A 72,089-nucleotide genomic window follows, 5' to 3' on the forward strand; every position below is an offset into this window, starting at 1 on the left:
TACGTGTTGAGTTATCCTGTTTACAAGTACAGCATTTTGAACATCACCCTCCGTTCCATTTTGAAGAAAAAAATAGCATTATTTCTCAACAGTTGCTGTTAGCAAGGGCGTAGGAACTGGGGGGCTGGGCTGGATCTAACTGCGCCAAAGTTCAATACAGGGGAACTTGAAATGCAGCTATTGGTCAAGACAAATTGGTGGGGACACGGTATATCATGTCCCCACTACTGAAAAAGTTGATGGGGACGCGTCCCGCTGTCCGCACCAGGATCTGCGCCCATGGTTTGAAGGCTGTTCATCCTGGAACGCCATTTTCATGCTCACTTATATGATGTGATATCTGCTGTTTGCTTAACAAATTCGAATAATTGAAATGAGACTGAAATAAATAACTTTGATTTGTTTATTGTGCAATTCCCCACATTCTTTTCATTTCGAAAGACGCAGTTTCAAGTTCAGTACACTGAAGGTTTCGATTCTCTATCTGCCTTCAGTTTAGGTAAGATCTTGGGATATTCATCCCTAGATATCGCTGGATATTGCTAGAAATCCATACAGCACAGTGTTCTTGGGATTTTTCGGGCCTGATCTTGGGAAATTGCAAAATCGGGAGTGGTTACATTCCATTTAGATCAGTGCACGTATGGCAAGCCGTTTTAACATTTACCTCGCAATTCGACTTAAGTCGAATACATTTCACTTAAGTGGAGTTGAATATCACTTAAGCAGAATACTATTTAACTTACGTGGAATTCTATTTCACTTAAGTGGAATACCATTCCACTTAAGCTTAATTGTATTTTACTTAAGCTGAATTCATCAACTTGTCACTGCATCTTACTTAAGCTAAATCTATTTCACTTAAGGGGATTGTATTTCACTTAAGTGGAAATGCATTTCACTTAAGTGGAATTGTATTTCACTTAAGTGGAAATGCATATCACTTAAGTGCAATTGTATTCAACTTAAGTGAAATAGATGGGCTGTTTAGCTTAAGTGAAATGTTATTCCACTTAAGTGAAATACAATTCCACTTAAGTGGAATGCATTTCCACTAAAGTGTAATACAATTCCACTTAAGTGGGAGGCATATCCACTTAAGTGATATAGAAATTTCCATTTCCACTTAAGAGAAATGGAATTCTACTTAAGGGATATTGAATTCCACTTAAGTGGAATACATTTTACTTAAGTGGAATAACATTTCACTTAAGTAGAATGTATTCCACTTAAGTGAAATGTATTCGACTTAAGTCTAATTGCGAGGTAAATGTTAAAAGGGCTTGCCATATGCACGACCTCTAGCATCACTAATACACAGCCCGATCACTAGACTCGTTATCTATCGATGAAGTGGTGTGTTGCCGGATTTTGTCAAGGTTTTGGTACTACGGGCGAAGGTTATTGTTTAAGTTTTGTAACCCATCGGGAAGCGAGAAGAGGGGTGGGGCGTAGGGGTTGTGGGTGGTGGGGCATTTTCACGCAGATTGGAACAATCTCAAGAAGTGATAGGTGCGTCCGCCTGCCCCCCCCCCCCCACGCACTACATGATATTCACAGGAGATGTGCTCAATTCTCCAATCACATGTGGAATTTATTTTTAGATTCATTGTATGAGTTACGGTACGAGGTTTAGGGTAACAATTAGCATTCAGGTGGGAGTATAACATTTTATCTCTGGATGGCAGTGTTGTATCGAAGGACATATGTCTAGTGCAGTTCGCATATAGATCCTGGTCTAATACCGAAATGCATCATGTTCCTGACGACTCGGTCGAGACCAGCCACAGTCGGTTTCATAGCACAATTGTACAATTGTTTATATATATATATATATATATATATATATATATGTATGTATATATGTATGTGTGTGTGTGTGCATGTGTGTGTGCGTGTGTGTGTGTGTGTGGGTGTGTGTGCGTGCGTGCGTGCGTATATATATATATATATATATATATATATATATATATGTATATATATATATATATATATATATATATATATATATATTAGTGAGAGAGGAAATATGAAAACGTCAAAATGGAGTTGTCGGTGTAAGGGGTAGGGTGAGGCGCACACCCCTTCCAAAATCATTGATCCGTCACTGGCTACCCTATGTGTATAATAGGGATCAGCCCTGTAATTATATCACTGTTCTTTTTTCTCTTCTCAGTTGCTTGCCCTTTTTTCTACTTCCTCCTTTTCTCCATTTCCTCTATTTCTTCTTTTTCTTTTCCCTTCCTTCCTCCCCTTCTTTCCCCTCTTTTTCCCTTTTTTCTTCTCTCTTTTTTTCTCGCCTCTATTTCTTACCTGGGGGGCGCACGCCCCCAACCCCCCCTGGATACGCGCACCCCCAACACCCCCCTGGATACGTGCCTGATCAAGGTGGTCAGAATTTGACCCTAAGTGACCTTTTTGACCTCTTCATAGAACATTCAGTTCTTGTACATTTCTGAGCATGAGGATAATCGCAGCTTTGATTTTGATGTCGACAAGGATTTCAGGCTTTTGGCAGCTGATGACTCCAATTTACATTTGACCTCTTAACAGAACTGCTCAAAGTGTAATGCTCAGTGAGGGGGACCTACCACCTAATTATGACATTTTACCGATGCTACAGATATTCACTAAACCAGACTACAAGGTTTATGTATTTTGGTCGCTGATGACCTCAATTGACATAACTTCATAATTTCCATCTGTAAGTATGAGAAAATTTTCAACATGATACCCTTAAGAAGGGCACTTTTGAAAACATGCAAGAGAGAATAAAAAACCCAGTATTTTTAGGTGCAGGGCAGAGATGGTCTTATGGTATTGCAGAAGTATTCAAGACTATGCATGAAATAAAGATAGATTTCCCCAGAAAAAAATTCTGCCAAACTATTCCTTAAAATTTAGGACAGCAGTTTTTTCAAGAGTTTTTAGTAGCTTCCATAACAGTGTTCTCTATTATATCTCTGGCTATTTCAAGGAAAAATACTGCATATCTTAGTGCTTCAATATTTACACGCATGGTGATACAAAAAAAAGAAGTAGAAAAGCTAACATATATATACATATATATATATATATATATATATATATATATATATATATATATATATATATATATATATATATATATATATATATATATATATATATAAATATTTACATATATATATGTACATGCAGATAGGGAATACTCTATTCGATTAAGCCCAAAAGGGTTTCTTAGTTGACTACCATTCACATATTTTACTTATTTGTACTTTTATTGTCTTGTTCACCTTGTAATACTATGTGATGAAACAAATAATAATAATAAATATATCTTTTAAGAAGCTGCAACATCGCTCAAAAAGTTTGTGATGCTGAAAGTTTGAGACCGGCAGGTCTTTCTGGTAGCTGGATCGAATCACTTTCCGATTCTTCTTCAACTTTAGTCCTATTTCTAATCCCTTTGGGGGAAACTTCCATCAGCTTGTCATTTTGGATTGATGAAGCGTTCGGCACGTCGATACCAGAATTGGAACAAACTTTTCTGTCTTCTTCTGCCTTCAGGAGGTTATCGTCTGGTAAGCCTTTCCTGATCTGGTAAGAGTTAGACTGTACTTAACTCGGAGGTGAGATGGAGGTTTTCATGTCCATAATGAGACTAGAGTAGGGATCTGAATCGGCTACAGGGGCTTGGGATTCCAATTTATTGTCTCTGTCTGATGTTTTGTCATCTTCCCAAGTCTCTTCCAAAATTTAAGTCTTCTGGAGGTCTCTCGGGGAGCTGTTCCATGGTGGACACCATAGGTGGTTCTGTCCATAAAAGAGTATGAAAGAAAATTACTAGATAGGAATACACAAGCCATGTAGACGTAAGAACTCTGCATAAAGTGTAGATCATGCATGTTACATTTGAAGACTCGAATGAGTCAACGATAGCCAATAATTTTAAGGGCAAAAACGGATTGCTTTGGGTGATAGGAGGGGGTGGGGGATTAACACTTTCTTGGTGGGAGGGAGTCAGAGCCACAGACAGAGATCTAAGAACATTTAATGATTTCCCTAACTTATGTAATGTCAGAAATGTCAATTTTTTATTTTTTTATTTATAACCCATCTACTAGTGAAATGTCTAGTATTGTTGTATCAACTACAGTAGTTACAGAATATTATTATAAAATGTAAAAAAAAATGTAAAAGTTTTTGATTGCAATAGATTTACAAGCTATATTACAATGAAAAGACATGAAGGAAAAATTCATAAAAAAGATGACTTTAGAAACAAAGTTTAACAAACCTCAGTGAATTTGTTGTGAACGGTTGAAAAACAGCGCTATCAGACCAGACTGGAATTTTTATGCCACTTTTAATTTGTAAGGAAACGACCCATTAATTTGCCGAGGTTCATCAGTTTAGAGTGACAAGACTATTTAGTCTAATACTTTAACCATTTAGCTGAGTTCCTCAGATCCAGCACAAAATCACAAAAAGATATTTACCTGTCTCAAATGACATGTTTACAGTGGTAGTACAAATTTGTCAACTTTTGGATGGATGGTGTTTAATTTTCTTTCAATGGGTGCAAGGGTGTTGTTGTTTTAATATCAAGTTAAAGGAACATGCTTTGGTTGAGTGAGAATTTATGTAAAGCAATGGGTTAACAAAACTTAACATTAACATTAAAGCCTGTTCTAGAAGAGCTGATAACATCATCAAGTTAGCCATTAAAGGAACATATCGGAGGTTTAGCATATTTTAACAGTGAATAGCTTGGAACTGGTTCAGCAGTGTGTGAGTGTAAAATCTCAAATTAACCTTGTTAAAGTTAAAGTTAAAGTTGAAGGTTTACAATCTTGTATGAGGCTAATGCCTCCTCACATGACTTTACAACTTAACCCCTGGTCATTGGTAACTTGTCACACCCACACACCAAAGTGTGCACAATTCAATCAATCTCTCCTGGGGCACCACAGTGCACCACAACCACGTGTCCCCCGGGGGACTTCCCATAGGGTGCAGCCACAAACCGGCGCACGCAACTATATTTTTACAAGTTACCTCGCAGGTCCCCATTTATACACCTGGGTGAAGAGAGGCAATGGAGATAAAGCGCCTTGCCCAAGGACACAACGCAATGATCTGGCCAGGGCTTGAACCTGTAATCCTTAGATCACAAGTCCACTGCCTTAACCACTTGACCACAACGCACTCCTGGTTCTGTTGTTCTGGTGGACTACGACATTATTGTGTCTAAAATTCAGCCTACATTTTTCATTTAGGTAGATACTGAAGAAGTGACGGATATGAAGTCATACTGTCGAGGAAGGAAACATTTCTTTTACAATTTTATTAATTCTCATTCTCATTTCATTATCTGACAATAACACGGATGGAGAAATGTACTACATCTCAAACCTGCACATAATAAGAAAGCAAAGCCAGAATATTAAACTGGAGGGTGGAGTGGACGCAATAAGTAAGTGTTTACTATTTTGAATACATGTGCTGAAAGTTTCTCCATTTTTTTTATCATTATATTGATGATAACACTAGAGTTTCTGTTAATGGAAAAAAAAATGCCCAGTATCTTTGCACTTGTGTAGCAAGTCAGTCAATTTCATAGCAAGATTCGCTCGGGTAAATGGAGCAACAGAGTTCGGAGTGGGTTTAGTGGTACTGGATATGTGTTTTGGTGGGGTTACAGACAAAATCTAAGAGATGGGGAATCTAGGTCCCACCCCTGGCTGCATCCAAACAGCAAAATACTAAGTAACTAGGTGTTAATTTACACATAAATAACAGGTCTTTAATTGACATGGAGAACAACACACAATAACTGCAATGTTCCTAAATATTCCACTAAAACCCGCCCCCCCCTCTCCCATCCTCCCAGAACAATTCTCTCCTAGTCTCATTACGTGTATGGTTTCCAGAAAGATCTGGCCTGACCCGGCGTTAATTTTGTTACAACCTTTTTCAAGATTTTCCTCTAAATATATTTATATTTATATCTCTGGGATTATAGGAAAAGATTATCACTGCACAGAACAAAGCCTTATTTGTCAAAACAAACGTGACACAATGCACATACAATTTAAGGGAAACCCCCCCTCCCCCCCAAAAAAATGCACAGTAGCATATGGCAAAACTTATGGCAGGTATAATATTGTTTCCAATACACTAGTAACTGCACAGCTACTTTGATGATGGGTAAAAAGAGCAATTTGCTTTGCGTGAATACTTATTCAGTTCTAGGAAAAAAGGAAAAAGCTTGTTATCCTTACAATATTCACCCCCAAAAAAAATACTTTACACTAAATCTGAGGACGAAGTAAATAAACTTGATGTATTCTTTATGTCACAGCAGATACAAGTCCCTATTGTATTGCCTTATGCATCACTTGAGTGACTCTGAATGGCCAAAGCTAGATTGAACCTGCCTTGAAGGTAGTGGCTTTATCCCTTTGTGTCCTGTATATTTGTCTTGTTTGTGTCTTGTTTTGTGTTATGTATTGTTTTGAGCAGTACATGCAGGGACGTCGCTAGAGGGGGGGTATGGGGGGGGTGTCTCACCCCCCCAATCTTGGTAAAACTGACGATAGTTGGAAAATTTCAGTGCCACAGTCGGAATTTCCGACTGTCGCACTCTAAATTTTCCAACTGTCGCACTCTAATTTTCCGACTGTCGCACTCTCATTTTCACATATTCTTGTAATTTTTGATTGACCTAAAATTTTTGGTCAAAATTGACCTTTGATCAGTGATATTTACCACGTTTTCCTTGTCACGTTGAGAAATTGTATCTCGCGATCCTTATACTCCACCATACAAAACTTTGTATGATTTTGAATACTTAAAAAAAAAAAAATTCTAATAGAACTACTGTACAAAGTTCGCCAGCTTCAATTCGGTTAATTCATGTATTAATTTTGCTATTGGCTGGGTTGACCCTGTGCGCTAGCTTCAAGTAAGTTCAGGATATACATTGTATGGTATACGATTAAAACGTGCAATGTTAATCTAGGGCAGGTCCAAGCTATTTGAACTGTGACGTACGGGACATTTCAGAGACTTAAATTTGTCTAAAAGTTGTATAAAATCTATTTTCCAGAAACTTTTTCAGGTTTTCATATTTGTTATTGCTGCTACTTTAAAACAAACTCATGAAGATTTCCTACACTTGCTTTAATTAGGTCCCATCTTAATTAATGTGCAGTGTGACGTACGGGACCAGAGAATTTTGTGTTTTTTTTACTAAAGAGCAAAGCTGAAACCGCTCTGAAATTAGGAGGGCAGTGATCAAGCTGTTATAACTAGTGAATAGCCTAACCTTCCAAGGGCTAAGCTGTAACATATTAGAAAAAAATATGAAGCCATTCCGGTACAGTGGTTACACAAATGAAAATTGTCCTGTGACGTACGGGACATGTGACGTACGGGACAATTTGTCCATATACAAATTGACTATGAAAACTCATATTTTTATTCCTGAATATACCATAACAAGCTGATTTCTACATAAAAACATTAATTTGGATATTCCAGAACAATGTCATTGGTAATTTCATGCCATATTTCCTTCTTTCTGGGATACGGAAAAGAGCAGTGACTGTAATTGTGAGATCATTCCACATAAAACATAGAATGCATAAAGTATAAATCTACTCTACACATACATCAATACTCATAACATCAATTCTAGCTTTTTTAGACTACAAATGATTCAAGATGCAAAGTTTTGGTGCAAAACTGTTTTGGTATGTATACTGTACAACACTGTATCATACTCTCAACTATTGACCCTGAAGTTGAAATATGATCCATCCCATTCAAATATACCAAAATGTCCACAGTAATGCCACGTAATGTCCATCTTTGAAACCAGTACAACAAAGAAAACTCTATAGACCTAATACTTGTTACCAGACCAAATAGTTAGAACATACAATTCTTGCTTTGTTAGACCACAAATGATTCAAGATGCAAAGTTTTGGTGCAAAACTGTTTTGGTATGTACAGTATACTGTACAACACTGTACCTCCCCACTAATGACCCTGAAGTTGAAATATGATCCATCCTATTCAAAATATACCTAAATGTCCACAGTAATGCCACGTAATGTCCATATATGAAACTAGTACAACAAAGAAAACTCTATAGATCTAATACTGGTTACCAGACCAAATAGTCAGAACATCAATTCTTGCTTTGTTAGACCACAAATGATTCAAGGTGCAAAGTTTTGATGCAAAACTGTTTAAAAATTGGTATATACTATACAACACTGTATCATATTGCCCACAAATTACCCTGAAGTTGAAATATGATTCATCCCATTCAAAAATCAAAATACCTGTATACCAAAATGTCCACAGTAATGCCACGTAATGTCCATCTATGAAACTACATAGTACAACAAAGAAAACTCTATAGACCTAATACTGGTTATTGAACAAACTCATGAGTGATTGTCCTATGCAAAATTGGGCGAGCGAAACTCTACACTTATAACTAAAAATCTCAATGTCTACTATCTAAGTTCTGGAAACAAGAACATAGTTGCACATTATCATAATCACACTTCACAATAGGCCTATCAAATTTTGAAATGCAAACTCAACATTCTTGAAGTCGTCCTCATTCAGTGTCAATGTTGAATAGCATTGTAGATGATTCTGTATCCCCCACACGCACAATTGACTTCCCAATAGTCAAAAAACACCTGGGCTGTTGGTGGTCATCAGTCAATAGTTTATTTGGTGCCAAGATGTGCTCTTCAGGCATGCAGGGATTATAAGTTGCAACTACCAGCTTTCAACAAAATAAACTTGTAAGTGTTGGAAGGTTTTCAGTATAGGTCCCCATTGGAGCCCATGCATGTTTATTATGTATAAATACAGGGTTTCCACCACACTGTGTCCCGTACGTCACATTTTGTCCCGTACGTCACATTTTTAAATTTGATAATTAGATTTGCAGTGAATATTATTTAAATTTTTTGGGGATGGATATTGTTGAGCAATGTTCTTAATTAGAACTTTATAGAATATCACAAAAAAAAAAATTGTTCCTCCATATCAAAACTTGAAAAAAGTGCCGAAAATTGTGACGTACGGGACATCAGTATTTGGACACTAGCTAATTAGCATATTTAATTAATGAACCCCCAAACATAATATGTCAAAATTATTGGAAGGAACAGTGTATCATGTCCCACATAACTTATATTCAATAAGTTCATATTGCTGGCAGCGAAATAGGATTCCAAATGTCCCGTACGTCACACTGCAATTCGAATTTATGCAAATTAGCTGGCTGTTATTGTTTGAATAGGGAAAAAAATTCAAAAAAATTATGAAAATCTGAAACTTCAATAATTCAGCTTTAACATGACACCACATTTAGGGTGTTTCAGTAAAGTTTGAAATTTGGCTTCTAGGGATACAATAGCTTGGACCTGCCCTCTACGGAAGCTTAAAAGTGCCATCAATAAGAAAAACTTTGCCCCATAAGTTGACATTTTTCAGTAAATTGTTTAGATAACAAGATAAAATCTTATCAAAATCAGAAAAATGTTGGATTGCTCAGTTGCTTTAACTGAGCAATTGAAAAATTTCTGAAAATGTTTAACTGACAATTACTTATCATAGCCTATCTCATCAATTGGACATTTTTCTGCAAAATGTTTAATTGACAACTTATCATATCTCGTCAACTCAACATTTTTCTGCAAATTGTTCACTTCATTCTGAATGCTCAGTTGGAATGAAGTGCACAATTGAAAGTTTTTCATGTGAGTGATAAATAGCCGCCCCCCCAAGAAAACAATATTAAGCGTGCTAGTAAAAAGCACTGTATTTTTTGGTAATTCACTATGTCGTCGAATATAATTTGTTGCAAAACAATTTCCCCTTTGTTACATTAACATAGCTTTTGTAGTTAGTATTCTATGTAGCCTAGAAGCAGATAACTTTACTCAGTTGCTAACTTGCTTAGCCAGAGTGATTAATAAATTTGTGAAGTGAGGGCCTGTGTACAAATGTATCGAAAAAAATTTCTGCACGTTCGACATGTTAATGTTGACGAGTAGTACGGGGGGGGGGGGGGGGGGGGATGGGTACAAGGCAGCAGTCAGAATTTTCTTCCTCCAAAACCCATCCACTTGGAATTTCAGACACTACAACCCCCAATCATCAGGCCTTAGCTACGTCCCTGAGTACATGGTATGCAATCATTTCAGAGTTGGAGAATATTTCTCACTTGACTCCCAGGGTTTGAAAGGTACAGTTGTACAAGACTGGCTGTGTCCTCTGTGGGCGTGGTGTGTGGTTATTATTGCTGTTGTGGTAAGACCCTGTGAGGGCACTAAGTTGTATTCAGGCTTGTTGAGATGCTTGAAGCTTAGCCTGCGAGGCCAACATTTTACATGCAAAAAAACATATATTATTTATTGTCACCACCTGAGTTAATTTGACCAGTAACCGGTTCTGTGTGGATGTATTGTGGCGCCAGTCTGTACCTGGAGAGCAAGTCAAAGCCCAGTGAAGTAAGTCACATTATTTATCCTTGTTATGTGGGAATGATGTTTCAAGGTATTAGAATTATTTATTCTATTCATTGCTTATTGAAGTGTCACTGTTATTGTGGGGGTTTGTATCCTGACCTAGGTAACTTTGGCTCTAGCCTAGGGGATATGTCAATGATACTTAGTAATATGTGTTACAAGATAATGCAATCAGGGATCACTTTAGAGAGGAGAATTGTGTCTTGGGGTATGGCATGATATTTTACATACATAGATTATGTTCTAGAATAATCCTGGCCATTGAAGCTGCCCTAGGGGTAGAGATAGTATGCATATAGTAAGTGTTGTATTGGAGCAGTTAGTGGGGGCATTATAGAATTGGGAGCCTTGTGATTATTTAGGACTTGGTGGTGGGTTTATGTAATTATTTATGTTATTATGTGTTATGCGTTTTCAATATCCCAAAGGGAAATTCACATCTGCAGGAAGATTCACTGTGGTTAGGGTTCGTCTTACAAATACCCTCGGGATAATTCCAGAGCAATTATTTAGACAAAATACTAGTTAACGTATTTTGTACCCTGCAGTTCTCGACAATCATCAGTGGAGCAAGAGAGACAAGGGGTGCTGGCCTAAAGAGAAAGTGGCCCAAGAGACGGGAGTTGGTGAAACAGTGACAGCGACCTGAAGCTTACCGAACTTTTGGATTGAAATTGTCATTTGAAGACGTGAAAGAGATTTCTAGAATTAATTTCTAGAATTTCCTAATGCTATAATTCTAGTATTCCCTAATTTGTGATTTATATGAAGGGTGTAATTTCATGAAGGGGTCTTTCAGTCGGTAATTGTATCACTATATTTTTCTGCTCTATACACCCACATGTCCGAGTTCTATATGAACGGGTGTTTCAGTCGGTAATTGTAACACTATATTTTACTGTTCTATACACCCACATGTCCGAGTTCTTTTTGGAGTCAAGTACCTACAGTAGCTGTTATCCTCGCCTTAATTAACAAAGTTAGCATCATTCCCGTGTTGATCAGGGGAACAGTGACACTTTAACCTTCGGAAAATTCCACTCTCCTCAACTCTGTTGTACTCCATCGCCTTCGGTAAGACTGAATATTACTAAGTGATATTCCATCACAGTTAGGGATACTTCTTTCTGGGGGTGGGGAGGGCGGGGACAAATAATTTAACAACTGCACTCATTCAATACAAAAACTTGGCATCAATTCCATATAAGTTAGGTAACATTCTCGCTTGTGAACTACCATAAATAGAACATTTTAACCAAATTTAAACCCTGATTTATGCTTGACACTCCTGCTAAACGCGCTTGGGTTTATTTAGCAGCGAAGTAAATCTTTGTACGCAAGACAGACTCATTGGTTAGTTTTGAAATTCATTCCAACTTTCTTCGCACATGACCATATCTGTGACCCACTCGCAAACAATAGTCCTACAACCCATTGTCTCCAGCATACTGCTACCAATAATTTTATACAATGCGAGCATCATATCCATCTTGTACTCTCAACGTACCAAACTCAAAAGGAAGAAACTTGAAAATGTACCTGGCTCTTCCTCCTTCTGTACGGCTTTATGAGATTGAACGACCCTTTGACCTAGCATCTTGATTTCCGCTAACAGTCTCTTCACGGAATCCTCTGATTTTACTACGCTGTCCTTCAACGTCTAAGCAGAAAGAAGATGGATTAATAATCAATCATACAAATATGGATTATTATACAACACCTAATTGTAGTCTGGTCATTTCATTGGTCAATTGCTCGTTGATTGCATGCAAAATCCGCTCTATTCCACTCTATGAAATAGAACCATGAGTTATAATTTTTTGGTAGCACTTTTTCAATGGTAAGAGAGCAGAGAAACCTGTCTGTTCAAAACAATCGGTTACATGAGTGCATTTTACCCATCTTAATATAATATGTTGTATAAAACAAATAATGAATGGTTTCCATTCGTGCAATAGTGCAAATATTTCATTCGTTGAAAGATGTAATTTGTTCCATTCAACTCTGCTGCGCCCCGTTGAATGGAACATTCCATCTTTCAACTCATGTAATATTTGCACTGTTGCACTCATAACCATTCAATATTTGTATAATAATCAATCATGCAAATATGGATTAATAATCAATCACGCAAAGATGGATTAGTAATCAATCACGCAAAGATGCATTAATAATCATCGTTGCTTACAGATTTCTCTTTTGTTATACAACCCACAGGGGAAATGAATTCCACCCCACCAAGATGGGGAATATTTTCACTTTCATTTCCACATTTCATTTCACTTTCACTTTCACTTTCATATTTTCACTTTCACTTTCATTTTCACTCTGTATTCAAAATGAATCTCCAAACTGTAATTATTTCTCACTATTGATGTATATATTCTTGTGTGTGTTTGCGATTAAGATCAATATAAAGATTTTTAGGATTGCTTATTAACATTATTAATTTCAAGTAAAGTCAATTCGATTATTTCATCATTGTAGATGCTACTATTAACTTTTCTTTTTCTATTCTTAAGTTTTTCTTTCTTTTTTCTTTTTGGGGAGTCTCCTACTTTGTTAAGCCTTACAGGCTTTATAGGAGACTTCCCGTCACACTGTAAATTGTGATGAAACAAATAAATATACAAATTAAATGACGTGTTAACTTTTTCCCCATAAGGTCTGTTCATACCACCGTCTCTTATGCTATTGTCGCATTACAGAGCAGACCAACTACTCTCTTTGTTGGGATCTGGGTAGGAGTTGAAATTTAAGCCCCAATGAATGAGCTGGAGCTTGTGGATTAAACACCAAATGTTTCATCCCCTACAGCAGTGGGTAGTTTCACTCAACATTCTATTAAAAAGAAATGTAGTGTAAGCAATGAAACTTGAAATTTTCAACATGTTACATGATGTTGCATGTTAGTCGCAATTTAACCTTGCATCTCATAATATTTAACACTAACATGTTAGGACAGCCCTTGAACAAAGCAATTAAACGTACATTACTCTAATGAAACTATACTCAAATTGACAGTTGAATGATCCATTAATTAATAGTTTTGTCATCTCACCTTCATTCTGCCATGGATTGCTTCATCTTAATCATCTTAATCATCTTAGTCATATTAATTCCTTGCATACCTTGAAGGTAGCCATCTTTATCAATCATACAGTATCTCTCCTGAAACTTGCCTATTAAACTCCCTTGTTATGGGATCTTAGCATCTATTACGATTAAAACAAAAGACAAGATGGCAATCTATGGTACTCATCTCTTTTATGATGGAATGGATCTACAATGAACTTTGACCTTGACCCTAAACAACTGCATAAGTTCTAATTTAAAATTTGTCTCATTATAGTCAACATATTTGTGGTTTAATGACTTTTGAAAGTCTTGCGACTTACTATGAAAATCTTGTCTCTCAATTGCCTTTTGGTCTGTCGTCGATGACACCATGTGCGCACATGGCTAGTCGTTTTCTCCACTCGTACAAGAGCATACAACACATGCATGCCCCTCAAACGCGGGAGAGGAACAAGGGAGGCCAAAAAGGACAAAACAAGTAACAACTCCCCCTTCTTAAAAAAAGAAAACAAAGCGAAGGAATCCAACGAAAGGAAAACAAAACTATTTACAAAAGTCCTTCGGGGAGACCTAGTCCTGGTGCTCCCAAAAACCTTCCTCTAATAACCGTAACAAAGCATGAGAGGAAGCCCCCTTTTTAGTGAGGCAGTCAGCAACTTGAGTCTTTGCTTCGCTCCACTTGAGAGAGGAAATTTGTTTGGAGAGAATGAGCTCTTTGATTCCACTGATCTCAATACGTAAGCGTTTCTCATGGACATGATTCGTTGAATTTATGGTGTCGTAAAGAGAGTGATTGTCAGTAATACACACCAATGGTAATAGCTTTGGGCTTGGATTTCCAAAGAAGAGTTCACAAAATATTGTAGCCAGAAAAATGCCTGTGTCGATTCCATCTGCCATGGCCAAAGCTTCAGCTGAAAGGGTGCTGCGAACAACTCTTCTGATCTTCTTGGATTGCCAAGCAAGTGGTGACATACAGCCATTGTCACCTGTGAGGAAAATAACATATCCTCCCTGGCTCCCACCATCCTGTAGGTTACCCAAGGAAGCATCACTGAAAACAACTAGTTTCAAAGAATCTTTTCTTCCCATGATAGCTCAGTCTTACATTTTCAGAGTGAATTTTACGTATGACTTTGTTAGTTTCCAATAGATCCAACACTTTGGCATTCTTCAGAGTGGAACACAAGGAGGAAACATCAAATAATACATCTGGTCTAGTTTGATTAGCAATCCATAATAGCTGGCCGACTTTTGAGCGTAACTTGTCGGTTTCCTCCGAAGTAAGAGGGAGTTCCTTTTCTCTGGCTCTCTCCTTCCGAATTGGAACAGGTTGAAGTGACTGCGCATACTTGTGTTGATCTAATGTAACATAACAACTTTCAGACTGTAAGTGCAAACCAATGTATTGGAAGGACTCTGCCTCTTCCTGGCCTACACACAAGCGAGCTTTTATCTTATCAATGACATCTCTTTCAAATTTGTCATCTCCTGCCCAAATGAAGTCATCAACATGACTTGCCAAGATCCCTCTTAGTTCTTCAGTGAACCAATAAAACACTGCTGGATCAACAGAAGATACAGCTGCCCCACAGTCCAACATCACTTCTTTGACCTTATTGTACCAGCAAAGGGATGCATCACTCAGTCCATAAACACATTTCTGGAGATGCCAAACTGAATGCTCTACTTTCGCTTCTTTTGGCGGACGAACAAATATGTTTCTGCTAAACTGCGTCCCTTGCAAAAAGGCAGTTTTTATATCCATGGATTTCAGTTTCCATGCTTTCTGGGCAACAATGGAAAAAATAACCCTAAGTGATTCTTTATCACAAGTGGGGGAATCTGTTTTGATGCCACTCCGCTCTAAGTCTTCAAAGCATCTGGCAACTAGACGTGCCTTTTGAACATTCCCCTCAGGAGATTCTTTAATAGTACAAATCCACCTTGTTGAAATGCACCTTTGGCCTACATCTTTAACTTCTTTGTATACTGCAAATTCTTTCCATTTCTGCAACTCTTCCTGCTTGGCCTTGTCAAAAGAGCTTTCTACAATAAGGATGTTTTCAGGATTGTCAGGAGCATTGGCTATTTCTAAATTGCTGACTCTCCCCATATCAATTGATTGTTTCAAACCAGCTGCTGAGTGTGGCTCAAAATACTCAACATTATACCAATTGTTATGTTTTCCTGAGGCCTTTCCTGCACGAGACAAGATCTTTACAACTTTTCTTTCTCCATCACCAGAGGAGAACTTCATGAATTGTCCTATTTGAGGGGTTACTTGCGACATATTTGATCTAAGAGAATGGCTCTGAGGATGTGCATTTTCACGTTGAGGAATAATTTCTTCGTCACTGTCATCATCAGCCTCTACATTGACCTGAGGGGAATTATCATCTTCTCTGACTTTACTGGCAATAAAATTATCCGTTGTGCTATCAACAATTTTTTTAGTGATACCTTCTGCACTGACGTTGGTAGAATCTTTAAATTTTGTTAACCTACACCTGTGTACCCGAACATAAGTTCCACCATGCCTGACAAAAACAACTACCCCATCTTGACCAATGACCACACCAGGTCCCTTCCACTCATTGCTTTCTAATCTCTTGTAATACACTTTATCACCTGTGACAAAGTTATCAAGTGTTCTCACTTGTTTTCGGAGGGCTCTCCGTATTCTTTCTGAAGATTCAGCTGCAATGAATCCCTTTCTTGCAGCATGTAATGCAGTCAAGTGTCTAGTAACATACTCACTTGTTGATGTCCCTTCTAAAGCTGGAAGTCCATCATTTAGAGTGGTAGGCAAGTTGGGGTTGCATCCATAAACCAGCTGATGCGAACTGTAACCATGAACATTTTCCAAGAGAATTTTTCGCATTGACTGACCAAGCTAGGGCAGTTTCTAAATCCATGTTAGGGTCACTGTTGACCTTGTTTAGTATCTCTGTTAATGTTCTGTTATGTCTCTCCATGAGGCCATTACTCCATGGACTCTCTGCTGCAGTAGTCTTAACTGTAATATTAAAGTTTTCTGCCAAGTCATGCATCTCTTGGTTGTTGAATTCTCTGCCATTATCAGTTAGAATGGATTTTGGAGGCCCATGGACACTAATCCAACAATGCAAAAACTTCTTACAAATGGTTGACGATTTCTTGTCAGTTATAAGAGCTGCCGAGCTGTATCTGGTGAACAGATCTATAATGTGCAGGTACCAGAGATTTGGCCGAATTTCATGCAGGTCCATGGCAACCACTTCATTGAAATTGTTAGCCAGAGGCAAACAAACTGCAGGTTTTGGTGGAGCTCTTTTAAACTTGATACACACTTCACAATCTTTGATAACCCCACTAAGTGTGTCATAAACCTTGCTGTCCAAAATGCCAGCCCCTTTTAGGAAGGGCTTAAGTTTTTCAACCGAAGCATGCCCAAATTGCCTATGCAACTTCAGCAATTTCAACTTGTCCCAATTCTGCCTAAGATCAACTTCCTCATCAGCATTGATAGGTAATACTTCTTCCAGATTGTCTCCATCTTTACAGGCTGGGTCAACATGGACAGCTAACACTTCATCCACATTGCAATCTTCATTACAGGGTCCATAATGTGGTTCTTTCTTTAGTAAGCCAACACAGTAATGGCCACTAGAGGTTAGCTCTAAATCGACTGCCTCTCCAAACATAGTGGCCCTATCAGTTGTCAAGTCTAATATTGTGTTAGCCTTTTTTAAGGAATCCTTACTAAGGAGCAAAGGAATATCACATTCCACAATTGCGGTGGAGATTTTGCAGGCAGTACTCCCAATGATGGCTGGGATAGTAGAATTCTGACTAGACTTAAACACATCTCCATCCCCAAACTTAAACTCTTGATCACTTTCGGAGTTGATGACTTGTCTACGCTCTTCCTCAGTAAGATTATCCAGGTATTGTTCATACCACTTTATTCCACAAACTGTTTTTGTGCAAGCAGTGTCAAGTACTGCAGCACCAAAAGATTCAGCCATAAAAATTTCATTCTCAACTTTACCCCGTGTGTCTTCGCTCTTACTAAAAAGTGTCATATTAACTGATTCCTGTTTCTTCTGAACCCAACAATGATCAGTAGATTCAGCAACTTTGACTGATTGCTGCATATTATTTCTATCTGGACAATCCTTAGCCCAATGGAAGATAGACTCACAAACTGCACACTTTGTCCTCTTACCGAATCTGTTCAGTGGGTTGGTGCCTCGAATGGTCTGATCATTGTTATGCATTGATTTCGATTTGCCTCCATTTGGGTATCGTTCGTTACTAGGCCTACTAAACCTAACGTTTGATTCCGTAGCAAATGCCTCTTCAAATGTTCCATTCTTCATGGACCTAACTGCGTTAGTATAGTGGTTAGGCCTAACGCTATATGTATCTGTACTATCGAAACAAGCCTTACCGTGCTGTTCACTAAAAATACGTTTTAGTGCCGACTTCATTTGTCCGAACTTAATTTCGCCACATGCTGTTTGGGCCATTTGTCTATCTTTTCTTGTGAGATTGGCATTATCCAGCAATTTAAATGCCAACACGGAATCTGGGAGGGTCATGTTGTAGTTCTTCGTTTTATTTTACAGCAACTCGAACTGCGCGATATATTCCGTAATCGGTTGCAACTCACCCTGTCTGAAGGTGTCAAACGCGGTGTATGCTTCATATGCACTGTCTATCTCTTCTCTTTTATAGACAGAATCCAATTCTTTGAAAAGAGTGTTCAACCCCGTACTTTTATTGAGGTCGTCAGCTTTAATTTGCAGGGCGGTCTCTCTCGCTTTCCCAGTAAGGGACAGTGCTATCGCCAGGGCTTGCTTTTCTGGAGCCAGGTCGGTTACCAGTTTCCAAATTTCGACTTTGTTTTTCCACGTATCGTAAGATGAATCATCGCCCAACTTGGGCGGAACTTTATAAGATTGCGCCATTATATCTCTTTGGCGCACCTCGCTCTGCTACCATGAAAATCTTGCGACTTACTATGAAAATCTTGTCTCTCAATTGCTTTTTGGTCTGTCGTCGATGACACCATGTGCGCACATGGCTAGTCGTTTTCTCCACTCGTACAAGAGCATACAACACATGCATGCCCCTCAAACGCGGGAGAGGAACAAGGGAGGCCAAAAAGGACAAAACAAGTAACAACTTTTTCCAACATGCTGACAAGCAGAAAATGGCTACACTTTCTGGGTATTTGACCTTTCACCTATGACATTTAGACAATCACCAAAGATCAAGTTTACAGTACATGGTCAGGCACCTACCCACCAAGTTTGAACCTGATCGGACTAACAGTCTAGGACACACTCTTTTGCACAATTTAGACCAATTTTAACTTTAACTAAATTGACCTGTTAACTACAAGCCTTAACAGCTAAATCTGTCTTGTTTTTGTCTCTTCATTCTCTACATATAATGTGGTTTAATGCCTTTGTCCAACAAGTTGGCATGCAGAAAATGGCTAAAAACTAATTTTTAGATTTCTTGACCTTCGACCTCTTTGACGTCATCAATCATGCAGGCATGAGTTAACATGGTCAGGCACCCACCCACCAAGCTTGAACTCAACAAGACTTGGGGTCTAGGAGGAGTTTGCGACATACTTAGTTTTGCTCACTCACTCACGCACACAGACATACACATGCACACTCACTCACTCACATTTTTGATGTGGGGTGAAGTACAATATCTCATCTCCCTATTCATTACATGAAGGGAGATGAGATCAAAACAAACTCAACACAAGGTCACAAACAGTTCTGCTTTACAGCAAGAAATAGATAGTGGTCTACTTAAAAATGCACTGTGCAGTTTTCAGTACAGTCAACTGTTTATATTGTAAATTTAAAAATCATATCGTTTAAGCAGCTTATTTTAGCCGCCCACCCCTCCTCCACTCACCCCCACCCCAAATCGAGTTCTATTAACCTTCCCAATCCTTTACAACTTGAGATAGTTTAAAATGTCGTTACCAAAACACAGCGTTACCTTTCAACAAGTTACATTTATGGTAAGTAAACATTCAGTTTGGGATTATCCAATAACTTGTCTCAATACATTGCATTTACTTTTCCCAGTCAGTTTCTTATTTTTGAATTGTTTTACAAAAGAATAAAACATAGATAATATGTTGCCAGCTGACAAAACCTTGCTTAAAATAAAACATGTTTAGAGAGTGAAACTTACTTATGACTGGTTAAAATGTCCCTGTAACTATCGCTACCACTGGACTCCGTGTTCAGAGATGAGCCATGCTTGTACTCGGACTGAGCCGTATCTCCTAAATTTTCTATAGCCACTTTTTGTGGGGAGAATAAACTGCAGCGGAAGATGAAAGAAAAGAGAACCAACAATGTAGACAGACAGAGGGTGAAAGAAGAACAAACAAAACACACTCTATGAACGTAAAAATATGTACGTCAGGAAGCAGGTGAATGGCAAAATACCTCTTGCGGTAATGAGCTTAAAAATCATCCATCACTGATAGCAACAACTGCGGTATGCCTTTTAACCCTTTCAATGCCTTAGGTGCCCTCTTGATCATCCTACAACATTATCATCTAAGTCAGGGCTCTAAGATTGTCCAAAACTCCAGCGAAATTTGTGCCAAGAGCCAGTAAATATTCAGCAGCTGCAGGAAATGTTAAGGTTTTGATGTACACTTTCAAAAAACCACTGAAAAAAAGTTGCTCTTAAAATTGTTTTTTCTCACTCTGGAAACAATGTTTCTTGTTTCTTTGTTTCAATGTTTCTTTCTCTGGAAACAATGTTTTTTCTCACTCTGGAAACAATGCCCCTTGGTGCCTTTTCACAAGTGTATGTAAATAGCCTTGTTTTCCTACTAAAACTACAAAGTTGTCGTAGTGCCCCTGCTATCTCAATGAAAATCAAAGACAATTTCTAATTCTCTCCCTCGAAATAGTGGCTGTGCCCCCTCCGGATTCTTAATGAGAGTACATTAATAAACTGGGTACTTAGGTAAAAACTGCAATTGCTGATTCAAGGCACCAAACTGCATTAAATAAAAGCTTTCAATATATAAATATCTCTGCATCCTACCCTGTTGGTTTCTGTTACAGCTTATTCTTGCTCCATTTACTGATACTGTTTATATAATAAACTACTTATTATCGACTTTTGTTTTCCAAAATATTCTGTTTTGATTATTCTTGTGTGCAATTACTCCACCGTAATGTTCAAATACTGTAGTAGCAGTGTAGTCTAACAGTTGAATGTTAAATGGATTCCAGAGGGGTGAGAAAGGTAGGGATTTGGGATGGGTACAGTGACAGGACTCACAGGAGTAAGGATTGCGGAGTACAACAATTACAGCCCATCATATATGGAGGGACTAAGCCTACCTGCGTAAAGAAATATGATGTTTGTCCAGACGAAGAACAGATTTATCCTCTAAACTTGACCCAAAAAAATATATATCTATTTATATATATATATATATATATATATATATATATATATATATATATATATATAAATGAAAATCGTAATGAGTTGGAAAATCAAGAACAGTGAAAAAACTTTCAGCCTCCACCGGGATTCGAACCACAGGCCTTCCGCTCTGTACGCGGACACCCTAACCACTAGGCTATGGATGCTGATATATATATGTATGGTAGTTCGTGGAATAGCGACCCATACTTGATTACAGATCAGTACGCCTGACGATTGCTGTACAACTACTTGTACAAGAGTGAAACTCTGATTAGCAATGGACTCTTAATAATTTAATGTTTATTACAATATATATATATATCAATATATATATATATATCATGCTCTACTTCGGTATTGAGCCCTCTCACCGTTGATAGTATTTTAGCTATATTTTATAGTTTGGCTCCTGAACCTCGGTTGAGCACTCTACTTACTAACAGCAGTACATGCTTTTACAGCTTAGTATGGAACGATACAACATGAACTACTCGGGCAAGAACATTCCTTTGCCATCAACTAGAGAATACTTGAAAAGACTGCTAGAGATGACAGAGAAGCTGATAAACGGATGCGATGGAGAGCATTATTTATTCTGGCCGACAATGACACCGATGCGGAAACGAGTGACACCAGCCGTGACGAGGACAACACCGCCACCACCGATGCATACGGGCTAAAATCGAGATGCGTCCCACCACAAATCCCGGAGTTGGTCTCATTCGAGTCCGATATGCTGGAAATGGTCGAGAACATTAAGTTCAAGGAAGTGACGGAGAAGTTCCTGTCCAACCTCAAGAAGGACATAGAAAACATCACATCCTCTAAAGAAATCTTCGTAGAGGCGGACAAAACCAGGAACATGTACAAGATGGACCCCGCCAAATATGGTGGGTTGCTAACTGTAAACATATCTCAGAAATACAAATATGCGGACCTCAACACCGCCACCGAAACAGACAATGAATACACAAGTCTAGCTGACAAATTAAAAATACTATAGGTAACCGAATAAATAAAACTGGACCCAAAACGGCTTTCGTGACAATCAAGGACCACAAAGAAATTTTTCAAGATAACACAAAATGCAGGCTAATAAACACAAAAAAAAACTGAAATGGGACGAGTGAGCAAGGCCATGCTTGACCACATAAATGCAAACATACCACAAGCGTACTGGAATGGATTAAAAATATACAGGAAAAGAGCAGTCTCACCTTTCTGGTCTTCGATATTGTTGATTTTTACCCTTCAATAAGCAAGGATCTCATACACAAATGTCTAGCATGGGCCAAAGCATACACCAGAATTGATACTGAATACAAGACTATCATGCACGCAAGGCGATCTCTCCTTCACGATCACAAGGGCAAAAGAGAAGAGAGACACGGGTAACCAATTCCACGTCTCAATGGGTGCATTTGACAAAGCGGAAGTTTGTAAATTGGTGGGACTATTCATTTTGAACCAACTGGAGAAAAACCCCGATATCACTGGTTTGGGACTATACAGGGACGATGGGCTACCAGTAATGAGGTCATGCTCAGGTAGCAAAGCAGACAGAATACGAAAAGCCCTAATCAAGATCGTTCATACATGTGGACTTAAAATCACTGTCCAAACGAACTTGAAAACAGTCAACTTCCTTGACGTCACTTTGAACATGAATACCAGCCCTACAGAAAACCAAACAACTAACCAATCTACATACAGTAAGCCAACACTCGAACCACCCGCCCGCAATAATAAAGAACATACCGCCAGCCATCGAAAGAACAGTCTCTGGTCTATCATCTAACCAGGACACATTCAAGAAAGCAGCACCCACCTACAATCATGTCCTCCGGTCAGCTGGATACAACTATACTATCAAATACCAAAACAAGGAAAACAAAAACACCAAACAGAACAAGAAACGCAGGTCAAGAAAAATCACATGGTACAACCCCACATACAGCAAAAACGTAAAGACCAACTTTGCAGCGGACTTCCTAAAACTCATCGACAAGCAATTCCCACAGACCAACAAGCTACACAAAATCTTCAACAGATCAACAGTCAAAATAAAGTTACAGCTGTATGAGAAACATGCAACAGATCATCAAGTCACACAACTCAAAGGTCATGAAAGAAACGAGCCAACCCCCCCCCAGGAAAAGACATGCAACTGCCGAGAAGTAGACAGTTGCCACACTTCGCGGCAACTGCTTGGTTAATGACGTCATTTACAAAGCCACCGTCACGTCAGGAACCGACAACGCGTCATACATAGGCCTCGCGAGCGGAGAATTTAAGAAGAGATACAACAACCACACCAAATCATTCCAACATGACCGATATAAGAAAGAAACGGAACTCTCTAAACACATCTGGCAACTCAAGGAGAAAAAAGCTGAATATTCAATACACTGGGAAATTGTGTCACAGTCCAAATGCACAAGCGGCAGTCTGGTCTATGCAATCTTTGCAAAGAAAAGCTCCAAATTACCACCCTCAAAGGCAACACGCTCAACTAGAGAAGCGAGCTCATCTCTACCTGTAGACATGGCAACAGACACAAAAAAAAACCACCCAGCCGTGTCAAACCCAAATGGTAGTTCGTGGAATAGCAACCCATACTTTATTACGGATCAGTAGGCCTGACGATCGCTGAACTCCGAGCAGCAATGGACTCGAAATAGTTAACGTTTATTACAATATATATATATCTATAACATATATATATAGATAAATATATCTATAATATATATAGATATATATATATATATAGATAAATATATCTATAATATATATAGATATATATATATACAGATATATGTATGTATGTATATATATATATATATATATATATATATATATACAGTATATATATATATATATACACAGTATATACAGTATATATATATATATATATATATATATATATATAAATATATGTATATATATATATATATATATATATATATATATATATATATATATATATATATATATATACAAGTAATGCCGTATTATATTCAGATTACTCATACACTTCGTGTATATAGGTTATGCATGACATATTTGCATATCATATATTTATAAATAGTAACTAATGTATATGTTACTATAATCATTAAATATAATTTTGTCCGGCATGGCTTTCTGTATGATGTTGTAATGTTCGGCAAGCTCATAAACATATATATATTATAAATATTAGACACTGGTTTTTGTACAGTAGGTGGGAGTATACAAATGTATGAACCGGGCGGCTGTCAGCAGTGCACGAAGAAGCACATACAAATCACTTTCACCCACATAGGGCCCCGCTAGTAACGCAGTAAATCCACATGATGTTGAGGAATCTGCGAGCAAGTATTAAATCAGCATCATTTCGAGCGTGAGCAAATATGATTTTTTTTGTCTCTGGTTGAAAGGTTAGCAGAGCTTGTCGCAAAACAAGTTTTGAAGGTCATCGGGAAAAATTAGTTTCAAGGTTGAGCCTGAACTTAAGAAGTGTTTCAAAGTTACTTGTTAGGCTCACTTTATTGTAAGTTGGGCCCACTATTAGTATCTATCGAATGCAAGTCGGGTCTTGAGATAGTTAATCCAGCGTAACGTTGCAGCATTAAATCGCTCCTCGTGATTATTAGAGCTGTTTGGCAATGATATAGTGTGAATTTACAGTATTAAACTGTTTACCTATTTTAGCCATGTATATCCTACCATGTAGTCACACAGTGTCTGTATAATATGTCTTCTTTCTCTGTCATTAGGCATTCTTTCTGCTTTTAGTCTTCCCTCAAGCACTAGTAGCAGCCTTGGAATTTTGAACTTCTTTGGCCATTAATTCCTATTTTGATAGAAAACAAACAAAACACACTGTTGATTGTTCATAGTTTCAACTTATCAAATATAGTTTCTGTGATTCAACTAATGGCATTCTATGCTGACCAAATGATGGTAAAATAAAAGTACTAACAAGTTATTAAATTGTTTGTTAACAGGTGTTGGACTTCTGAAAATGTTTATGATTCTTATGCAGTCAAATAAAATGTCCTACACATAGACACACAATTATGCTCAACCAATTGCTGAATACTAGTCGGCATGATAAAAGGGTCTGTGGTAGTACACACCTATTAAAATGCCCCAATACACACTAAATCAAAAAGTAATGTGATCCCTTAATCTATTTAGCTCCCACAAGCTTAATGCAACCAATAACTGGGTAGCTGACAAGTTGGCCATTCATAGCACCCTCAATTTTCTATATCATAACCATGCAGATTGCTTGTTTACTATGAGAGACTGAAGTTTTCCTCACTTGTAAACAAACCTCTTTACTCAGCAGAAATCAATTTTTGTATGCTGTTCCAGAGAGGTCTAAATTGGTCTAAACTTACCTCAACTGACCAAATTTTTGTATCACTTGTACTCTCTTTCATGCTCCTTAACATTCCTGCCAAGAAAACACCAGACCCTAATTGATAACATATCAAGAAAGTTGTTCTCCTGTTGCTTTTTCTGAATGAGAACACTTGTGGTGGATTGATGTAAATGCTAATAGGATTATGCCATCTTAACTAACAATTGAAATTTTTTAGACTCCACATTAAACCTCTTTTAATGATTGTTTGAGAAGTTGTGACTTACACCCAGAGACGTGGCTAGAGGGGGGGTGGGTGTGGGGGGTGTCTCACCCCCGAACTTGATAAAACTGACGATAGTTGGAAAATTGGAGTGCGACAGTTGGAATTTCTGACTGTCGCACTACAGTTTATCTAGGCCTTTTCATATATTCCTGTGATTGTGAATGACCTAAAAATTGAAAAATTTCAGTCAAAATTGGCCTTTAATCAGACATATTTACCACGTTTGTCTTGCCACTTTCATATATTGTATCTCGCGATTCTTATACTCCACCACACAAAACTTGGTATGATTTTGAATACTCCAAAAAAATGCCTAATAGAACTACCGTCATAGACGTAGGGGCCCAATATGATTTGGGGGGGCTGATTTGGGAAAAATATAACCAAAATTGTTCACGTTTCGCGTGTTACACATGTCAATGTGCATTTCATATAGTCATGCACCAGTTTTTACATCGCATGCCAATAACATACAATCATATGCTGTGTTATTACCCTTCCATATTGGTTAGAAAATTGGGGAAGTCAATACAATATTTATGGTAGTAATAATATCAGTTTAACCATTGAAAAACACATTGCAAATTATCTTTCTTTCAGTAGGTAAAAAACATTTGGTTGGGGAGGCTAATAACTTTGTGAAGTGAGCGCCAGTGGAGACAAATGTATCGAAAAAAGTTCAGAACAAAAGTGCAGTCAGTCGCGAAAGACGCCACTGAATAGGTCACTAGGAAATTGTTATATTTTAATGGGTAAAAGGAAAGATATGTTTGGTAGGCGTGCAACAACATTGAAGCCAGGTAACAGGTTCGGTTTTACAGCTCGTACAGCTGATGCCAACCGCACTGGTGACATGCCTACCCCTTCTGATGTGGCACCTATTCCTCTTGCAAACTTAGATATGAAGAATTTGTGGCACTTGGCTCAAAGGTTGTGTTTGAATGCATTCTCTGAAGATACAAAGGTACTGTAAGCTCTTGCCCATCTACAAATGTTTAAACCAAGAAGCAAACCTGGCAAGAATCCCACAGAACTAAACATTGCACGGCAGTTAGGCTTGCATCAGATGTAGATCAGTTCAAGTGCAGCTCATAGATTGCTCAGCAGCATCTCTCTTCCCAGTCCCGCTGTCAGAACACTACAAAAGTCAGCCAACCAAGTTTGGACCTGCAATAGAAGAAATGAATGAAAATGATATGTCAGAAAAGGGGTGTATAAAGAAGACACTGCAACTGCATGGCCTCTCAAAAGACTCTCCAATTTTTGCAGAATATGATCGTCAATATCATACCTGTCTGCGTAATGCAAAAAGCAAGACTCCATTTGTTCGTGCAAGCCAATACAGAGATGTAATTGTTGAGAATGTCACCATGGATAAATTTAATTTTGATTACAATCACAGTAACAACTGTAACTTAATTGGTGAAATGAATAGAAGAAGGAGTCACAAGTTGCAATTTCCAGGCAATGAGGGCTGTTCAGTAAAGATGCCAATGTCAAAGATGAACAGAATGGTGGAAAGATTTGTGCATCCATATTACTTACTGGTAAGAACCCACTGAAGGAGAAGTGCCTAACAACTGATGTTGATGGCAAGGCATGTAAAGGGTTCACTGGTACAATGGCTGCAGCTACTCATTCTGAAACAGAGAACCATATGCTGTTAGACCAAGTTCACCTACTCAAGTCACTCCGCAGAGCACTGGCTAAAGCAGTACTCTCCTCTGATATGTTACCTGCACAAACTGTGACTAGGAAGCATTTGATACAAAAGTGCATTGCAGAGGACTTGACCTGCCTTGTACTGGCAGAGGTGACTACTTGCAGGAATTAAAGCCCTCAAATACGACCACTGCAAAGTTGTGAAGGCTTTATCAACATGTTAAGACTGCCTTGCAAAGTGCTACATTGGAAATCATTCACATTGCCCAAAGCATTCATTTGTATGCAAGAGGGGCAGGAAGTACACATTTCCATTCATGCCAAATGCTACAAAGAGATCTCTGCTAATATCCCACACTGACAGCTCACAACTACAGTACTGATTTCGCTTAACTCCCGTTGAAAAAAAATTATTGATCGATCAAAAAAGTTGAAAATCGATAAAAAAAGTTGAAAATCGATAAAAAACAAATAATTTCATTAAGATTTAGACTACTGCGGGCACGGTTGTCAACGTAGTTTCAACGAAATTTCCATGAAAGTAATCGCGATAAACAACGGCAAAGGCAATTCTAGACATATCAAGGTTGTGACCTACGTTGAATCCTTAGTGTAACTACAGCCGTTTTCAGACTATACCAGAAGTGGCCGAGGAATATTACAAACGTTGCAAAAGTTTGATTGTATATAAGACTTAGTAAGTTCTGTACTAGGTGTTTGAAAAATTATTTGGCTAGGATAATAAAAACTGGTCTTGGTCGATCGTAACAAGTACTTAAGTTATAGGCTAGTATTAAACTTAGATAAGTTTAAGTAACTCACCAATGAACGCAGCGTCAGAAAAACAAGAAATAAAAAAATAATTTACACAATGAAACAGTCGTAGCTGGATATCAAAGAGATCTTTTATTCCAATAAATTCCTGTGTTACTTGACGTACTAGAATACCGTTTACCGCACTCACTTTCAAACCAAAAAATCTCCCCCCCGGCTTCAATGCACGCAAAATAAAAAACATCCTGTTACTTTCCCCCTAACCCAGCTACTGTAAGTTGCCCACGAATGCAGATGGACTGCCCTGGTAATTAAGATCGCAGCCTGGGTCTGGGCCACCTACAATATGCTGCTTACATGTGCATTCCCTACCCTGGATATCCCCAGCGACCAAACTTTTTTGAGAGGCCTAGTCCAATCATAAACCTGGCTTTCACAAATTCACGCCTACCATCTGTTAATTAGCATAGTATTTATCTTCGTGGGGGGTTTAGCACTGCAGAACCTTTGGCTGGCTTACTCTAGAAGCAAACATTATTTTGCCCCTACTGTTCATAATGGAATGGATGTTACCTGTAACTAAGTTAATTGAAAACCAAATATTCATTCATATATATATAAGTAGAACAATCCAGCAGGGATAGAAAGTTTATCTTGAATAAACCAATCAGAAGTTGTGCTATTAATAAAACTTGAAAACACCTGGCCAGCAAAAGAGTTGCAAACAATTGTTTCCATGACTACTAAGAAAATAAAGCAGTGGCTTGGGCCCAAGTTGGGGAGAAACCTGTGGAAAATGAATATATTTTCATTGCTTATTTGAGTATTGTATATTGGGAAGAGCTGATCAAACATTACTGGGGAGGGCTTTCAACTGGCCTGACGGCATGTAAATTTAATTTAATGAGAAGGGGGTTTTTATGAGTCTCCCGGTATGTGTCACATGAGAAGTAAATGTTTTGTTTTTCGATTTTATCATCATTTTTCAAGTGGAACAGCTCATAAAATCATATCAATCAAATATCCTTCCTTAGTTTTACTAATCAGGAATGTTTGACAAGGCATGCAATGCATCGTTCTAAAATGTAATTTTAAACTAGAATTGAAAATGAAAGACATAAAACAATATCTGTGAAGCGTGTGGAGCACAACTTTGAATATTCGTTGTGAAAGAAAACATAATGAACAATGTTTACTGCGTAAATAAATGTTGCGGAACTGGTATAGAGAAATTACGTACTGCAGCTTACATCAGAGAAGCTCATAAATGACACAGGTGGATAGAGCGCATCAAAATTCTGTTTAGGAAATCCCTACACAGCTGACAAAAGTTGATATCTCCTTCCGTTTTCGAGTTATAGGAGATTTTGTGTTTTTGCGATATGGCTTTAAGTATATTTTCATTCAGTAAAGTCGTTTTTTTTTGTGTGTTATAAGGGTGTGACCTAACGGATATTTCACTAACCATTTAACTGTATAACCTGCCGGTAGGTTAAACTTTTAAACGCTGTTTCCCAGGCTTGGGGCGATTACATCTGAATGTAATCGATTACGATTACTTGAGAATGTATGATTACGATTACAGCCTAAAGTTGAAGTAATCGATTACAATTACGATTACATTGTAATGTAATCGTGATTACAATCACGATTACATTGTGGTTACTTCCACAATCCTCTGCATATCTGTTTAATATAACTCTCTGCCGGGAAATAGGGCAATGAAATAGGGCAAAGGAAGGGCATTTACAGTATATATGGACAAAATTGTGGGAGTACATCTACAATTCCTACCAGGCATTACACATTTATGCCTTAACATGTTTAAGATGTGTAACCCATAAGTCCAGTAAAAAATACAATTTAAACAGACAAAGAGTTAACAGACAAATACTAAAGTAAAACAAATGAAGATTTTCATGCAACACTGTATTTTGGAAACTAATAACTTCTGCATAGCAGCAAAACTAAAAACTCTGTTACATTATAACACCAAAATAAAACTAAACAGCTTTGAAATTGGGCATTCCACAGTACATGCTAGAGAATTCTAGAAGCAGGAACACTTCTTTGGTCACACTAAAAGCTAATTTAGTAAGAATTAGTTTTAATCATTTCTACTAATTTTGCCCTTCTCATTCAAATTTCACTGTAATCATAAATGTAATACGATTACGATTACTTTGCCCTTGTAATCGATTACGATTACTTTGTAATTTTCACAAAAGTAATCGATTACGATTACTTCAAAAAATGTAATCGATTGTAATCGATTACGATTACTGATTGCGATTACCCCAAGCCTGCTGTTTCCCGATTGCGGCTTTTTCGACGTAATGTCACTCAACTTTTAATGAAAATATGACATTATGAGTACAATAATTAAGGGTTTTTTTTCCAAAAAGTAGCAATTCAGGCAACAAGACAACGATCAATGTATGTTAATTACTAATTAGGCCCAATAATATTGCGAACATTACGTGTAATAATTGATGAAAAGAATAACAGTATAACACACCTGATCAGTATATCGTGGTCTTCAGAAGTTCAGATCACTGAATTTATATAACTCGGCCTTCGGCAACATCGTAACTTTTGAAGAAAAAAAACAATATATTTGTCTATCTATCACAAGATTTTAAACAAAAACTCGCCTAACTTAGCAAACTTACCCACCTTTCCTGCTTACTCATTAAAAGTCATGTTTAGAAAACAAATTATGCACGCACGTGTTTTGCGATGGGTTGTAGCAGCCTCCGATTTCATTTTCTTTCTCTTGTGTCCCATACATGATACAGTACTTTACATTTGATACAAAAGTTTCTTCAACAACAGCTTCCCAAAATTGGTGTCGCAATAGGTTAAATTTTAACCGTGCAGTGCAGTACAATTCATAATTTGCATATTACACCAAAATTTACACTCGGCGTCCAGATGGCAGAAGAATGTAACGTCATGTTCAATGTGTTGTGTCGTTCCCATGGTGCGATGAACTTGGGCAAGTTCAAATGTCAATGACCTACTTATGTTCTATGACCAATGTCAGTGGGAATTATGTGTGTAAAAACTCGAATTTTTTCCACGTGTTATATATATATAGAAGTTTTACGTAAGCGGAGCGAATTTTGGGGCGGCTCGTTGATTGTGAGGAAGCACTTATCTAAGCATCAATATTTGTGAAAAATATCGTGAGGTTTATCATTTTCATTCATATTCTTTTATGTTTGCCGCAATCCCGCCCGCAATGCATGCACAGTATAATACCATGTGTGGAAAAAAAGGCTGTATACGTGCGGACCTGAGAGAGCCAACTGGCCTTGTGTTGTTAATGTTATTACGATACTTTCTAGAACGACCATTTGCGTCTTTTGGCGTCGACATATTTTCACACGGGATTTCACCATGCCATTGATCAGTGTACACGGGTGATATATGTCGCAAATATAAACTGAGAAAACGAATTGACGACACTATCATAGCTTGTGACTATTGGCCTACTACTATAGTTATATTGAACACATTATTCATGCCTAAAACATCGTTTTTCTATTTTTTATTGATAGTTTGCAGTACATTACTCAGTTCTTTACATACTTTTAAATAATTTTCATGTTTAAAATGTATTTGATTTTTTTTTTTTTATTTTTCGTTTATACGGTTTGTGATTTTCTAAACGGATAGTGCATTTGCGGCCGGTTAAACAGTTAATCGTTGAAACAGTCACACCCTTAGTGTGTTATCTTGTTCGGAAATGATCCGAAATGAAAGTAATAACTGTTAAGTTTTTCCACTTCTGGTATAAAATTATTCCATCAAAGTTAACCTGATTAACATGTCTCATGCCAAATCTATATTAAACAAAATAGAAAAAAAATAAAAAGAGAAAACGCATTTTTGAAAAATGGAAGCGTCCTAGCAGAATGGGCGGGGCATCTTTATTTTGCTTCAAGTAACATGTTTTCGCTCGGAAACAAAGTTTCATACTTCAACTCTAATAAAAAAACAAATTTACATCTCTTAAGAATAACTATTTTTTCGCAATCTGCAAGTAAACCAAGTTTATTTATGTCCATTCATTGTTATTTTAATGGTTAAACAGCACTCCAACTTATCTGGAAGGGTGCCTCGTGGTACATAGCTTGTACTGCAACCTCCAAGATAGCCTGGCAAAGTTTAGACTTATGTCACTGTGTTTGGGGTTCAGTCAGAAAACGTCCCCCATCAGTTTTACTACATGTTTCTTTGAGTGTTACTACTCATGCAAGCCTGAGAATGCTTTTGTAAATATTCTTGCTTTCAAACGACTGTACCAAAGTCTAATTGATACTAATAAACGAAGTTACGCATTTTCCGACGTTTCGCTTTACCACATATTGACCTTCTATTTCGTTTAAAAAAGAATTTCAACGCATCGTTGAAAATTCCACGTAGGAAATGACTGAGATCACCAATCGTTAAAATTCGTGGAATTTCGATAAAAATCGGCAAATTTCGATAAAAAACGAAGAAATTTGTTTATTTTCCTTTTAACAAATTTCAACGGGAGTTAAGCGAAATCAGTACTGTAAATGAAATACCTGAGACACCCACCTGCAGCAAACGTTTATGGTCCACTCAGTTTCAGACTTCCACTCAAAAAGCAGAGGTAGTCAATAATGCTTTCGAGTTTCCAATCCAAAACATAGCACAAACATTTCACGCAACAGTCAGTACAGGGACCACAGTGCCACAAACATTACAAATAAAGGGCCTGAAGAGTCCATAGCCAGGAAGATGGAAGCTGCAGGATTAGAGGTGAGCTCAAATAGTCCATGTATCCAGACTCTGAAACAGATGCAAAGGAAACAACAGTATGATAGACTATATAAGAGAGACAGAGCATACAGAAGGAGGAGAGCACAACTCAGAGAGAGAGAGAGTACAAGCTACATGGTAGAACTAAAACATAAACCAGTCCAGTGATTGATGACATATCAAAAAAGATGTCTCCTGTTGCTTTTTGGCACTTTTTCTGAAGAAGCACACTTGGTGCGGATTGATATAGAAGCTAATAGGAGTATGCCAGCTTAAGTAACAGTTGACATTTCTAAAATCCACTTTAAACCTCTTTTTATGATAATTTCAGAAGTAATGACTTATTAATCATTTTTGTTTATCTCTGTCTATTGTGTGAATCTTCATATGGTGTCTCACACATGTTGTACAGTCTATATGAATAATACAGTACTGAACTTTAAACAAGTGAGTTCCCAATGGTTGACATATTCCCTAGTGTGATTAGAAGTCATTCCATCCGCATGGCTGGCATCTACTGCATGTCTAAATTGTGCTTGGGTCCACAGAATGTGTTTTAAGCACAGTCCCTCAGTTGGTGCTACTTACCCCCTCTGGTGGAAACTTGACGCAAGTTGGCCTTCTTCCCTCTGAAAATGTGATAACTCCCTGTATCGAGTAAACTCTGGCCCTAAAATTAAAGAGAAAAGTTACTTGTTACTTTGGCACTGCTTTTCAAAGGTATTTTGTCAGATTTTGTTGCGAAAACTACTCAGGGGAGCTATGTACTAGCTGTGACCAGATCTAGAATGAGGCGCTGTTCAAGCAACATTCCTAAATCGTTGTAGTAGATCATATTGACTAGTTTCTCAGTGTAAGTCTTGTCTTGTATCATTCTATGTGCAGCTATTCAACTGCTTAGACTTCCAATAAATGCTTATAAGCATTTAAGCATTTGTATACAAACAAACTAGTGAATAGGTCACTGGAATTTTGTTGAACTTTGAGGATAAAAAACTGATTATTATTATGAAGAATGGGTGTTATGTACCTCACAACTGATGCTGATGGCAAGGCATGTAATGGGTTCAGTAGAACAATGGCTGCAGCTTATCATTCTGATGTAGTACACCTAAACAGGTCTCTCTACAGAGCACTGACTAAAGCAGTACTCTCCTCTGATATATGACGAAATCTACAGTAAACAGGTTAGTAAATTTGCAAGTCTTATTAAGGGCCTGTCACAGTGCTATGATGGCTCACAGAGACACAAGCAATGGATGTGACACCTCCACACATAGGCTGTTGTGGCATATGTGGGAGATGTGAAATGATTTGGTACTTAAAAGTTAATTTCTTTGCACAATACTTTGAAGAGCAGATGCTGGAATGTGGCTCTTCTCTTAGCTGCCAGGGATAGCATTGTGCGGATAATGCCATATGCTGGTGCCCCTGGCATACTGATGGTGCAGGCACCTGTCCACATCCTGCATCCCTTTGTGTAACTTGCTGGGGCTGATGTATATTTTGCCACTTTTGCATTTATTTCATCAGCCCATGCCATCCAATCTTAGTCTGACATTGTGAAGGTGTGAGCTTTCCAGTTACAAATGTGTTACTGTATATAGGCCTATCCTTATTCTGATTGCAGTCTGGGTCTCAATAAAACTGATTCTTACACCACATATATTACGTTGTAATGTATGCATTTAAATTCTGACTGTTGCTTTTTGCTCTGCTAGGTACACAGTATTAGTGCTGATAGTCGACTCTTACTTTTGTAGTTGATTAATCGCATAGCTCTTCTCGCGATACTCGGTTACAGCTATGGCATCATCACTGTCATTTCTACATTGCAGAAATACAGTCAAACAAATCTTTCTCCATGGTGCACCGTCCGTATTTGTTCTTTCAAGTCTTAATGTGTGATGTCTAATTCATGTTAAAACATCTACCAAACAAAAACTGTCAACAAATTTCAATATTCAACATTTCTTAAAATCCTTCAAAGTAAATCAAAAACTTTGGAATGGATCTACAAGGCTACTACAACTACTGTACTAGCACTAATCACAGCAAAAAAATGAATAGATGCAACACCCTGTAGCGGTGTGATAATTACTATGCAAGAGTTTTCTGTAGAAGGACGTTCACCTTCTAGCCTAGGCTTTAGCCTAGCGTGATAGCACGCACATATTATGACACATTGAAATGAAACTTCACCGCAATCGACACACTCTATCAGACATATGATACATGTGAACCACTGGCCAGAAATGAAATATACTGTAAACATGCATGTTTGAAGAAATAACAAATTCTTTGGCAATCATTAAAGATTAATAAATTTGGGAATTTGCAATTATGCGCAATGATGAAACATTGCTAGGACTAAATGTTGCACTGCAGAACAATCGTATTACTAACAAGTAAACGCATGAATCTTACCTGAACAGGTGCTTGCTGATTTTTAACACAGCACAGTTCTAGTGTAGCATTGTAAGAACCTGTGTTTGCGATATTTGCTGACAAACTGCTTAAGTGTTGTTTTTGATAGGTTAGGCTATTTTTCAATAGCAGATTGTGTGTAGTGCTAGCTTTAGTCCAGTAATCGCAACTTAGGTTTTGAGAGCGATTAATCAAACTTCCAAAGTGTAATCGCGACTACTGGCGATTAATCGATCACGACTATCAGCACTACACTGTATAAAAGTAGACTACTCACCAGATGTACAACTTCAGTCCCTCAGGTTTTACTTGTTCTATAGCTTAACATTGAAATTAGTGGCTCCTTATACCATCCGTTACTGTACTACTACACATTTCAATAACACACAGATCAAAACAACAGACACAGGTAGTACAGTGGTCTTTACAGGCCATGAACATGTTCTTCCAGTCTAATTATTACTTCGTCAGTGCATTTTGGGGCACATGGTGTACCAATGTGTTGTTACTTCCGTGTCAATCTCGTGCCACATTGCAATATTTTGGCGATTTTTCACAAAATTTGCCCCCAAATCACTCAAGCATAAAATGATGAGACGTTTTTGTCATATTCCGTGATTACATATCATAACCAATACCCCCTTAGCTATACTTAAGGCTCATAGAGTCTAAAATGGCAATTTTCAAATTCTTACTTATTATGGCCACGACACGAAAATTTCAACATCCTGTATTTTTGGGATCCATCTAAGCATGTTCTCTAGAACATATATCAACCACTCTGCCAGTTAAAAACTTGATTTTTCCCTTCGAAAATTTTTTTCGTAATCTCATGACCTAATGTGACAACATTTTAGGAACACGATTTGCTCTCGCTGTTTCCTCCTAACATCATACCTACACTCCGACAAGTGTACATAAATACACAAAACAATCGATAACAAGTCAGCGCGAAATCAAATCTAAATTTCCCGTGGAATGTCAGATTTAGAACCAAATGTGGCAACCGAAGTTCAAAGTGATAGTGGTTCTTCACCAGGCAGTGAAATTGTACTAGAAATAGAGTGCACTTTCTAATATTCGAAGCAGAGAGTGAAGGCGATGATCATGCCAATATTGAACCAAATGTTGAGGGTGGACCTGAGGTGTTACTGTTAGGATATAGACAGAACTATTACAAGGAGCATACAACGTGGTAAGAATTTAGTAATAAAGCAAACAAAATCCAGTCCATTTTGTGCATGTGTGGTTGGAATTCGCAGAACTGCCTTAACCATATTGTGAGCTGTGTTACGGTGACTTACAACCATAGAATCATTACAACCCATATGTACTGTGTTTTGGCTATGTATTCATACATGTACAGTATGGTGCATAGTACTACTAGTAGTAGTAGTGTTGGTTGCATACTGAAAGTTTGGCTCGGGACGTAAGCTGCATTATGCAGCCATGTTAGGTAGGCATATGTGTCATTTTATACTCATTATTACTAGGCTAGTACTTAGGCCTGGAGTTTTGCAAATCAATTGTCTGAACAAAAGAATGTTTCATGAAATATGGAAGGTGTAAATTCACAACAAATGTAACCATAACTGTACATTGTATCCCTGCTTGTTATTGTGGACATCATGGGCCAACATTAATACATTGTGAACTTTCAATAATTTTTTTTAGGCAGTACAGTACAGATACGTAGCCTACGGTCAACAGGTTCAAAGGTGCTGTGGGTTCCTAGCAAGACACGTCAGGGTTGTGCTACCATCATGTGCAGTCCAAAGAATCAGAAGTGAGTTTCCAGCCAATGGTCATTACACTGGATTCAAGATGCCAGGAGAAAACTCAATTGTATAGGAAGCCTTGGTTGAGAAATCCCTCACCTTTTCTATTCTACGATTGTGTTGGATTATCAATCCTTCAGGGTTCCCTCAGTGTTGATATATTAAAACTCAAGACTTTAAATTAAGGATGAAATGGTTATTTTCCAGATCCAACATCAACAATGAAAGAAAAGGCATGCTTTGAAGCATTTGGACACATGTATTGGCGTGACCGTGATGTCATATAATATGTGCATCAGTGAACGGGCATTGACCTTTTTAGGAGCATTTACCTCCCAGACATGTTGGCTTTGTACCTTTAATCTGGAAGCCAAAATATCCATATCTCCAATGATATTTGACAGAAAGTTATAATATAAGACCAATGGAGGCAGCAGAACTCTTGAATGATTAGACTTTGTTTCTTCAGCAGCAGGTGGTTTGTTTTACAATCTTTCTCCAGAAACTCAGCAGTACACCCTGTTAATGGTCTTTGATTGTTTTAATGCGTGTGATGCTGTGTTTCCAGTTGCGTGTCAGTGTTGTATGTGTCGTCGAGCGTGGGTAACATTTACAGGTATGCATGTGAGTTGCCTCGTGCAGTATTTCTTGGTTTAAATTACCCTTTATTCTATTTGCTTTTGGTTTATTCTAATTAATTTATCACATTCATTTGAACCTCAAGTTTCTTTATCATGACTGTGCAGACTTTTTGTTTGCTATGAGAGCTTGAAATTTTCCTCACTTGTAAACAAACCTCTTTACTCAGCAGTAAACAATGTTCATATGCTACTCCAGGGAGGCCTAAAGTGGTCTAAACTTGCCTCAACTGACCCAATCTTTGTACCACTTGTACTTCCATTCATGCTCCATAACAGCCAAACCAAGAAAACCAGATTCTAATTGATAAGATATAAAAAAAGATGTTCTCCTGTTGCTCTTTGGAACTTTTCCTGAAGGAGAACACTTGTGCAGGTTGATATAGATGCTAATAGGAGTATGCCACCTTAAGTAACAGCTGAGATATTTAAACTCCACATTAAACCTCCTTTTTATGATAGTTTGAGAAGTTGTGACTTACATCATTTCTGTGTATCTCTGTATATTGGGTGAATCTTCATATGGTGTCTCACACATGTTGTACAGTCTATAGATATGAATAATACAGTAATGAACTTTAAACAAGTGAGAGCCCAATGACTGACATATTCCCTAGTGTGATAAGAAGTCATTCCATCAGCATGACAGGCATCTACTGAATGTCTAAATTGTTCTTGGGTCCACACAATGTGTTTTAAGCACAGTCCCTCAGTTTGGTGCTACTTACCCCCTCTGGTGGAAACTTGGTTGGCCTTCTTCCCTCTGAAAATTTTATCACTCCCAGCATCCAGTAAGCATGCGCCCTTAGCTGTAGCTCTAAAGTGAAAGAGAAAAAGTTACTTGTTACTTTGGCACTGCTTTTCAAAGGTATTTTGTCAGATTTTGGTGCAAAAAATACTCAGGAGAGCTATGTACTAGCTGTGACCAGATCTAGAATGAGGGCGCTGTTCAAACAACATTCCAAACTAGTTGTAGTCCATCATATTGACTAGTTTCTCAGTGTAAGTCTTGTCTTGTATCATTCTATGTGCAGCTATTCAACTGCTTAGACTTCCAATAAATGCTTACAAACAAAACTAGTGAATAGGTCACTGGAAAATTGGTATATTTTAAGGATAAAAACTGATTAGTATTTAGAAGAATGGGTAAAGGAAAGGCATGTTTGATAGGCATGCAACGACCTTCAAGCCAGGTAACAGGTTTGGCTTTACTGCTGGAACAGCTGCTGAAGCTGATGCCAATTGCACTGGTGATATTCCTAGCTCTTCTGATACAGATATGGCAACTAATTCCTCTTGCAAACCACCTTATAGAAGGCTCGACAAGGAAGAGTATGAGAGAGTAATTAACCCAGCAGATAAAGGACATGAGATATTTTCAACTCAGTCACAACAAACCATGTTTGCAGAATCTACAGGAAACAGGTTAGTTAATTTACAAGCCCTAATAAGGGCCTATCACAGTGCTATGATGGCTCACAGAGAGACAAGCAATGGATGTGGGGACGACCCTATAGGTCTTTCTGATATGGAAGAATTGTAGGACTTGAATCAAAGGTTGTGTTTGGAATCACTATGTAGCTACAAGAGTGAACTCTTGTCCATCTAAAAAGCTTAATAAAACAGTAACAAACCTGGCAAGAATCCTTCAGGTAGCATACGCACCATTAAAAGCGCCATTGACTTACACACTAAATCACAAAAGTAATGTGGTCTCTAAGTCTAGATAGAAGTTTTCACTAGCTAAACGCTACCCATCAACGGATAGCTGTCAAGTTGGCCTTTTATGGCACCATCAATTTTCCGTATCTGGACCATGTAGATTTTTTGCTATCCGAGCCGGAAGTTTTTGTCACTTGTAAACAAACCTCTTCACTCAGTGGTAAACAATTTTCCTATGCTGCTCCTGGGAGGCCTTAAAGGGGTCTGAAATGGCCTCAATTGACACAGTTTTCTCACTACATGTACTTCCATTCATGCTCTTCAACATGCAAGCCACAAAAAACTAGATCATGATTGATAACTGGTCACAAAAGATGTTCCCCTGCTGCTTTTTGGCACTTTTCTTGAAGGAGAACAATAAAGCGGACTGATATAGACTCTAATGGGAGTATGCCACCTTAAGTGAGAGATGAATTTTTTTTTTTTAATACCAATATGATACTTTTCATAGTCGTCACAATATAAACCACAACAAAATTCTATGCAATTATCATTTTAGGTCCATAAAGATGTATTTTCAGAGATTTCAGTATGCAAGGTGCAGTGTGTAAATACACATATGAGCAATACTGTGTAAGCAGTAACCAGGTCTACGTCTGCAACATTTCCAGTCACCAATTTTGATAAGCTTGACCAATTTGGGTGCATCTATGATTCCTGCAGGTTGTATTGGTATCCCTGATCACAGTCCACTTGGTCTGGCTTGCCCTACCTGCAGAAACGTCATCCAGAGAAGGGTCAGCGGGGAGGGTTTTTTCGTCTCTGGCTCTGAAAAGTGATGAAAACTACTTTTGTTTAGCTCAGCTGATTCCTCCCAAACTGACCTACAGGACATACCCCAATGTATTCCTGAACTGTTTGGAACATGTTAAACTGATATTGCATGTCACTCCAGTGCAACTGTTAAGTTACTAAGAATAAGAGAAGAGAATTGAAGGTGTTCTTTGCCAAAACTGGATCATTGGGATTTGTAAACCACAGCCTCACTGTGTGACAAGTACATTTATGTAGCTGATCAATATGAGCTACCGTACTTGCTCTTCATATTACATACTACGAGTCTGTGCACTCCATTGAATATGGCTACTGAAGTACAATAATAAACCAAGTCTGTTACTAAATAAATGATCGCCTCCTATATTCTTTATACGACATGCTCGATGGCCACAAACTGAAACATGGTGTCAGAAGTAAACTTAAGATAATTTTGAGGAACATTCTTGCGAGATTCGAAGGACTGATCACCCAAAAATCACCGTGAATTAGTCAGCAATTCGGTAAGATTCCGTTATGCGAATGCACCGTTAGAATAGCATACACAGTATCGTATGTATAGGACTATGCGATAAAACAGTACAGTAATCCGAGACGCAACGTAGAATGCAGTGTGATGTGGTAAGCAAAGAAAGGAACTGCAGATTGTACGCTAAACTATAATAGTAAGATATAACTGTGTTCGACTAGTTCATAATGCAACGAAGGGGAACACACTGCAGCACAGTGATAATACAGTAGTAAAGCCTTGTGAAACAACAGTCTGGTGAGGTGAAAATAAGAAAAGAAAACAATCGCATTACTCTACGTACCGGTACAATACAAAACCGTGTACACGTTGGAGAATTAAAATTAACATTCAGACGATTCCTGAAATAAATTCTGCCAGAAGATCGCGAGTTACAATAACAGTATGGATAAAGTTCCCCCACCAGAGAAGATTGATTTTGCTTCTCCCAAACTGGCAAGCAGATGGCAACACTGGAAAGAAGAATTCAAGCTACTGTATATGCAGAACTGGCAATGTCTGACAAAGATGATAAGTTAAAGGAAAAATGTGCCTCTATCTTATGGGCACTACCGGACGTGAGATATATGAGACTATAAAACCGGTACCAGCTGCAGGCGCTGCCGATGTTTCCCCGAAAATTGGAGAGCTCCTCACACTCTTTGATGCCTACTGCAACCCAAAGCAAAATGAAACTGTAGAAAGATACAAATTCTTCACGAGATTTCAGGAGCCAGGGGAGCAGTTGGACAGATACATCACTGAACTCAAAGTCCTGGCACAAACATGTAACTTTGAATCATTGCATGACCCGCTTGTCCGGGATAGGATCGTGTGTGGTATCACAAATTCGGCACTCAGAGAGTGATTACTACGGGCACAGAAACTTACCCTGAAATCATGCGAGGATATGTGCCAGTCGGCGGAACTATACAGAGAAAAGATAAGGAACATCGAGACAAAAACAGAGGTGCACGTGCTCTGACAAAGCGGGCAAGACGCCAGACTTCAGAAATGCAAGTACTGTGGGAACAGACACATCTTTGGGAAGAACCAGTGTCCTGCATATGGAAAGACCTGTTCCAAATGCGACAGGAAGAACCATTTTGCAACTCAATGCAGAACAGCTACACGCAAAGCGAGGACGTCAATACGGTGAACCTGCTCACTCCTCCAAAGACAGAGAACAATATAAACTATATTAACTATAAGCAACAAAGTCACATTTACGCTGACATGAGTATAGATGAAGTAAGAGTCACTTTTCAAATTGATAGCGGGGCAACCTGCAACATCTTACCAAGCTCAGTTATGAAGAAACTAGGTAAGCAAAACATTAAGCAAACTAGCCAGGTATTATCAATGTACAATGGGAGTACCTCAGAGCCAAATGGTAAATGCAAACTAAAATTGGTGAACCCCAAAAATGGAAAGAAATACCGGGCTGAGTTTGTGATTGTTGACAATGATATTGCAATCCCTCTGCTGGGCAGCAAAGCGGTCCAGCAGATGGGTCTCATAGAAATTAGACATGAAAACATTGCCAAACCACTAGGCATCAATGCGATCACGAATGCAAATGATGGTAAAAATGTCAAAGTTGGGAAGGAGGGGCAAATTACTAATGTTGAAAACCTGTACCAGGAGTACAATGATGTTTTTGAGGGCATAGGTCAACTAGAAGGGGAATATAAACTACAGCTAGATCCCAATGCAGTACCTGTAGTTCATCCACTCCGTAGGTTCCCTGTGGCAATCCGAGACAACCTCAAAGCAGAATTAGATAGGCTTGTGAAACAAAACATCATAAAGCCAGTTTCAGAGCCATGCAAATCCCTAGGTCTCCAGTCTAGTGACTGTGGTAAAGCCGGGGAAAATGAGAATATGTATCGACCCCAGAGACCTAAACAAGAGTCTCATGCGCAGCCACTATCCGATGCCTACCTTAGTTAGAGGATATACTCCCAGATTTAAGTAAGGCTCAGGTCTTTAGTGTATTCGATGCTAAGCATGGGTTTGGCATGTGAAGCTTGATAATGAGAGCTCACTTTTGACCACGTTTAACACCCCTTTTGGAAGGTATCGATGGCTAAGGCTTCCAAAATGCTGCGCCGGAAGAGTTCCAGCGTAGGCAGCATCAGGCCCTAGAGGGTTTGCCTGGTGTAAAATGTATTGTAGACGATGTTATCGTTTATGGGGAAGGTCCCACCAAAGAAGCAGCTATCCGTGATCACGACCAGAAGGTAAGAAACCTCATGGATAGATGTCGAGAGAAAAACTTGCGACGCAATAGAGATAAGGTCAAGTTTAGGACGGATGAGGTATCCTTCATGGGTCATTTGATTACAAGCCAAGGGTTAAAACCAGATCCAAGAAAGGTTGAGGCAGTCATTAAGATGCCAAAACCCACCGATGCGCAAGCAGTTCGGAGATTCATAGGTTTTGTAACATATCTCAGCAAATTCCTACCCAAACTAAGTGACACATGCGAACCAATGCGCAAACTGACGCTGAAGGACACAGAGTGGTCGTGGCATGAAGTTCACGACAAGGCTTTCAATAACATTAAGAGCCTAGTCACCTCACAACCAGTGCTCAGCTACTATGACTCTGCAAAGGAACTTACCTTGCAGAGTGACGCGTCAGAGTCCGGACTGGGTGCTACGATAATGCAAGACGGTCACCCAATTGCATTTGCTAGTCGCGCCTTGAGTGACATAGAAACGCGACATGCGATAATAGAAAAAGAACTCCTGTCTGTCATATTTGGGTTGGAAAGATTTCACCAATACACGTATGGTCGTAGAGTGACTGTACAAACAGATCACAAACCACTGGAAAGCATCGTCTGCAAACCGTTGTATAAGGCACCAAAACGCCTACAACGAATGTTGCTGCGACTCCAGAGATATGACGTAACCTTAGGCTATAGGCCAGGCAAACAGATGCAGCAGGCTGACACGCTCAGCAGAGCGTATCTTCCAGGAAAACCTCAAGGTCATACCTCTAGAGAGGTACAGTAGAATCAGTGAACATGGTGTATCAACTACCCATAACTGATTCCAGAAAACAGGCAATACCTGTACAAGCGCACACAACATCTGATAGTACACTGCAGACACTCATTACCATCATTCACAATGGGTGGCCACAGTCTCAAAATTACTTACCACAGTGTGTGACTCCCTACTACCAATGTCAGGATGAGTTAACAGTGCAGGATGGCGTGGTAATCCGTGGTGAAAGAGTTGTTGTTCCCAAAACACTCAGGAGGGAAATGCTCGATAAAATTCACTCTTCGCACTTAGGAATAGACGGATGTCTTCGTCGTGCTCGTGAATGCCTGTATTTGCCAGGTATGAATGCCGAGCTGAAGGACTACATCCAAACATGCGACGTGTGTGCTTCTGTGGGAATTAATCAGCCCAAAGAGCCACTCATGCCACATGCAATAGAGCGAAGACCATGGTCCAAAGTTGGCGTAGACCTATTCCATGTTCATGACCGTAACTATGTCGTGACAGTCAACTATTTTTCTGGTTTTTGGGAAATTGACTTTCTCCAGGACACCACCTCCAACCGTGTGATACACAAACTGAAAGGGCAATTTGCTCGTCATGGTATCCCAGACGTTTGCATGTCTGATAATGGACCCCAATTTAGCTCCTATGAGTTCAAACAATTTGCACGGGATTAGGAATTCAGACATACAACATCTTCCCCAGGGTTTCCCCAAAGTAATGGTAGGGCGGAACAAGCAGTCAAGATTGCAAAGTCACTAATCACCAAAGCAAAAAAAGCAAGGAAAGACCCATATCTAGCTATCTTAGCTTATAGAAACACTCCATCTCAAAACATGGACCCCAGTCCAGCCCAATGCTTGTTTAGTCGTAGGACAAAGACACTGCTTCCTACTAGCAGTAAACTGTTGAAACCTGTTGTGCCAACAAAGGTGACAGAGCAGATTAAATCAAACAAGGCAAGACAAGCCATCTATCATGATAAAGGCTCACATTCGCTTCCAACACTTAACACCGGAGACACAGTCAGAATTATGCCACCATCCAAGCGTCAAGAGTGGCAAAAGGCAATTGTCCAAAACCAAGTGTCTCCCAGGTCGTATGAAGTTATGACTGAAAAGAGGCGTGTACATCGCAGAAACAGGAAACACTTGCGACACACAAAGGAGACTTACACACCCAACCCCGAACCACTGGAAACAGTTGAGCAAGAAATTACTCAAACTGATCCACACACACAAAACCCCCACACTGTTAAAGATTACTCAGACAGACTTCCACAGCAGACACGTTCAGGTAGAGTAACGTGTGTCCCAAGCTATCTGAGAGATTATACCACTTAGTTGTAGTAAAGTTGTTAAAGGTGCTGTTTTAGGCTCCCTATAAAAACTTATGTATATCTTTTTTTTTTCTTTTTTTTTTACTTGAGTTTAGCATTAGTGCATTTAACGTTATGAACATAAGTATGCTCGTATCGAGTAAAATTGTATTGCATGCTGTTTACATTCACCAAGTTGTGACGTGACTTAAAATCTAAAGGAAAGGAGATGTGACAAGTACATTTATGTAGCTGATCAATATGAGCTACCGTATTTGCTCTTCATATTACACACTACGAGTCTGTGCACTCCATTGAATATGGCTACTGAAGTACAATAATAAACCAAGTCTGTTACTAAATAAATGATCGCCTACTATATTCTTTATACGACATGCTCAACGGCCACACACTGAAACACACTGTAACAGTATGTACAGTAGTCAAAAGGAACGATTACTGAAATGCTATCTAGATACACTGTTCACCTCAACAGCATATCCAGTCCATTTAAAGGTTTGTGCATAGGTTGTTACAATGTATTAAAGACAGTTATAAGGGAAGAGAGGTGGATAGGGGGGCATATTTCATGAAAAACATTAAAATTTGTTGCTCGGCAAGGAACAACAACGTCAAATTACCTCATTCTCCATTGGTGGTGAGCACTGGTTCCTATACTGTAGTTACTACAGTAGATCTCCCATGGAAGCATCAGGATATCTCTTTCTGCTGTCAGAGTTGTTTGGGATTTGTTGTTACCTCATCTAACCAGTTGAGTCCAGTGATACCACACCCATTCAAAGTATATAGCTGTGAATGCTGAGGACTTAGCACATCAACTTTCTCTGAAAATTTACAAAACAACAGAAAGTGAAAATAGGCTCAAAAACCCCTTGATGCACATATGCAGGAGCAGAAAATGCATACCTTAGTGGATTATTTGCTGAATAAGACTCAAAACATTCTCTGTGCAAGGTTTTAGCACTCAGCAGCCACTCCACTTAGGATACAGACCTCATACAACATTGTGCTACAGCTGGTGTAGACGTGGTCTAGGGTACTAACGTAGCGCTATTATGAACCTGAGGCCTAAGCTAACAACATTATGGGTATTTCATGCATTGAAACTGAGTATTTGTCCTTAGTCAAACACCAGGTACTTCCAACTTTTGCAAAAATAACCTAAAATATGGTTACCATGTACTTTAGGTGCCCACAGATGTCAAATTTCACTGAACTTTGTCGTTCACGTCACACACACGGTAGGCATTTTGGTCTGATTCTGAAGGATTTTGAATATCGTGCATTTGGCACCTACTTAGCCAAGGAAGGAATAAAATTACGGAAGCTTTGGTAGGTCAAGGCTTAATGACCCAATAGTTTATTGGGGAGGAAAACTGGTCAGAAATGCTCAAAATGTTGTTCTAGTCTCATGTATAGAAACGCACATGCTCTTTGTGGTACTTTAAGGCTGTAATACTAGTTTATGCGTAAAAATCACCCAAGCTTGAAATTTCAGACGTTTGCTTGAAAACCATATTTACACACCATAGCAACTACTTTGGTCCAAAATTGGGACTTCTAGCACTTAAAATGAAAAATTTGGCATTTTTGCTTAAGGTAGCATACGCCCATTAAAAGCCCCATTGACTTACACACTAAATCACAAAAGTAATGTGGTCTCTAAGTCTAGATAGAAGTTTTCACTAGCTAAACGCTACCCATCACCGGATAGCTGACAAATTGGCCTTTCATGGCACTATCAGGTTTCCGTACCATGACCATGACGAATTTTTGCTATCCGAGCCGGAAGTTTTCGTCACTTGTAAACAAACCTCTTCACTTAGTGGTAAACAAATTTCCTACGCTGCTCCTGGGAGGCCTAAAGGGGTCTAAAATAGCCTCAATTGACCCAATTTTCTCACCACATGTACTTCCATAAATGTTTTTTAACATGCAAGCCACAAAAAACTAGATTATGATTGATAACAGGTCACAAAAGATGTTCTCCCGCTTCTTTTTGGCGGATTGATATAGACTCTAATAGGAGTATGCCACCTTAAGTGAGAGATGATTTTTTTTTATTACCAAAATGATTTGATTTGATTTATTGATTTGTTTTTCACGTGTAAATTTACAGTGTGAAGGAAGTCTTCCAAAATGCATACAACAGCTTAACAAAGTAGAAGACTCCCTGTATAAAGGAAAGAAGAAAAGTATTTACATAACAATACAAAATACTATATATGGTGACAATATTTACGATAATAATTTGTTATCGTGCAAATGAATGTATGACTTGTTAATAACTGGATATAACGTCTTTGGCAAGGGCGGCGGAACCGGGGGGGGGCACAGGGGGCACGTGCCCCCCACTTTTCCTCAGGTAAAAATGTGCCCTTTTTCTACATAAAAATTGAGGTGTCTCAAGTTAGCAAGAGGCCAGGGAACTAGAATGAACACTCGGGAAGGGCCGTTTCCGGCCATCTATAAGGGGTTTGTAAAACCAATTTTTTTCTTGTACGCTCCGCGCCAACCATAGGCGTACGAGGCGGAGGGGGGGGGGCAAGAAATTTGGGAAATTTCCAGAGGACAAGAAATTCGGGCAAATTTCCTGGAAAATTCGGGCAGCCTAAGAGGAGAAATAAAAAATATATATATATATATATATATATATATTTTTTTTTTTAGGCTGCCCAAATTTTTCAGGACTTTTGCCCGAATTTCTTGTCATGTGGAAATATATATATAAATATGCAATAGCTTGCCCGAATCTTTTTCAAATTTTTGCCCGAAAATTCCATGATTTTCTTTATTTAGCATCATGATGCCCGAATATTTCCGTGTAACACCGTAAGCGCAGTTCATCTGGGCTACCACGCTTTTTGCATGATCAATCTTTTTCTAACTAGTCAAATGTTTACCTGGACCAAGGGCGGCGGAACCGGGGGCACAGGGGGAACGTGCCCCCACTTTTTCTCAGGTTAAATATGTGCCTTTTTTCTACATAAAAATTGAGGTGCCTCAAGTTAGCAAGAGGCCAGGGAACCAGAATGAACACTCGGGAATGGCCGTTTCCGGCCATCTGAGGGGTTTGTAAAACCAAAAATTTTATAGTACGCTCCGCGCCAACTGATGGTGGCGCTCCGCTCAGATAGTCGTGCATACATCTTTGCAAATCCAGGCTAAGCCCGTGACTTTTAATGAATTTCTGTGGGTCAAACTCAAAGCTATTTCGAATGGAAAAAATTTGTTAAGAGTTTAACAAGAAAAAAACTCTAATCCCGAAGATTCCTACATTAGCAACTAGCATGATTTCACCTCATTTTGTCTCAAAAGAAAACTTGTTCCTTGTTTCCCAATTTGCATATTGGATATTGCAGTGCTAGTATGCATATTTTCCTTGAGGGGGGGGGGGGGCGTTGATGGAGTGATGTGTATACGCAAATAAGATAATACAATAAGAGTTATAAAGGGTACTAAATATAAGGCTGCATCAGTCCAATCGAATTTCTGCAAAGTGCCCTTTGATGTCGGTGCCCCCCCCCCCCCCCCCAGATTAAAAGTGCTTCCGCCGCCCTTGGTCTTTGGTCAGATGCATGCTTTTTGAATATTTTACTGGACACTTTGTTTTTGAAGCTCTCTGTTATGGAATTCCATGTCTTTATTGCACGATTTCTAAGACGAAGCCTCCCAATTAATGTTTTATAAGAAAAGTAATGTGCATTATCAGCATTCCGTGTGTTGTGGTGATGTATCACACTGTAACTAGTTAAAAATAAACCATTCCATGCCTTATATGCAAACGTGGCAAGATTTACACGAAAAATGTCGGTAACTTTTAATAAATTGAGATTCTTGAAAAGTTGATTTGTGTGTTCACGAGGTTCCCGAGGTTTATTGTCGTCACAATATAAACCACAACAGAATTCTATGCAATTATCATTTTAGGTCCATAAAGATGTATTTTCAGAGATTTCAGTATACACGGTGCAGTGTGTAGATACACATATGAGCAATACTGTGTAAGCAGTAGGGGTTAGCAGTATAAGATCGCGGCAAAAGCAAACTGCGGTTGCCGGTTCTCGAGCCCAGGATCCAAAATACTTCTCGCTCTCGAGGTACAGAGCACAACCAACTGCGCCACGGCATCTGTTGATATATATGTATGTTCGTTTCTAATACTTAAACTTCCCGATACCGAATAAGATTGCTGCAAAAGCAAACTGCGGTAGCCGGTTCTCGAGCCCAGGATTCAAAATACTTCTCGCTCTCGAGGTACAGAGCACAATAAACTGCGCCACGGCAGCTGTTGATATAAATGTATGTTCGTTTCTAATACTTAAACTTCCCGATACCGAATAAGATCGTGGCAAAAGCAAACTGCGGTGGCCGGTTCTCGAGCCCAGGATTCAAAATACGTCGCGCTCTGGAGGTACAGAGCACAACTAACTGCGCCACGGCAGCATACTTACAGCTCCCCATGTAGGCACTCGCTGTAAAAGATCGGCAAAAGACGTCATCACCGGGGACTCGAACCACCGATGCAAAAGAGAGCCTCGCTCATCAGCTCGTACAGTGCGCCAAGCCATCGCGCCACTGTATGGACTGAGATATTAGGTCGATTAACTAATACTTACAGCTCCCCATGTAGGCACTTGCTGTAAAAGATCGGCAAAAGACGTCATCACCGGGGATTCGAACCACCGATGCAAAAGAGAGCCTCGCTCATCAGCTCGTACAGTGCGCCAAGCCATCGCGCCACTGTATGGACTGAGATATTAGGTCGATTAACTAATATTTACAGTTCCCCATGTAGGCACTCGCTGTAAAAGATCGGCAAAAAGACGTCATCACCGGGGACTCGAACCACCGATGCAAAAGAGAGCCTCGCTCATCAGCTCGTACAGTGCGCCAAGCCATCGCGCCACTGTATGGACTGAGATATTAGGTCGATTAACTAATACTTACAGCTCCCCATGTAGGCACTCGCTGTAAAAGATCGGCAAAAGACGTCATCACCGGGGATTCGAACCACCGATGCAAAAGAGAGCCTCGCTCATCAGCTCGTACAGTGCGCCAAGCCATCGCGCCACTGTATGGACTGAGATATTAGGTCGATTAACTAATACTTACAGCTCCCCATGTAGGCACTTGCTGTAAAAGATCGGCAAAAGACGTCATCACCGGGGATTCGAACCACCGATGCAAAAGAGAGCCTCGCTCATCAGCTCGTACAGTGCGCCAAGCCATCGCGCCACTGTATGGACTGAGATATTAGGTCGATTAACTAATACTTACAGCTCCCCATGAAGGCACTCGCTGTAAAAGATCGGCAAAAGACGTCATCACCGGGGATTCGAACCACCGATGCTAAAGAGAGCCTCGCTCATCAGCTCGTACAGTGCGCCAAGCCATCGCGCCACTGTATGGACTGAGATATTAGGTCGATTAACTAATACTTACAGCTCCCCATGTAGGCACTCGCTGTAAAAGATCGGCAAAAGACGTCATCACCGGGGACTCGAACCACCGATGCAAAAGAGAGCCTCGCTCATCAGCTCGTACAGTGCGCCAAGCCATCGCGCCACTGTATGGACTGAGATATTAGGTCGATTAACTAATACTTACAGCTCCCCATGTAGGCACTCGCTGTAAAAGATCGACAAAAGACGTCATCACCGGGGACTCGAACCACCGATGCAAAAGAGAGCCTCGCTCATCAGCTCGTACATTGCGCCAAGCTATCGCGCCACTGTATGGACTGAGATATTAGGTCGATTAACTAATACTTACAGCTCCCCATGTAGGCACTCGCTGTAAAAGATCGGCAAAAGACGTCATCACCGGGGATTCGAACCACCGATGCAAAAGAGAGCCTCGCTCATCAGCTCGTACAGTGCGCCAAGCCATCGCGCCACTGTATGGACTGAGATATTAGGTCGATTAACTAATACTTACAGCTCCCCATGTAGGCACTCGCTGTAAAAGATCGGCAAAAGACGTCATCACCGGGGACTCGAACCACCGATGCAAAAGAGAGCCTCGCTCATCAGCTCGTACAGTGCGCCAAGCCATCGCACCACTGTATGGACTGAGATATTAGGTCGATTAACTAATACTTACAGCTCCCCATGTAGGCACTCGCTGTAAAAGATCGGCAAAAGACGTCATCACCGGGGACTCGAACCACCGATGCAAAAGAGAGCCTCGCTCATCAGCTCGTACAGTGCGCCAAGCCATCGTGCCACTGTATGGAATGAGATATTAGGTCGATTAACTAATACTTACAGCTCCCCATGTAGGCACTCGCTGTAAAAGATCGGCAAAAGACGTCATCACCGGGGACTCGAACCACCGACGCAAAAGAGAGCCTCGCTCATCAGCTCGTACAGTGCGCCAAGCCATCGCGCCACTGTATGGACTGAGATATTAGGTCGATTAACTAATACTTACAGCTCCCCATGTAGGCACTCGCTGTAAAAGATCGGCAAAAGACGTCATCACCGGGGACTCGAACCACCGATGCAAAAGAGAGCCTCGCTCATCAGCTCGTACAGTGCGCCAAGCCATCGCGCCACTGTATGGACTGAGATATTAGGTCGATTAACTAATACTTACAGCTCCCCATGTAGGCACTCGCTGTAAAAGATCGGCAAAAGATGTCATCACCGGGGACTCGAACCACCGATGCAAAAGAGAGCCTCGCTCATCAGCTCGTACAGTGCGCCAAGCCATCGCGCCACTGTATGGACTGAGATATTAGGTCGATTAACTAATACTTACAGCTCCCCATGTAGGCACTCGCTGTAAAAGATCGACAAAAGACGTCATCACCGGGGACTCGAACCACCGATGCAAAAGAGAGCCTCGCTCATCAGCTCGTACATTGCGCCAAGCTAACGCGCCACTGTATGGACTGAGATATTAGGTCGATTAACTAATACTTACAGCTCCCCATGTAGGCACTCGCTGTAAAAGATCGGCAAAAGACGTCATCACCGGGGATTCGAACCACCGATGCAAAAGAGAGCCTCGCTCATCAGCTCGTACAGTGCGCCAAGCCATCGCGCCACTGTATGGACTGAGATATTAGGTCGATTAACTAATACTTACAGCTCCCCATGTAGGCACTCGCTGTAAAAGATCGGCAAAAGACGTCATCACCGGGGACTCGAACCACCGATGCAAAAGAGAGCCTCGCTCATCAGCTCGTACAGTGCGCCAAGCCATCGCACCACTGTATGGACTGAGATATTAGGTCGATTAACTAATACTTACAGCTCCCCATGTAGGCACTCGCTGTAAAAGATCGGCAAAAGACGTCATCACCGGGGACTCGAACCACCGATGCAAAAGAGAGCCTCGCTCATCAGCTCGTACAGTGCGCCAAGCCATCGTGCCACTGTATGGAATGAGATATTAGGTCGATTAACTAATACTTACAGCTCCCCATGTAGGCACTCGCTGTAAAAGATCGGCAAAAGACGTCATCACCGGGGACTCGAACCACCGACGCAAAAGAGAGCCTCGCTCATCAGCTCGTACAGTGCGCCAAGCCATCGCGCCACTGTATGGAATGAGATATTAGGTCGATTAACTAATACTTACAGCTCCCCATGTAGGCACTCGCTGTAAAAGATCGGCAAAAAGACGTCATCACCGGGGACTCGAACCACCGATGCAAAAGAGAGCCTCGCTCATCAGCTCGTACAGTGCGCCAAGCCATCGCGCCACTGTATGGACTGAGATATTAGGTCGATTAACTAATACTTACAGCTCCCCATGTAGGCACTCGCTGTAAAAGATCGGCAAAAGACGTCATCACCGGGGACTCGAACCACCGACGCAAAAGAGAGCCTCGCTCATCAGCTCGTACAGTGCGCCAAGCCATCGCGCCACTGTATGGACTGAGATATTAGGTCGATTAACTAATACTTACAGCTCCCCATGTAGGCACTCGCTGTAAAAGATCGGCAAAAGACGTCATCACCGGGGACTCGAACCACCGATGCAAAAGAGAGCCTCGCTCATCAGCTCGTACAGTGCGCCAAGCCATCGCGCCACTGTATGGACTGAGATATTAGGTCGATTAACTAATACTTACAGCTCCCCATGTAGAAACTCGCTGTAAAAGATCGGCAAAAGACGTCATCACCGGGGATTCGAACCACCGATGCAAAAGAGAGCCTCGCTCATCAGCTCGTACAGTGCGCCAAGCCATCGCGCCACTGTATGGACTGAGATATTAGGTCGATTAACTAATACTTACAGCTCCCCATGAAGGCACTCGCTGTAAAAGATCGGCAAAAGACGTCATCACCGGGGATTCGAACCACCGATGCAAAAGAGAGCCTCGCTCATCAGCTCGTACAGTGCGCCAAGCCATCGCGCCACTGTATGGACTGAGATATTAGGTCGATTAACTAATACTTACAGCTCCCCATGTAGGCACTCGCTGTAAAAGATCGGCAAAAGACGTCATCACCGGGGATTCGAACCACCGATGCAAAAGAGAGCCTCGCTCATCAGCTCGTACAGTGCGCCAAGCCATCGCGCCACTGTATGGACTGAGATATTAGGTCGATTAACTAATACTTACAGCTCCCCATGAAGGCACTCGCTGTAAAAGATCGACAAAAGACGTCATCACCGGGGATTCGAACCACCGATGCTAAAGAGAGCCTCGCTCATCAGCTCGTACAGTGCGCCAAGCCATCGCGCCACTGTATGGACTGAGATATTAGGTCGATTAACTAATACTTACAGCTCCCCATGAAGGCACTCGCTGTAAAAGATCGGCAAAAGACGTCATCACCGGGGACTCGAACCACCGATGCAAAAGAGAGCCTCGCTCATCAGCTCGTACAGTGCGCCAAGCCATCGCGCCACTGTATGGACTGAGATATTAGGTCGATTAACTAATACTTACAGCTCCCCATGTAGGCACTCGCTGTAAAAGATCGGCAAAAGACGTCATCACCGGGGATTCGAACCACCGATGCAAAAGAGAGCCTCGCTCATCAGCTCGTACAGTGCGCCAAGCCATCGCGCCACTGTATGGACTGAGATATTAGGTCGATTAACTAATACTTACAGCTCCCCATGTAGGCACTCGCTGTAAAAGATCGGCAAAAGACGTCATCACCGGGGACTCGAACCACCGATGCAAAAGAGAGCCTCGCTCATCAGCTCGTACAGTGCGCCAAGCCATCGCGCCACTGTATGGACTGAGATATTAGGTCGATTAACTAATACTTACAGCTCCCCATGTAGGCACTCGCTGTAAAAGATCGACAAAAGACGTCATCACCGGGGACTCGAACCACCGATGCAAAAGAGAGCCTCGCTCATCAGCTCGTACATTGCGCCAAGCTATCGCGCCACTGTATGGACTGAGATATTAGGTCGATTAACTAATACTTACAGCTCCCCATGTAGGCACTCGCTGTAAAAGATCGGCAAAAGACGTCATCACCGGGGATTCGAACCACCGATGCAAAAGAGAGCCTCGCTCATCAGCTCGTACAGTGCGCCAAGCCATCGCGCCACTGTATGGACTGAGATATTAGGTCGATTAACTAATACTTACAGCTCCCCATGTAGGCACTCGCTGTAAAAGATCGGCAAAAGACGTCATCACCGGGGACTCGAACCACCGATGCAAAAGAGAGCCTCGCTCATCAGCTCGTACAGTGCGCCAAGCCATCGCACCACTGTATGGACTGAGATATTAGGTCGATTAACTAATACTTACAGCTCCCCATGTAGGCACTCGCTGTAAAAGATCGGCAAAAGACGTCATCACCGGGGACTCGAACCACCGATGCAAAAGAGAGCCTCGCTCATCAGCTCGTACAGTGCGCCAAGCCATCGTGCCACTGTATGGAATGAGATATTAGGTCGATTAACTAATACTTACAGCTCCCCATGTAGGCACTCGCTGTAAAAGATCGGCAAAAGACGTCATCACCGGGGACTCGAACCACCGACGCAAAAGAGAGCCTCGCTCATCAGCTCGTACAGTGCGCCAAGCCATCGCGCCACTGTATGGACTGAGATATTAGGTCGATTAACTAATACTTACAGCTCCCCATGTAGGCACTCGCTGTAAAAGATCGGCAAAAGACGTCATCACCGGGGACTCGAACCACCGATGCAAAAGAGAGCCTCGCTCATCAGCTCGTACAGTGCGCCAAGCCATCGCGCCACTGTATGGACTGAGATATTAGGTCGATTAACTAATACTTACAGCTCCCCATGTAGGCACTCGCTGTAAAAGATCGGCAAAAGACGTCATCACCGGGGACTCGAACCACCGATGCAAAAGAGAGCCTCGCTCATCAGCTCGTACAGTGCGCCAAGCCATCGCGCCACTGTATGGACTGAGATATTAGGTCGATTAACTAATACTTACAGCTCCCCATGTAGGCACTCGCTGTAAAAGATCGACAAAAGACGTCATCACCGGGGACTCGAACCACCGATGCAAAAGAGAGCCTCGCTCATCAGCTCGTACATTGCGCCAAGCTATCGCGCCACTGTATGGACTGAGATATTAGGTCGATTAACTAATACTTACAGCTCCCCATGTAGGCACTCGCTGTAAAAGATCGGCAAAAGACGTCATCACCGGGGATTCGAACCACCGATGCAAAAGAGAGCCTCGCTCATCAGCTCGTACAGTGCGCCAAGCCATCGCGCCACTGTATGGACTGAGATATTAGGTCGATTAACTAATACTTACAGCTCCCCATGTAGGCACTCGCTGTAAAAGATCGGCAAAAGACGTCATCACCGGGGACTCGAACCACCGATGCAAAAGAGAGCCTCGCTCATCAGCTCGTACAGTGCGCCAAGCCATCGCGCCACTGTATGGACTGAGATATTAGGTCGATTAACTAATACTTACAGCTCCCCATGTAGGCACTCGCTGTAAAAGATCGGCAAAAGACGTCATCACCGGGGACTCGAACCACCGATGCAAAAGAGAGCCTCGCTCATCAGCTCGTACAGTGCGCCAAGCCATCGTGCCACTGTATGGAATGAGATATTAGGTCGATTAACTAATACTTACAGCTCCCCATGTAGGCACTCGCTGTAAAAGATCGGCAAAAGACGTCATCACCGGGGACTCGAACCACCGACGCAAAAGAGAGCCTCGCTCATCAGCTCGTACAGTGCGCCAAGCCATCGCGCCACTGTATGGACTGAGATATTAGGTCGATTAACTAATACTTACAGCTCCCCATGTAGGCACTCGCTGTAAAAGATCGGCAAAAGACGTCATCACCGGGGACTCGAACCACCGATGCAAAAGAGAGCCTCGCTCATCAGCTCGTACAGTGCGCCAAGCCATCGCGCCACTGTATGGACTGAGATATTAGGTCGATTAACTAATACTTACAGCTCCCCATGTAGGCACTCGCTGTAAAAGATCGGCAAAAGATGTCATCACCGGGGACTCGAACCACCGATGCAAAAGAGAGCCTCGCTCATCAGCTCGTACAGTGCGCCAAGCCATCGCGCCACTGTATGGACTGAGATATTAGGTCGATTAACTAATACTTACAGCTCCCCATGTAGGCACTCGCTGTAAAAGATCGACAAAAGACGTCATCACCGGGGACTCGAACCACCGATGCAAAAGAGAGCCTCGCTCATCAGCTCGTACATTGCGCCAAGCTATCGCGCCACTGTATGGACTGAGATATTAGGTCGATTAACTAATACTTACAGCTCCCCATGTAGGCACTCGCTGTAAAAGATCGGCAAAAGACGTCATCACCGGGGATTCGAACCACCGATGCAAAAGAGAGCCTCGCTCATCAGCTCGTACAGTGCGCCAAACCATCGCGCCACTGTATGGACTGAGATATTAGGTCGATTAACTAATACTTACAGCTCCCCATGTAGGCACTCGCTGTAAAAGATCGGCAAAAGACGTCATCACCGGGGACTCGAACCACCGATGCAAAAGAGAGCCTCGCTCATCAGCTCGTACAGTGCGCCAAGCCATCGCACCACTGTATGGACTGAGATATTAGGTCGATTAACTAATACTTACAGCTCCCCATGTAGGCACTCGCTGTAAAAGATCGGCAAAAGACGTCATCACCGGGGACTCGAACCACCGATGCAAAAGAGAGCCTCGCTCATCAGCTCGTACAGTGCGCCAAGCCATCGTGCCACTGTATGGAATGAGATATTAGGTCGATTAACTAATACTTACAGCTCCCCATGTAGGCACTCGCTGTAAAAGATCGGCAAAAGACGTCATCACCGGGGATTCGAACCACCGACGCAAAAGAGAGCCTCGCTCATCAGCTCGAACAGTGCGCCAAGCCATCGCGCCACTGTATGGACTGAGATATTAGGTCGATTAACTAATACTTACAGCTCCCCATGTAGGCACTCGCTGTAAAAGATCGGCAAAAAGACGTCATCACCGGGGACTCGAACCACCGACGCAAAAGAGAGCCTCGCTCATCAGCTCGTACAGTGCGCCAAGCCATCGCGCCACTGTATGGACTGAGATATTAGGTCGATTAACTAATACTTACAGCTCCCCATGTAGGCACTCGCTGTAAAAGATCGGCAAAAAGACGTCATCACCGGGGACTCGAACCACCGACGCAAAAGAGAGCCTCGCTCATCAGCTCGTACAGTGCGCCAAGCCATCGCGCCACTGTATGGACTGAGATATTAGGTCGATTAACTAATACTTACAGCTCCCCATGTAGGCACTCGCTGTAAAAGATCGGCAAAAGACGTCATCACCGGGGACTCGAACCACCGACGCAAAAGAGAGCCTCGCTCATCAGCTCGTACAGTGCGCCAAGCCATCGCGCCACTGTATGGACTGAGATATTAGGTCGATTAACTAATACTTACAGCTCCCCATGTAGGCACTCGCTGTAAAAGATCGGCAAAAGACGTCATCATCGGGGACTCGAACCACCGATGCAAAAGAGAGCCTCGCTCATCAGCTCGTACAGTGCGCCAAGCCATCGCGCCACTGTATGGACTGAGATATTAGGTCGATTAACTAATACTTACAGCTCCCCATGTAGGCACTCGCTGTAAAAGATCGGCAAAAGACGTCATCACCGGGGACTCGAACCACCGATGCAAAAGAGAGCCTCGCTCATCAGCTCGTACAGTGCGCCAAGCCATCGCGCCACTGTATGGACTGAGATATTAGGTCGATTAACTAATACTTACAGCTCCCCATGTAGGCACTCGCTGTAAAAGATCGGCAAAAGACGTCATCACCGGGGACTCGAACCACCGATGCAAAAGAGAGCCTCGCTCATCAGCTCGTACAGTGCGCCAAGCCATCGCGCCACTGTATGGACTGAGATATTAGGTCGATTAACTAATACTTACAGCTCCCCATGTAGGCACTCGCTGTAAAAGATCGGCAAAAAGACGTCATCACCGGGGACTCGAACCACCGATGCAAAAGAGAGCCTCGCTCATCAGCTCGTACAGTGCGCCAAGCCATCGCGCCACTGTATGGACTGAGATATTAGGTCGATTAACTAATACTTACAGCTCCCCATGTAGAAACTCGCTGTAAAAGATCGGCAAAAGACGTCATCACCGGGGACTCGAACCACCGATGCAAAAGAGAGCCTCGCTCATCAGCTCGTACAGTGCGCCAAGCCATCGCGCCACTGTATGGACTGAGATATTAGGTCGATTAACTAATACTTACAGCTCCCCATGTAGGCACTCGCTGTAAAAGATCGGCAAAAGACGTCATCACCGGGGATTCGAACCACCAATGCAAAAGAGAGCCTCGCTCATCAGCTCGTACAGTGCGCCAAGCCATCGCGCCACTGTATGGACTGAGATATTAGGTCGATTAACTAATACTTACAGCTCCCCATGTAGGCACTCGCTGTAAAAGATCGGCAAAAGACGTCATCACCGGGGACTCGAACCACCGATGCAAAAGAGAGCCTCGCTCATCAGCTCGTACAGTGCGCCAAGCCATCGCGCCACTGTATGGACTGAGATATTAGGTCGATTAACTAATACTTACAGCTCCCCATGTAGGCACTCGCTGTAAAAGATCGGCAAAAAGACGTCATCACCGGGGACTCGAACCACCGATGCAAAAGAGAGCCTCGCTCATCAGCTCGTACAGTGCGCCAAGCCATCGCGCCACTGTATGGACTGAGATATTAGGTCGATTAACTAATACTTACAGCTCCCCATGTAGGCACTCGCTGTAAAAGATCGGCAAAAGACGTCATCACCGGGGACTCGAACCACCGATGCAAAAGAGAGCCTCGCTCATCAGCTCGTACATTGCGCCAAGCCATCGCGCCACTGTATGGACTGAGATATTAGGTCGATTAACTAATACTTACAGCTCCCCATGTAGGCACTCGCTGTAAAAGATCGGCAAAAGACGTCATCACCGGGGATTCGAACCACCGATGCAAAAGAGAGCCTCGCTTATCAGCTCGTACAGTGCGCCAAGCCATCGCGCCACTGTATGGACTGAGATATTAGGTCGATTAACTAATACTTACAGCTCCCCATGTAGGCACTCGCTGTAAAAGATCGGCAAAAGACGTCATCACCGGGGACTCGAACCACCGATGCAAAAGAGAGCCTCGCTCATCAGCTCGTACAGTGCGCCAAGCCATCGCGCCACTGTATGGACTGAGATATTAGGTCGATTAACTAATACTTACAGCTCCCCATGTAGGCACTCATTCATTCTGTTCATTCATTCATTCATTTATTTGTTTTTTCACATAAATATTACAATGTGAATGGAAGTCTTCTGAAAAGCCTATGCTGGCTTAACAAAACAGAAGACTCCCATGAAGAAAAGAAAATAGTGAAAGTAATGTTAATAACAATACGTAAACGGTTCAATATGTGAATATGCTGCTATGCGACTATGCACCTAAATCATAATTAATAAGACATGATAATTTCTTTAGTAAGACATTTACTAAATGTTGAGCTTGTTTTCTTAGTTTTTAAAGTTATTGACAGTGAATTCCAAATTTTGGTTGCACGGTTTTTGAGGCTTAACATACCAGTGCGTGTTTTATATGATTTATAATGTGCGTTGCTAGCCGTTCTGGTATTATGATTATGGAAATCTGTGTTGCTGTTTATAAAATTTCGAAAACTGATTGGCAATGATCCATTCCAAGCCTTGTATGTAAATGTTGCAATATTAACTTTTATAATGTCATCTAATTTCAATAAATTGAGTTTCTTAAAGAGGGGGCTTGTATGTTCACGCGGTGCTGCGTGAGATATATGACGTATTGCACTCTTTTGAAGTATTTTAAGTATTTTATTTGAAGTATTTTAAGGTGACTCGCTGTAAAAGATCGGCAAAAGACGTCATCACCGGGGACTCGAACCACCGATGCAAAAGAGAGCCTCGCTCATCAGCTCGTACAGTGCGCCAAGCCATCGCGCCACTGTATGGACTGAGATATTAGGTCGATTAACTAATACTTACAGCTCCCCATGTAGGCACTCGCTGTAAAAGATCGGCAAAAGACGTCATCACCGGGGACTCAAACCACCGATGCAAAAGAGAGCCTCGCTCATCAGCTCGTACAGTGCGCCAAGCCATCGCGCCACTGTATGGACTGAGATATTAGGTCGATTAACTAATACTTACAGCTCCCCATGTAGGCACTCGCTGTAAAAGATCGGCAAAAGACGTCATCACCGGGGACTCGAACCACCGATGCAAAAGAGAGCCTCGCTCATCAGCTCGTACAGTGCGCCAAGCCATCGCGCCACTGTATGGACTGAGATATTAGGTCGATTAACTAATACTTACAGCTCCCCATGTAGGCACTCGCTGTAAAAGATCGGCAAAAGACGTCATCACCGGGGATTCGAACCACCGATGCAAAAGAGAGCCTCGCTCATCAGCTCGTACAGTGCGCCAAGCCATCGCGCCACTGTATGGACTGAGATATTAGGTCGATTAACTAATACTTACAGCTCCCCATGTAGGCACTCGCTGTAAAAGATCGGCAAAAGACGTCATCACCGGGGATTCGAACCACCGATGCAAAAGAGAGCCTCGCTCATCAGCTCGTACAGTGCGCCAAGCCATCGCGCCACTGTATGGACTGAGATATTAGGTCGATTAACTAATACTTACAGCTCCCCATGTAGGCACTCGCTGTAAAAGATCGGCAAAAGACGTCATCACCGGGGACTCGAACCACCGATGCAAAAGAGAGCCTCGCTCATCAGCTCGTACAGTGCGCCAAGCCATCGCGCCACTGTATGGACTGAGATATTAGGTCGATTAACTAATACTTACAGCTCCCCATGTAGGCACTCGCTGTAAAAGATCGGCAAAAGACGTCATCACCGGGGACTCGAACCACCGACGCAAAAGAGAGCCTCGCTCATCAGCTCATACAGTGCGCCAAGCCATCGCGCCACTGTATGGACTGAGATATTAGGTCGATTAACTAATACTTACAGCTCCCCATGTAGGCACTCGCTGTAAAAGATCGGCAAAAGACGTCATCACCGGGGATTCGAACCACCGATGCAAAAGAGAGCCTCGCTCATCAGCTCGTACAGTGCGCCAAGCCATCGCGCCACTGTATGGACTGAGATATTAGGTCGATTAACTAATACTTACAGCTCCCCATGTAGGCACTCGCTGTAAAAGATCGGCAAAAGACGTCATCACCGGGGATTCGAACCACCGATGCAAAAGAGAGCCTCGCTCATCAGCTCGTACAGTGCGCCAAGCCATCGCGCCACTGTATGGACTGAGATATTAGGTCGATTAACTAATACTTACAGCTCCCCATGTAGGCACTCGCTGTAAAGATCGGCAAAAAGACGTCATCACCGGGGACTCGAACCACCGATGCAAAAGAGAGCCTCGCTCATCAGCTCGTACAGTGCGCCAAGCCATCGCGCCACTGTATGGACTGAGATATTAGGTCGATTAACTAATACTTACAGCTCCCCATGTAGGCACTCGCTGTAAAAGATCGGCAAAAGACGTCATCACCGGGGACTCGAACCACCGACGCAAAAGAGAGCCTCGCTCATCAGCTCGTACAGTGCGCCAAGCCATCGCGCCACTGTATGGACTGAGATACTAGGTCGATTAACTAATACTTACAGCTCCCCATGTAGGCACTCGCTGTAAAAGATCGGCAAAAAGACGTCATCACCGGGGACTCGAACCACCGATGTAAAAGAGAGCCTCGCTCATCAGCTCGTACAGTGCGCCGCGCCATCGCGCCACTGTATGGACTGAGATATTAGGTCGATTAACTAATACTTACAGCTCCCCATGTAGGCACTCGCTGTAAAAGATCGGCAAAAGACGTCATCACCGGGGACTCGAACCACCGATGCAAAAGAGAGCCTCGCTCATCAGCTCGTACAGTGCGCCAAGCCATCGCGCCACTGTATGGACTGAGATATTAGGTCGATTAACTAATACTTACAGCTCCCCATGTAGGCACTCGCTGTAAAAGATCGGCAAAAGACGTCATCACCGGGGACTCGAACCACCGATGTAAAAGAGAGCCTCGCTCATCAGCTCGTACAGTGCGCCAAGCCATCGCGCCACTGTATGGACTGAGATATTAGGTCGATTAACTAATACTTACAGCTCCCCATGTAGGCACTCGCTGTAAAAGATCGGCAAAAAGACGTCATCACCGGGGACTCGAACCACCGATGCAAAAGAGAGCCTCGCTCATCAGCTCGTACAGTGCGCCAAGCCATCGCGCCACTGTATGGACTGAGATATTAGGTCGATTAACTAATACTTACAGCTCCCCATGTAGGCACTCGGTGTAAAAGATCGGCAAAAAGACGTCATCACCGGGGACTCGAACCACCGATGCAAAAGAGAGCCTCGCTCATCAGCTCGTACAGTGCGCCAAGCCATCGCGCCACTGTATGGACTGAGATATTAGGTCGATTAACTAATACTTACAGCTCCCCATGTAGGCACTCGCTGTAAAAGATCGGCAAAAAGACGTCATCACCGGGGACTCGAACCACCGATGCAAAAGAGAGCCTCGCTCATCAGCTCGTACAGTGCGCCAAGCCATCGCGCCACTTTATGGACTGAGATATTTCGTCGATTAACTAATACTTACAGCTCCCCATGTAGGCACTCGCTGTAAAAGATCGGCAAAAGACGTCATCACCGGGGACTCGAACCACCGATGCAAAAGAGAGCCTCGCTCATCAGCTCGTACAGTGCGCCAAGCCATCGCGCCACTGTATGGACTGAGATATTAGGTCGATTAACTAATACTTACAGCTCCCCATGTAGGCACTCGCTGTAAAAGATCGGCAAAAAGACGTCATCACCGGGGACTCGAACCACCGATGCAAAAGAGAGCCTCGCTCATCAGCTCGTACAGTGCACCAAGCCATCGCGCCACTGTATGGACTGAGATATTAGGTCGATTAACTAATACTTACAGCTCCCCATGTAGGCACTCGCTGTAAAAGATCGGCAAAAAGACGTCATCACCGGGGACTCGAACCACCGATGCAAAAGAGAGCCTCGCTCATCAGCTCGTACAGTGCGCCAAGCCATCGCGCCACTGTATGGACTGAGATATTAGGTCGATTAACTAATACTTACAGCTCCCCATGTAGGCACTCGCTGTAAAAGATCGGCAAAAAGACGTCATCACCGGGGACTCGAACCACCGATGCAAAAGAGAGCCTCGCTCATCAGCTCGTACAGTGCGCCAAGCCATCGCGCCACTTTATGGACTGAGATATTACGTCGATTAACTAATACTTACAGCTCCCCATGTAGGCACTCGCTGTAAAAGATCGGCAAAAGACGTCATCACCGGGGACTCGAACCACCGATGCAAAAGAGAGCCTCGCTCATCAGCTCGTACAGTGCGCCAAGCCATCGCGCCACTGTATGGACTGAGATATTAGGTCGATTAACTAATACTTACAGCTCCCCATGTAGGCACTCGCTGTAAAAGATCGGCAAAAGACGTCATCACCGGGGACTCGAACCACCGATGCAAAAGAGAGCCTCGCTCATCAGCTCGTACAGTGCGCCAAGCCATCGCGCCACTGTATGGACTGAGATATTAGGTCGATTAACTAATACTTACAGCTCCCCATGTAGGCACTCGCTGTAAAAGATCGGCAAAAAGACGTCATCACCGGGGACTCGAACCACCGATGCAAAAGAGAGCCTCGCTCATCAGCTCGTACAGTGCGCCAAGCCATCGCGCCACTGTATGGACTGAGATATTAGGTCGATTAACTAATACTTACAGCTCCCCATGTAGGCACTCGCTGTAAAAGATCGGCAAAAAGACGTCATCACCGGGGACTCGAACCACCGATGCAAAAGAGAGCCTCGCTCATCAGCTCGTACAGTGCGCCAAGCCATCGCGCCACTGTATGGACTGAGATATTAGGTCGATTAACTAATACTTACAGCTCCCCATGTAGGCACTCGCTGTAAAAGATCGGCAAAAGACGTCATCACCGGGGACTCGAACCACCGATGCAAAAGAGAGCCTCGCTCATCAGCTCGTACAGTGCGCCAAGCCATCGCGCCACTGTATGGACTGAGATATTAGGTCGATTAACTAATACTTACAGCTCCCCATGTAGGCACTCGATGTAAAAGATCGGCAAAAGACGTCATCACCGGGGACTCGAACCACCGATGCAAAAGAGAGCCTCGCTCATCAGCTCGTACAGTGCGCCAAGCCATCGCGCCACTGTATGGACTGAGATATTAGGTCGATTAACTAATACTTACAGCTCCCCATGTAGGCACTCGCTGTAAAAGATCGGCAAAAGACGTCATCACCGGGGACTCCAACCACCGATGTAAAAGAGAGCCTCGCTCATCAGCTCGTACAGTGCGCCAAGCCATCGCGCCACTGTATGGACTGAGATATTAGGTCGATTAACTAATACTTACAGCTCCCCATGTAGGCACTCGCTGTAAAAGATCGGCAAAAGACGTCATCACCGGGGACTCCAACCACCGATGCAAAAGAGAGCCTCGCTCATCAGCTCGTACAGTGCGCCAAGCCATCGCGCCACTGTATGGACTGAGATATTAGGTCGATTAACTAATACTTACAGCTCCCCATGTAGGCACTCGCTGTAAAAGATCGGCAAAAAGACGTCATCACCGGGGACTCCAACCACCGATGCAAAAGAGAGCCTCGCTCATCAGCTCGTACAGTGCGCCAAGCCATCGCGCCACTGTATGGACTGAGATATTAGGTCGATTAACTAATACTTACAGCTCCCCATGTAGGCACTCGCTGTAAAAGATCGGCAAAAAGACGTCATCACCGGGGACTCGAACCACCGATGCAAAAGAGAGCCTCGCTCATCAGCTCGTACAGTGCACCAAGCCATCGCGCCACTGTATGGACTGAGATATTAGGTCGATTAACTAATACTTACAGCTCCCCATGTAGGCACTCGCAGTAAAAGATCGGCAAAAAGACGTCATCACCGGGGACTCGAACCACCGATGCAAAAGAGAGCCTCGCTCATCAGCTCGTACAGTGCGCCAAGCCATCGCGCCACTGTATGGACTGAGATATTAGGTCGATTAACTAATACTTACAGCTCCCCATGTAGGCACTCGCTGTAAAAGATCGGCAAAAAGACGTCATCACCGGGGACTCGAACCACCGATGCAAAAGAGAGCCTCGCTCATCAGCTCGTACAGTGCGCCAAGCCATCGCGCCACTTTATGGACTGAGATATTAGGTCGATTAACTAATACTTACAGCTCCCCATGTAGGCACTCGCTGTAAAAGATCGGCAAAAGACGTCATCACCGGGGACTCGAACCACCGATGCAAAAGAGAGCCTCGCTCATCAGCTCGTACAGTGCGCCAAGCCATCGCGCCACTGTATGGACTGAGATATTAGGTCGATTAACTAATACTTACAGCTCCCCATGTAGGCACTCGCTGTAAAAGATCGGCAAAAAGACGTCATCACCGGGGACTCGAACCACCGATGCAAAAGAGAGCCTCGCTCATCAGCTCGTACAGTGCGCCAAGCAATCGCGCCACTGTATGGACTGAGATATTAGGTCGATTAACTAATACTTACAGCTCCCCATGTAGGCACTCGCTGTAAAAGATCGGCAAAAGACGTCATCACCGGGGACTCGAACCACCGATGCAAAAGAGAGCCTCGCTCATCAGCTCGTACAGTGCGCCAAGCCATCGCGCCACTGTATGGACTGAGATATTAGGTCGATTAACTAATACTTACAGCTCCCCATGTAGGCACTCGATGTAAAAGATCGGCAAAAGACGTCATCACCGGGGACTCGAACCACCGATGCAAAAGAGAGCCTCGCTCATCAGCTCGTACAGTGCGCCAAGCCATCGCGCCACTGTATGGACTGAGATATTAGGTCGATTAACTAATACTTACAGCTCCCCATGTAGGCACTCGCTGTAAAAGATCGGCAAAAGACGTCATCACCGGGGACTCCAACCACCGATGCAAAAGAGAGCCTCGCTCATCAGCTCGTACAGTGCGCCAAGCCATCGCGCCACTGTATGGACTGAGACATTAGGTCGATTAACTAATACTTACAGCTCCCCATGTAGGCACTCGCTGTAAAAGATCGGCAAAAAGACGTCATCACCGGGGACTCGAACCACCGATGCAAAAGAGAGCCTCGCTCATCAGCTCGTACAGTGCGCCAAGCCATCGCGCCACTGTATGGACTGAGATATTAGGTCGATTAACTAATACTTACAGCTCCCCATGTAGGCACTCGCTGTAAAAGATCGGCAAAAAGACGTCATCACCGGGGACTCGAACCACCGATGCAAAAGAGAGCCTCGCTCATCAGCTCGTACAGTGCGCCAAGCCATCGCGCCACTGTATGGACTGAGATATTAGGTCGATTAACTAATACTTACAGCTCCCCATGTAGGCACTCGCTGTAAAAGATCGGCAAAAAGACGTCATCACCGGGGACTCGAACCACCGATGCAAAAGAGAGCCTCGCTCATCAGCTCGTACAGTGCGCCAAGCCATCGCGCCACTGTATGGACTGAGATATTAGGTCGATTAACTAATACTTACAGCTCCCCATGTAGGCACTCGCTGTAAAAGATCGGCAAAAAGACGTCATCACCGGGGACTCGAACCACCGATGCAAAAGAGAGCCTCGCTCATCAGCTCGTACAGTGCGCCAAGCCATCGCGCCACTGTATGGACTGAGATATTAGGTCGATTAACTAATACTTACAGCTCCCCATGTAGGCACTCGCTGTAAAAGATCGGCAAAAGACGTCATCACCGGGGACTCGAACCACCGATGCAAAAGAGAGCCTCGCTCATCAGCTCGTACAGTGCGCCAAGCCATCGCGTCACTGTATGGACTGAGATATTAGGTCGATTAACTAATACTTACAGCTCCCCATGTAGGCACTCGCTGTAAAAGATCGGCAAAAGACGTCATCACCGGGGACTCGAACCACCGATGCAAAAGAGAGCCTCGCTCATCAGCTCGTACAGTGCGCCAAGCCATCGCGTCACTGTATGGACTGAGATATTAGGTCGATTAACTAATACTTACAGCTCCCCATGTAGGCACTCGCTGTAAAAGATCGGCAAAAGACGTCATCACCGGGGACTCGAACCACCGATGCAAAAGAGAGCCTCGCTCATCAGCTCGTACAGTGCGCCAAGCCATCGCGCCACTGTATGGACTGAGATATTAGGTCGATTAACTCATACTTACAGCTCCCCATGTAGGCACTCGCTGTAAAAGATCGGCAAAAAGACGTCATCACCGGGGACTCGAACCACCGATGCAAAAGAGAGCCTCGCTCATCAGCTCGTACAGTGCGCCAAGCCATCGCGCCACTGTATGGACTGAGATATTAGGTCGATTAACTAATACTTACAGCTCCCCATGTAGGCACTCGCTGTAAAAGATCGGCAAAAAGACGTCATCACCGGGGACTCGAACCACCGATGCAAAAGAGAGCCTCGCTCCTCAGCTCGTACAGTGCGCCAAGCCATCGCGCCACTGTATGGACTGAGATATTAGGTCGATTAACTAATACTTACAGCTCCTTATGTAGGCACTCGCTGTAAAAGATCGGCAAAAAGACGTCATCACCGGGGACTCGAACCACCGATGCAAAAGAGAGCCTCGCTCATCAGCTCGTACAGTGCGCCAAGCCATCGCGCCACTGTATGGACTGAGATATTAGGTCGATTAACTAATACTTACAGCTCCCCATGTAGGCACTCGCTGTAAAAGATCGGCAAAAAGACGTCATCACCGGGGACTCGAACCACCGATGCAAAAGAGAGCCTCGCTCATCAGCTCGTACAGTGCGCCAAGCCATCGCGCCACTGTATGGACTGAGATATTAGGTCGATTAACTAATACTTACAGCTCCCCATGTAGGCACTCGCTGTAAAAGATCGGCAAAAGACGTCATCACCGGGGATTCGAACCACCGATGCAAAAGAGAGCCTCGCTCATCAGCTCGTACAGTGCGCCAAGCCATCGCACCACTGTATGGACTGAGATATTAGGTCGATTAACTAATACTTACAGCTCCCCATGTAGGCACTCGCTGTAAAAGATCGGCAAAAGACGTCATCACCGGGGACTCGAACCACCGATGCAAAAGAGAGCCTCGCTCATCAGCTCGTACAGTGCGCCAAGCCATCGCGCCACTGTATGGACTGAGATATTAGGTCGATTAACTAATACTTTCAGCTCCCCATGTAGGCACTCGCTGTAAAAGATCGGCAAAAGAGGTCATCACCGGGGATTCGAACCACCGATGCAAAAGAGAGCCTCGCTCATCAGCTCGTACAGTGCGCCAAGCCATCGCGCCACTGTATGGACTGAGATATTAGGTCGATTAACTAATACTTACAGCTCCCCATGAAGGCACTCGCTGTAAAAGATCGGCAAAAGACGTGATCACCGGGGACTCGAACCACCGATGTAAAAGAGAGCCTCGCTCATCAGCTCGTACAGTGCGCCAAGCCATCGCGCCACTGTATGGACTGAGATATTAGGTCGATTAACTAATACTTACAGCTCCCCATGAAGGCACTCGCTGTAAAAGATCGGCAAAAAGACGTCATCACCGGGGACTCGAACCACCGATGCAAAAGAGAGCCTCGCTCATCAGCTCGTACAGTGCGCCAAGCCATCGCGCCACTGTATGGACTGAGATATTAGGTCGATTAACTAATACTTACAGCTCCCCATGTAGGCACTCGCTGTAAAAGATCGGCAAAAGACGTCATCACCGGGGACTCGAACCACCGATGTAAAAGAGAGCCTCGCTCATCAGCTCGCACAGTGCACCAAGCCATCGCGCCACTGTATGGACTGAGATATTAGGTCGATTAACTAATACTTACAGCTCCCCATGTAGGCACTCGCTGTAAAAAATCGGCAAAAGACGTCATCACCGGGGACTCGAACCACCGATGCAAAAGAGAGCCTCGCTCATCAGCTCGTACAGTGCGCCAAGCCATCGATATTAGGTCGATTAACTAATACTTACAGCTCCCCATGTAGGCACTCGCTGTAAAAGATCGGCAAAAGACGTCATCACCGGGGACTCGAACCACCGATGCAAAAGAGAGCCTCGCTCATCAGCTCGTACAGTGCGCCAAGCCATCGCGCCACTGTATGGACTGAGATATTAGGTCGATTAACTAATACTTACAGCTCCCCATGTAGGCACTCGCTGTAAAAGATCGGCAAAAGACGTCATCACCGGGGACTCGAACCACCGATGCAAAAGAGAGCCTCGCTCATCAGCTCGTACTGTGCGCCAAGCCATCGCGCCACTGTATGGACTGAGATATTAGGTCGATTAACTAATACTTACAGCTCCCCATGTAGGCACTCGCTGTAAAAGATCGGCAAAAGACGTCATCACCGGGGACTCGAACCACCGATGCAAAAGAGAGCCTCGCTCATCAGCTCGTACTGTGCGCCAAGCCATCGCGCCACTGTATGGACTGAGATATTAGGTCGATTAACTAATACTTACAGCTCCCCATGTAGGCACTCGCTGTAAAAGATGGGCAAAAAGACGTCATCACCGGGGACTCGAACCACCGATGCAAAAGAGAGCCTCGCTCATCAGCTCGTACAGTGCGCCAAGCCATCGCGCCACTGTATGGACTGAGATATTAGGTCGATTAACTAATACTTACAGCTCCCCATGTAGGCACTCGCTGTAAAAGATCGGCAAAAGACGTCATCACCGGGGACTCGAACCACCGATGCAAAAGAGAGCCTCGCTCATCAGCTCGTACAGTGCGCCAAGCCATCGCGCCACTGTATGGACTGAGATATTAGGTCGATTAACTAATACTTACAGCTCCCCATGTAGGCACTCGCTGTAAAAGATCGGCAAAAAGACGTCATCACCGGGGACTCGAACCACCGATGCAAAAGAGAGCCTCGCTCATCAGCTCGTACAGTGCGCCAAGCCATCGCGCCACTGTATGGACTGAGATATTAGGTCGATTAACTAATACTTACAGCTCCCCATGTAGGCACTCGCTGTAAAAGATCGGCAAAAGACGTCATCACCGGGGACTCCAACCACCGATGCAAAAGAGAGCCTCGCTCATCAGCTCGTACAGTGCGCCAAGCCATCGCGCCACTGTATGGACTGAGATATTAGGTCGATTAACTAATACTTACAGCTCCCCATGTAGGCACTCGCTGTAAAAGATCGGCAAAAAGACGTCATCACCGGGGACTCGAACCACCGATGCAAAAGAGAGCCTCGCTCATCAGCTCGCACAGTGCGCCAAGCCATCGCGCCACTGTATGGACTGAGATATTAGGTCGATTAACTAATACTTACAGCTCCCCATGAAGGCACTCGCTGTAAAAGATCGGGAAAAGACGTCATCACCGGGGACTCGAACCACCGATGCAAAAGAGAGCCTCGCTCATCAGCTCGTACAGTGCGCCAAGCCATCGCGCCACTGTATGGACTGAGATATTAGGTCGATTAACTAATACTTACAGCTCCCCATGAAGGCACTCGCTGTAAAAGATCGGCAAAAAGACGTCATCACCGGGGACTCCAACCACCGATGCAAAAGAGAGCCTCGCTCATCAGCTCGTACAGTGCGCCAAGCCATCGCGCCACTGTATGGACTGAGATATTAGGTCGATTAACTAATACTTACAGCTCCCCATGTAGGCACTCGCTGTAAAAGATCGGCAAAAGACGTCATCACCGGGGACTCCAACCACCGATGTAAAAGAGAGCCTCGCTCATCAGCTCGTACAGTTCGCCAAGCCATCGCGCCACTGTATGGACTGAAATATTAGGTCGATTAACTAATACTTACAGCTCCCCATGTAGGCACTCGCTGTAAAAGATCGGCAAAAGACGTCATCACCGGGGACTCCAACCACCGATGCAAAAGAGAGCCTCGCTCATCAGCTCGTACAGTGCGCCAAGCCATCGCGCCACTGTATGGACTGAGATATTAGGTCGATTAACTAATACTTACAGCTCCCCATGTAGGCACTCGCTGTAAAAGATCGGCAAAAGACGTCATCACCGGGGACTCGAACCACCGATGCAAAAGAGAGCCTCGCTCATCAGCTCGTACAGTGCGCCAAGCCATCGCGCCACTGTATGGACTGAGATATTAGGTCGATTAACTAATACTTACAGCTCCCCATGTAGGCACTCGCTGTAAAAGATCGGCAAAAGACGTCATCACCGGGGACTCGAACCACCGATGCAAAAGAGAGCCTCGCTCATCAGCTCGTACAGTGCGCCAAGCCATCGCGCCACTGTATGGACTGAGATATTAGGTCGATTAACTAATACTTACCGCTCCCCATGTAGGCACTCGCTGTAAAAGATCGGCAA

The 72,089-nt window shown here is 42.3% G+C and overlaps 2 protein-coding genes across 13 annotated transcripts; both read right to left on the bottom strand.

Annotated features, from left to right (window-relative positions):
• Window positions 1-3,108: 3,108 nt before the first annotated feature.
• LOC139964166 (uncharacterized) lies at window positions 3,109-16,520 on the bottom strand. Of its 2 annotated transcripts, XM_071965543.1 has the most exons (4): window positions 13,946-16,520; window positions 13,270-13,388; window positions 12,087-12,207; window positions 3,109-3,795 (listed from the first exon to the last, which is right to left on the bottom strand). In XM_071965543.1, exon 1 carries the CDS (start codon window positions 16,507-16,509, stop codon window positions 14,677-14,679), a length of 1,833 nt encoding a protein of 610 aa, XP_071821644.1. In that variant the 5' UTR covers window positions 16,510-16,520; the 3' UTR covers window positions 3,109-3,795; window positions 12,087-12,207; window positions 13,270-13,388; window positions 13,946-14,676. The 2 variants fall into 2 exon arrangements, with proteins under 2 accessions (XP_071821644.1, XP_071821643.1); XM_071965542.1 differs by lacking the exon at window positions 13,270-13,388.
• LOC139964169 (uncharacterized) lies at window positions 13,703-47,221 on the bottom strand. 11 transcript variants are annotated; one of them, XR_011791892.1, is made up of 11 exons: window positions 46,354-46,498; window positions 45,798-46,001; window positions 40,249-40,304; window positions 38,543-38,631; window positions 33,560-33,641; window positions 32,768-33,001; window positions 30,696-30,769; window positions 26,755-27,381; window positions 24,813-24,939; window positions 19,839-19,970; window positions 13,703-13,762 (listed from the first exon to the last, which is right to left on the bottom strand). XR_011791892.1 is itself a non-coding variant. In XM_071965553.1 (8 exons), the coding sequence occupies exons 2-6, from the start codon at window positions 45,866-45,868 to the stop codon at window positions 32,913-32,915; spliced, it is 387 nt and encodes a 128-aa protein (XP_071821654.1). In that variant the 5' UTR covers window positions 45,869-46,001; window positions 46,354-46,512; the 3' UTR covers window positions 26,925-27,381; window positions 30,696-30,769; window positions 32,768-32,912. The 11 variants fall into 11 exon arrangements, 7 of the variants coding, with proteins under 7 accessions (XP_071821657.1, XP_071821658.1, XP_071821655.1 ...); XR_011791893.1 differs by lacking the exons at window positions 13,703-13,762; window positions 19,839-19,970 and adding an exon at window positions 21,088-21,840 and having other exon boundaries at window positions 46,354-46,535; XM_071965553.1 differs by lacking the exons at window positions 13,703-13,762; window positions 19,839-19,970; window positions 24,813-24,939 and having other exon boundaries at window positions 26,925-27,381; window positions 46,354-46,512.
• Between the last annotated feature and the right edge of the window lie 24,868 nt (window positions 47,222-72,089).

This window comes from Apostichopus japonicus, chromosome 22 (assembly GCF_037975245.1).
Source record: "Apostichopus japonicus isolate 1M-3 chromosome 22, ASM3797524v1, whole genome shotgun sequence".
Classification (NCBI taxonomy): Eukaryota; Metazoa; Echinodermata; class Holothuroidea; order Aspidochirotida; family Stichopodidae; genus Apostichopus; species Apostichopus japonicus.

Coding starts and splice junctions, on each gene's coding strand:
- LOC139964166 (XM_071965542.1), bottom strand. CDS start 16,509: ATGCGAAAAATTCTCTTGGAAAATGTTCATGGTTACAGTTCGCATCAG.
- LOC139964169 (XM_071965553.1), bottom strand. CDS start 45,868: ATGCTTCCATGGGAGATCTACTGTAGTAACTACAGTATAGGAACCAGT. Junction 38,632..40,248: donor TCTGGATGACGTTTCTGCAG/GTAGGGCAAGCC, acceptor CTTTCACTTTAG/AGCTACAGCTAAGGGCGCAT. Junction 33,642..38,542: donor CCAAGTTTCCACCAGAGGGG/GTAAGTAGCACC, acceptor CTTTAATTTTAG/GGCCAGAGTTTACTCGATAC.